The 72,089-nt window shown below is 44.9% G+C and overlaps 3 protein-coding genes and 1 long non-coding RNA gene across 4 annotated transcripts; 1 reads left to right on the forward strand and 3 right to left on the reverse strand.

Moving 5' to 3' along the window:
* Positions 1 to 459: 459 nt before the first annotated feature.
* Positions 460 to 8,983, forward strand: LOC126530780 (monocarboxylate transporter 12-like). Its single transcript, XM_050178067.3, has 4 exons — positions 460 to 1,096; positions 1,685 to 1,828; positions 5,694 to 6,674; positions 7,892 to 8,983. The coding sequence occupies exons 1-4, from the start codon at positions 877 to 879 to the stop codon at positions 8,083 to 8,085; spliced, it is 1,539 nt and encodes a 512-aa protein (XP_050034024.2). The 5' UTR covers positions 460 to 876; the 3' UTR covers positions 8,086 to 8,983.
* An 11,677-nt stretch (positions 8,984 to 20,660) lies between these two features.
* Positions 20,661 to 22,854, reverse strand: LOC126526390 (uncharacterized). The gene is made up of 3 exons (XR_007598548.3): positions 22,031 to 22,854; positions 21,393 to 21,532; positions 20,661 to 21,262 (listed from the first exon to the last, which is right to left on the reverse strand). It is a non-coding gene; the product is annotated as an uncharacterized lncRNA (long non-coding RNA).
* A 6,558-nt stretch (positions 22,855 to 29,412) lies between these two features.
* On the reverse strand, positions 29,413 to 34,804 carry LOC140212953 (uncharacterized). Its single transcript, XM_072284063.1, has 3 exons — positions 34,443 to 34,804; positions 32,556 to 33,293; positions 29,413 to 30,152 (listed from the first exon to the last, which is right to left on the reverse strand). Exons 1-3 carry the CDS (start codon positions 34,692 to 34,694, stop codon positions 29,769 to 29,771), a joined length of 1,374 nt encoding a protein of 457 aa, XP_072140164.1. The 5' UTR covers positions 34,695 to 34,804; the 3' UTR covers positions 29,413 to 29,768.
* A 61-nt stretch (positions 34,805 to 34,865) lies between these two features.
* Positions 34,866 to 41,191, reverse strand: LOC126526388 (uncharacterized). The gene is made up of 4 exons (XM_072284064.1): positions 40,824 to 41,191; positions 39,815 to 40,305; positions 36,686 to 36,760; positions 34,866 to 34,870 (listed from the first exon to the last, which is right to left on the reverse strand). Exons 1-4 carry the CDS (start codon positions 41,030 to 41,032, stop codon positions 34,866 to 34,868), a joined length of 780 nt encoding a protein of 259 aa, XP_072140165.1. The 5' UTR covers positions 41,033 to 41,191.
* Positions 41,192 to 72,089: the final 30,898 nt, after the last annotated feature.

Below are 72,089 nucleotides of genomic sequence, written 5' to 3' on the forward strand. Positions count from 1 at the left end.
TTGCCACAAAGCACAGCATACATCGCCTCAGTACCCCTACATTAGCGAATACTTTTGACGTGCTGCACATGACATTTTTATTTCTCTTAGAACGGAATGTGCAGGTGAACGAGTGCAAACGCAAGAGATTTATTGCAGGAAAGTTCAACGAATAAAGCTTGGTGCCCTCCAAGCGACACGCCAAGGCTTCACGTAAGAGAAATAGGACTTGCTAAAAATCAAAGTATGGACCAGAATTATTAAGGCACATTGTAAAACGAACTGCTGAACTTTGTTTTTCTAGCACTGAAACTGTGGGGCAGAATTATACCCAGCAGTTGTGCTGTGGTTTGCTGGCAAAAATGCAGTATTTGCCCAACCTAAATAGGGTGAGCAGATGTTTTCTCCCTTACGACGCCTTTTGCTATATTTTCTCCTTTGGGTACGTGTTTTGCCGGCGAATAGTAGCGATAAGGCTGTGCAAGCCCTTACCATCCACTCGAGGGTATCTTTATCAGTCGTCGACTCCTTGTCGTTGCAGTAAGAGCAACAGCGATTTCGCCAGCGCGGCCCATCATAGCACTCCTATTAAAGATTTTCATTGTACCGCTAAGACGGGAGAAAAAGCTTGAGCGCAGTCAACGTACAAGCTGTCTTCGCAACGCATCGTGAGAAACAAAAGTGGCAAGTGCGACAAGCGATAAAGCCCGCCTGAGCTGGTCGGATGCTAATCAGCCATTATAAGCATTTGTTCAGCATGTGCTGCAACTCAACCATGAACATTGAGCATACAGAAAAACTGTCTTCAACTAGCAGAGGTTAGTGACGGGGTGCGATGCTGAAGTGCGCAAGCACTTGAAGTATTGGTGGCTGCCAGCGTTTCGGGCTGAGAGCATCATGGTGAGTGCACGCCGCCTGAAGGATGACCCGCTATTTGGAGTTGACTCTCGGTGGAGCTGGATCACCGCTTTCTTTTGTGCCTGGGTGCTGTTCCTGGCCATGGCGACGCCACGTATGGCCGGCATCTTCTTTTACGGAATCGTCGAGACATTTGGGACGACCAGAGAAGAAGCTTCGTGGCCGGTGTCCCTGCCAGGCAGCTTCACAGTTTTAGGAGGTACGTGATCAACAGCGAATTCTTTTTTCTCACTGCTTATCAGAAAATTGCAAGAACAGCAGTTTCGCTACATGCACCGCAAGTGAACGTTGGTTGTAGGTATATCAATTGTTTATCATCATAACATGGAGCATAAGAATATAGTGAATAAGACTCCGTTCCTAATGTTAGAAAAATGCCCATGTTGAGCGACGCAGACACCTCAGAAGTGCCGCTTGCTATACTCTGCAGAGAGGTTACCGGTTCCGTAAAGCCTTAACTCTATGGAGAGATATGAATTTTGGACGAGGTTATCGTCCTTGGCAGGCGCTTATCGCGAAGTGTCTATAGCCCTGCACTTAATCAGTAGACGCTCAGCACGCGATCGCTAAACGAGCAGTTCTTTACAAGTGCATTCAGTTGAGAACCTACTTAAAGGTCAAATTGGAGCAAGCTTTCTTGTACGGCTTTGTTCCATGTTTTGGTATGGTGCACACGGCTCATGTTTTCTTTTTCAATAAAGTGAGAATTACGCCTGCGGAAGGTAGGTATGCTCTGTATGAATAATGTACGACTAGAATGTTGCGTTTTTTTTTTTCTTGAATGCAGGTCCGATAGCTGGCTACCTCTGCCAGCGTTTTTCGTGCCGGGCCGTGCTGTTATCCTGCTCGTGTTTGGGAGGGATTGCAGTCAGTTTATGCTACCTGGCGAACAATGTCCTGTTTATCACCATTTCCTTTGGAATTCTTCACGGTAATCGTACAATAGTTACTTCATACCAACGCATTTATACTCTAACGTTGTAGTGACAGTCAAGAACACGGTAGCAAAACTGTGACTGACGAAACTGCCATTCATTGGGCGTACTTATGCCCGCAAAACAAGTGACACTATAAGCGCCACAATAGCGGTGAACACAGTCGGCGTTTGTCTAAAATATGGCCAGCGTTTCAAGCACGCAGGTTTTTATATATTATTCGTCGTAGGTTCTAGTGCAATCGCCGATGCCCGCGCGGTTTCCAGAATCTACTACACAATTCGTGTCGCGTATGCAATCTGATTATACAGGGTTCGGCGAGGACATACATAACAGATAGAATCAACTATAACATTTGCGTATGTTCTATATCATGCCGGTGCGTGTTGCGATGATTGATAACAACGCTGACCGTTGTTAGCGGGTTAGATGCAGTCCCCGAGAAAAAGATAAGTACATGTATCAAAACCATAATGACTTCATAGTTATCACATTAAATATAGTCGGCTCAACTACTCCTTTATTTAATACTGAATCGTTAAACACGATATAGCGACTTCGATTTCACAGGAAATTGGCACTTACAATTTGTTCACTGCGGTGGTTACTGCGTTAAGCAGCGTTAATGTAACTCAGATACACAAACATTAGAAATTTCCTACCTTTCTGCCTTTGCAATTTAACATTTTCTTATAATAATGTGAAGAGGACGGCATGTTGGTATGACAATTTCCCTCTGTAGGTGCTCCGTGGAATAGCAGCATAGGGCATAAATTACAGACGGTCATATCCAACACGAATGTTTGCCATTTGCAATCAGTATTATCACTGTATACAAAGGCCAAATCACAAGTAAGGCAGCAAAACCATCAGCGCGTATTTTCCATGAATACTAATTGGGAGTTCTAAACTAAACTAAACTAAACTGCACTAAACTCGCGAAAATACTAAACTCGCGACTGAATAAAATCAGTCGCGAGTTTGCGCCCGTCCATGTCCTTACTCGTCCGTGTCTTTTTTAGCGCAATTCCTTCTTTAAGTATGTACGACCGACTCGCCCAACAACGTGCTCCCCTAATTGGGAGGTTTGCCTGAAAAGGCCAGCTTAATTGAATCGTTACAACTTAGGATGTGCGCGCCGCAGAGGAAGCTGGCAAAAGTTGACCAGAATGCGGTGCACTACAAAAATTATATTTGAATTTTTTTACGTACACATAAACCGTAAAGCTGTAAGGCGACACTGAGTTGTGTCCAAATCAATAGGCAGCCACAGAAACAGCTCCCTCAGGTAACAGAAAACCAACGCTAAGGCCATCATTTTTTGTACTGCAAACACCAGCATTGATTGCAAGTGAACTATGTACGTCAGGCGTCGTTTTCTGTCGGCATGCGTCGTTTTATTTTTGCAGGTACCTCCCAGCGGCTTCCTGCTGCTTTTATTGCGTGAGTGCAGTAATTGCGAGCACAATTCACCGGCGAAGTTCTTGCGATGCATTTGGATGCCAGAGCGTGTGGAGCAGGCCGTTGCATGACGTCTGGAACTCTTTCAAAGCAGACTAGACAGTGGTAGCCCCTCATTTCTAGGCATCACACAGACATGCCAAAATGGCGGTCGCGTTTGCTAGGCGGGGTTTACAGGCAGTGGTGTCGAATTGGAATTCTGAGGTAAATTTGCGCTGAGCCACCTGTTTTTTTTTTTTTTTTTTTAGTGTACAAATATATTGAGCGCTCTACTATCAAAGACAATGTCAAACTGAGAATAGTAGGACGACCATGTGATGACACCATTGCTTTGCGCTCACTTCCTAAAATTACTTGCGACCTAAATAAGTAAACCGGAACGTTCCAGAACAGGAACCAGAACAGGAACCATTATGTTCCTTTTCAAGCGATCTTCTTGAACTTCAATGTTTCAAATGGCATGCATACCTATCTTGCCCAGCAGACAGGAATTTCACAACTTGTACACGCCGTTACGGTTGCAGTGAAAAACAAAATTACACCTCATACGAAATATTTCGGTATGGACAACGTTATATACCCTGAATTCTTAACGTCGTTCTATCTGTAAGCAGTTTTAGTAATAAATTCTAGGTAAAATAATTACGCAATGATGTGGGGAAGTTGAGGGCTACAATAAATTACCTGTATTCTCCGCTTCCGAAAACAACAAGAGGGCGTAGTGATCGCAGAATTAACAGTTATCTGTAGCAGTCTATCAAGCTTTAAAAATGGGTAGAGCACTGTCCGAAAACACTGATTTTTTTCTTTATTGTTCAGGAAATCGAATTATGATCCAACCGGTCGCGCTGAGTGTTGTGCTATCTTTCAGAGTATCCCATTCATTAAGGCATTTTGTTGTTGAGTTCGAGATTGTGGGTTCTATCTCGGCCGATGAGGCCGCATGTCGTTGGGGACCGAATGCAAAAAAATATGCTCGTGCACCGCGCATTGGGTGGCCGTTAACAAATCCGAGGTGGTCAGAATTCACCTGGAGCATCACACTACGGCGTGGCTGATAAAGATATCACAGTTTTGGTACACAAAACCACCTAATTATTTTCATTTTGCGACAGAGAGCCTGAGGCACCTTAAATTATTTGTATGTCCGTGTGAAATTGGAACATGTTAAATTCAGAATCGAATATTATTCGTAATCGGCTTGGTGCTCAAACACAATAGTCACTATTCGCATTCGCAATTGCAAATAGTCATCTAATAGTTTTCAAATACTTGAAATTGCCAGCTGTGTGTAATCAAACGTGAAAGTGCAGCAAGAACCAAGCACATTTCGCCCTCGTCACTGCAGACATATAAAAAGGAAATGAAAGTAAGCCATGGAGCTAGACTTGTCTAGGCAAACCTGAATCATTCGCACTCATATTTCGCTCAGACATGACATTTGGCAATGGGTATTGTTTGGTACTATTTATTGACGCGGCAACTATCTGTTTTCAGACAACAAATACAAAGGAGCTGGGATGCAACATTATTGGATGTAATGGTGGCAACATGGGCAACAAATATTTCAACTAGAGAAAAGGAATTTTCGTGCTTTGCAATCACTGCAGAAAAAGTTTATTCTTGTTTAAGCCGGCGTGGTGTGCACGAGTTATAATAATCTCAGAAGACAGCCTACTAAAACTTGTTTCTGCCAATGCACAGCCGCAGACACTGCGAGGAAAATTGATAATTTGCATGTATTTATTATTTCGAAGTTTTGATGACGCGTATTTTATAATGGGCAATGTAATGACCTAAATTTGCTAATGTAGCGTGTACTAGGATGTCAACTTTTCCTTATAATAACTGGACAAAAAAATCTGTTTATTATTGCAAAATATTAGAAATTCGAATAAATTCGATTCACTTTTTCACTATTCGATACGTATTCGATATGTATTCGGTTCGGTGTCAAAAATTTCTTTTGCCACACTCCAATACTTCATCTCACAAGTCGTTTTCCAAATTGTGGAACCTGTAGGACTCATTATCCGATAGGATACTCGAATGCTTCAGGAGATGTGTTCATCCGCGCCGCGTCGTCTGCTCAGCTCTCCCTGAATTCGCAGTACACGACGTTCAAGCGCAAATGTCCTATGTTGTGGCAAATCGCTGTAACGTGTTGCACAAACAGCAAAAACGAAACCCATTAATTCCCTCAACTAACCAGACGGTTACACCCGGAATTGTATTGTGTCGCATGGATATTGGATGTGTACGCCTCGTAAATTGAACAGCGCTGAAAACAACGTGTGAGATGGAGAACAGCTATTTGTGCTGCTTTGCCCACAACTTCTCTCGTTGCGCCGTTACTCGTTACCAAATGTTCGCACCTAATATCTGCTATTTTTCTTGCAGGCACTGCATCTTCCGGCTTGTACGTTGCTTCTAACGTATTGCTTTCCCAGCATTTTGAGAAGCGACGAGCAACGGCCAGCAGTGTAGTGTTTGCCGCGTTCGGCTTGAACTCTATCTTCATAACGCCACTCATCGAGTTCTTCCGGACGGCGTATGGAATTCGGGGAGCGTTTCTTGTTTACGGAGCGATTCTCCTGAATGCGATTCCAGCCGTTATCGTTCTTAGAAGTCCACTGTGGCTAACCAACTCAAAAGTTGAAAGGAATGCGACGAACAATGAGGAGAATGAGACAAGCGCGGCGTGCGTTTTGATTCAGCCGGTAAACGGAGACGTCAGCGTGGCGAAAAATACAGAAAGTAATTGTCCTCACACAAATCAGCGTTCAAACTTTGAGCAGTCCACAGCGTCTTGTGCTAAACCGCCCGACAACTTGTCACGTGCCGGTGTGTTTCCGCCCACAAGCTCCGTTAAGCTGATGGAAACCAATAAGACTGTAATAAGCTTTACTCTTCCCACAGTGACAAGGCAATTATGCACCTTGTCTTTTCTTGTATATGCACTTTCCTTCGCAGTCGTAATTCTCATTGTGGGAATATTCACTACGATTGCGGCAGACCTCGCCAGTGACCGAGGTATGAATCCCTCGAATGCGGTGTATTTCCTACAAGCTTTATCGGCAGCTGACATTGCGTTTAGATCGGTAGCGGGTATCGCCATCGATTCGCGTAGGTTGTCGTTAGAATCAGTCATGCTGATCGGATACGTTGTGCAAGGACTCACTTGCGAGTGGCTTGTCTGGGCGAATACATCACCACAAATGGTTCTAGCGTCTATACTCTTGGGGGCCACGTATGGTTCAAGAACGTGTCTGCAGGCGCCTGCGTTGGCCAAGAACTTCGGCATCGGCACGTTGCCGGTGGTTTTGGGCAGTGTGCTTTTCTGCACGGGCGTGTTACTTCTCTTACGACCTCCACTTATCGGTAAGTCGCATTAGAAGTCATGTTTTTTTTTTTTTTTGCTCTGCTTCCAGTCTTTACATGTTTCTGCTCTCGTAATTAAGTGTAATAGATAGACTAATTTTAACATAGGTTTTAATGTTCCGCAAGAGCACAGTGGTCTATAACGGAAGCCATAACACATGGTTCCGGAGGAGTTTCGACCATTTGGCGTTCTTTAACTTGCACATATATTATGGTACACAAGTGTGTTTTCACTCCACCCGTGTTGGCATGTGGCAGCCATAGGCGCTTTAGCTCGAGCTGAGCAGCGTATAGCTGCGTGAACTATTAGAATGGGTCAATACCTAAAGTAATGACATTAACCGCATCCATGTTATACAGAAGGGTCAGGCTTCTTTCTACAGTGCCGCTTTTTAGAAAAAAAGGGTGCGCTGGCAAGCTGTCTTGCAAAATAACTACTTGTGTTCTACTTGTGTGTCTTTTCTAGTTAACGTATACATCAGTAAACAGGTTTAGTCTCCGCATGCTGAAATTTATGGTAACGGCACTCAGTTAGCGAAAAAAATAGCTGTAGGAAACGCGCAAGCTGGTAATTTCACCTTAAAGTGGTTGCTGTCACAGATTTTATTGCTATCACACTTCACGCAAATTAAGCGGTTTATTCGTGCCAAGAAGTCTGTTCCTTACGTGCAAGAGAGCCAGCATTATCCTGCTGAACTGCATGAATGGTGACTTGCCTTGTAAGATTGCGCGAGTCGGACACTGTGACGAATGATAACCACATTCGTGGCTTCAACTACTTTTAATACGGACGAGAAAATTGGCGGTTCTGCAAAAAAAAAAAAGAACGAAATATTTTATCGCCGCCTCCGCACGTAGCCTGAAGCTTTCGAGTAAATTGATGTGTCTTCGTAGGAAAATTAAGGTTGTATTTTTACCTGTTGTCCCACAACCGGAAGGTGAAATTAAAATCAAATATTTGTCAGTATACTGTTGCTCAAGGCGACACCTGCGTTTCTTTCTGCAGTCTGGTCTAGCCCGACCATAGCTGAAATTCCACGAAAATTTACTGCGTACATCCATCGCGGAGCTCATGACATCTGACTGCGTGACATTTTCTATTTTTTTTCCTGAGGTTAACTGCGTATTTTTATTATCAATAGCCAAAGTTTTCAAGCGCTGTATTACTTATGTTCTCTGTGCGTTACGAGGTCTTGCTTTTGTTTCTTAATTCACAGGGTACTACAGAGACAATTATGGCGACTACACCGGACTGCTTCATTTGATGGCAGCTCTGAATGGAATTTTTGTGTGCATTTGGACATTGAAGATCATCATCAAGAGAAGGGCTAGGACTACTGCGACACTTCCGACTCTACAAGACGCTCCTTTATCAAAGAGTTCAGCGAACAAAAATGGCAGCCGAGTATAATAGGCCATCCAAAGTTGCCCAGCGGTAAAACTAGAACTTTTTCGCCAACTCCGTACACTCACTAACGCTCATCGAACGCACAATTGCCCGTTTACCAACAATAGCTTAAATAGAGGCGTGCGCAGAATGATCTAGCTGCCTAATTGCTATCAAATAGAAGAAGTGAGTTAGGCAAAGAAAAGTTTGGCAATACCACCTGACATTCGAAGCCTTGGGAATGATAACAACACCAGCGCAGCATGTTAGTACAATGCAGAAGGCAAGCCAACTGCTGCTCGAGTGAAATAATTTCTTGGCAGCTGCCATGCGTCTCAGAATGCTGGCGCGACGAGGAGCACCTCTGGTGGCGCTGAAGGCGTCGCACCTCTCTGGTGCATGGAATTAGAACGACAGATTGCCCTCTGTTTAATGGAGCATTCAGTGAAACACTCGATAACATTTGCTTGACGCTTACTGTCCGTTCCCCTTAGACCACTGCGCCGACACAGTAGATCATTAGGAAAGGTAGCGTGCTTCTGGCCACAACACTCAAGCACGCGAACCTCACACACACACGATGCGCACAACGCTTAAGCACACAATGTTCATGCCTGCCGCTCAAGGATGAAGGCTGGCCTGGCTTCGCAATCAAGTCGCTGGAGGGATTCGTTGGCGGTGCATCCACATCGCTTCGTCACCTGTGCAGCCAAACCTACTCGGTGCCTTTGGACACCCTCAATATTCATGAGCGAGCGCACCACCACTTAATAGCATTTAGGTGGAGTTTGGCGATCGGCGCATGATGGCAGCACAGCTAAAACAGCAGCATAGCAGGACATCACTGACGACCACCGCGACGGTGGGGTACCGCCTTGAGCGTCCACATATTTTCTATCGCAATAAAAAATTGCCAGCAGGATTTCATCGGCTCTTAATTCTCAGCATTCTCAGCTTAATTAAGCATTCTCATACTGTGAAGACCACCATGTTATTATTGCGAATAGCATTCTGGCGTACTTCAGCTGTTTTGAGCCTATCTATCTATCTATCTATCTATCTATCTATCTATCTATCTATCTATCTATCTATCTATCTATCTATCTATCTATCTATCTATCTATCTATCTATCTATCTATCTATCTATCTATCTATCTATCTCATCATCATCAGCCTGGTTAAGCCCACTGCAGGGCAAAGGCCTCTCCCATACTTCTCCAGCTATCCAGGTCATATACTAATTGTGGCCATGTTGTCCCTGCAAACTTCTTAATCTCATCCCCCCACCTAACTTTCTGCCGTCCCCTGCTACGCTTTCCTTCCCTTGGAATCCAGTCCATAACCCGTAAAGTCCATCGGTTATCGTCCCTCCTTATTACATGTCCTGCCCATGCCAATTTCTTTTTCTTTATTTCAACTAAGATGTCATTAACTCGCGTTTATTCCCTCACCCAATCTGCTCTTTTCTTATCCCTTAACGTTACACCTATCATTCTTCTTTCCATAGCTCGTTGCGTCATCCTCAATTTAAGTAGAACCATTTTCATACGCCTCCAGGTTTCCGCCCCGTAGATGAGTACTGGTAAGACACAGCTGTTATACATTTTTCTCTTGAGGGATAATGGCAACTTACTGTTCATGATCTGAGAATGCCTGCCAAACGCACCGCAGCCCATCCTCATTCTTCTGCTTATATAAGTCTCATGATCCGGATCCGCAGTCAATACCTGTCTTAAGTAGATATACTCCCTTAGCACTTCCAGTGGCTCGCTTCCTATTGTAAACTGCTGTTGTTTTCCGAGACTGTTAAACATTACTTTAGTTTTCTGCAGATTAATTTTTAGACCCACCCTTTTGCTTTGCCTATCCAGGTCAGTTAGCACGCATTGCAATTGGTCCCCTGAGTTACTAAGGAAGGTAATATCATCAGCGAATCGGAAGTTACTAAGGTATTCTCCATTAACTTTTATCCCCAATTCTTTCCAATCCAGGTCTATCAATACCTCCTGTAAACACGCTGTGAAAAGCATTGGAGAGATCGTATCTGCCTGCCTGACGCCTTTCTTTATTGGGATTTTGTTGCTTTCTATATGGAGGACTACGGTGGCTGTGGAGCCGCTATAGATATATTTCAGTATTTTAACATACGGCTCGTCTACACCCTTATTCCGTAATGCGTCCATGACTGCTGAGGTTTCGACAGAATCAAACGCTTTCCCGTAATCAATGAAAGCTATATATAAGGCTTTGTTATATTCCGCACATTTCTCTATCACCTGATTGAGAGTGTGAATATGGTATATTGTTGAGTAGCCTTTACGAAATCCTGCCTGGTCCTTTGGTTGACAGAAGTCTAAGGATGTTTCTGATTTTATTTGCGATTACCTTAGTGAATACGTTCTAAGATATGGACAGTAGGCTGATCGGTCTTTAATTTTTCAACACGTTGGCGCTCTCTTTCTTATGGATAAGGATTATGTTGGCGTTCTTCAAAGATTCCGGTACGCTCGAAGTCATGAGGCGTTGCGTATAGAAGGTGGCCAGTTTTTCTAGAACAACCTGACCACCATCATTCAACAAATCAGCTGTCACCTGATCCTCCGCAGCTTGCATAGCTCCCAAGGCTTTCTTTACTTCTTCCAGCGTTATTTGTGGGATTTCAAATTCCTCTAGACTATTCTCTCTTGCATTATCGTCGTGGGTGCCACTGGTACTATACAAATCTTTATAGAGCTCCACAGCCACTTGAACTATCTCTTCCATATTAGTAATGATATTGCCGGCTTTGTCTCTTAATGCATACATCTGATTCTTGCCTTGATTCTATCTGATTATATCTATCTATCCTGTAACACCGCCCCAGTGGCCAATGTTGTCTACCTGCTTATTCCGCAACGTCTGTGCTCCTGGTCGTGATGCGATCGTGGTCATACCATTGCAATTGGAACCTCAGGATCATGCTCGCCTCTTGCCGTCGTCTTCGTGCCTTCTACCCAGCGCAGTCACTCAAGTTGTTTAGTAGCTTGGGCCAGTACGTATGGGCTCGTGGTAATGATGTCATCGTAATCGTTGGTTCAACGTCATTCCAACTTTGTCATCCGACTCTCGTCAGGCTCTCGTCATAACCCTTTCTTCGCCGACTCAGTAGTCGCAGTTGCGTAATAGCCTGAGCCCCCAGGTATGTATGTGTTCGAGATTTTGATGTCGTCATTGCCGTTGCATCATTTTCATTCAAGCTTTGTCATATGGCTCTCGTCAGGCTGCTGTCATCACGCCATCGTCGTCACAGAGTCGTTGTATAGCCATCGCCATGATGTTGTCATTAAAACTTTTCATCACTTCAACAACGTAATCACATTGTCGTCATACCAGTTTCTTCTTTCAATCGACGTCCATTTTTCTTCTTCAATGTATTGTAATGATACTGCCGTCATTGAAATTTGCTTATGGCGCCCCTGTCATGCCGTCATCGTCAGTCGCTATCACGCCTCCATTATAAGACCTTTGTCGAGAGGCCGTCGTCGTGGTACCACCATTATCACTCCAGCTACGTCATGCGCCTCTCGTCATGCCGTCGGGGTCATAGAGGTTTCGTGGCACCGTATTTGTCACGCCATTGTTATAAATTCATGATCACATTGTCCTCATTCTGTTGTCTTGCCGTCATTGTCAATGCATTGTCATCATACAGTCTTCGTCCTCCATTCGCTGTCACACCGTTATCGTCTACCACCATCGTCGATCTATCAACCCCATTTCTTGTCCCTCATTCTGTCGTAATCATGCTGCCGTGATTCAATCGTGATTATACCGTCGCTGTCATACCGCCGTCATCACACTGACGCCATCAAGCATCCTTCGTAATACCATTGTCATCATGTCTTGATCGTAGGATTGTCATTCTCGCTTCATTCGGTTGTCGTCACATTGTCACACAATGTCAACTTATTTTCATCATATCATCACGTTCTCGTCACTATATCATCGTCATATAATTACTGACGTCAGTGTCATGCCATCGTCGTTTTATGCTTTTGTCGTTCCATTGATCATCCATTCTTTCTTATTCCACTGTCAATGCGTCAGTGCCATACAGTGATCATGCCTCCTTGCTTATGGGTGACCTTGGAAAGTGAGTGCCATAGGAAAGTGGGACGATATCGGAGCATGTGGCATACAGCCGTATCAAGGAAAGTCTCAGAATTAACACTACGCTTGTTACACAATCGGGACTTCAAGAACATATTCTGTCGTTGTATTACTCGATTGCTATTCGAATTACAGTCGATAGTCATCTTAAGATTAGTTCTACTGCAATTTTAAATGCGTAAAAATATATGTGCCCACCAAAAGCGAAAACCAGATGGTCTATCTATCACATAAGACCAATGTCTATAAAGAAATAACGTATAAGACACAAAAACTCACAGTTTCGCAAGCAAGGCGGAGCATGGATTGCTATACCAAATTAGGGCACAACTATACGAAGCAAGGATTGTATATTTATCAGCCGTGTAAACTTAGAATAATTCGCTTACTAACTGAATTAACAAACATGGTGTCAGCGCACACGAGCAAACATGAACACATCACACACAATGAGCTCAGATAGTTGCTGTCAAAACGCTGGTGTCAGCAAACGCGGCCGCAGCATCGAGCGAAGGGTCGTTTGAGCGGTCTATCGCTCCAGCGCAAGAGCGCCGAGAACTTGGCACGCACAAACGTATGAGCCACCTGCACATGACTTTCAAGATACGGCGTGCGTGACACCGTGCGGCCATGCAAAGTACTCATTAGTTCGTGGAGTCGAAGCACCCGCCCCCCCCCCTCCCGCCGCCCACACGGCGTCCCCGCGTTCATCTATACTTGGCGTCCGAAATTGAGCCGGAATCCGCAGCTCGCCTTGCGCCCGGTCGTCACATACGCTGCTTTGCAGGCGGAGCACAACACCATCTCTCTCCCTTCCGTTCCCCACGGCCTTTCGCGCGATGGAAGACGGCACATTTGGTTTTCGCTTTCTTCCTTCTCGCCTGTCAGATTGAACCGCGATCGTCTGCTTTCCTCGCGTGATTTCGCTCGCACATACAGCATACGATGCGCGACGACGGTGTTATCGCCCTTGCACGTTATACGGAACATCACGGTGACAGCTAAAATGCGCCTGGAGTCTCCATGTGATCGCTACTGCAATAATAAATTCGAACACCAAACATTCGCCCACAATTACTATATTACCTAGTGCAATTTTTGAGCGCACTGTTTAGGTGTTTTGAGCTCGCGATATATTGTGGCAAGCAATTTTATTCTCAACGACAGGGTCCTCTCGGCATTGCGCTGAGCCTGTGTTCGGCATCTCGTTTAGCAGCAGCGGCAGACGAACCATTTACACCGCTTGCGCCGCTTATTATTCAGAAAGAAAGCGTGAACACGGGGACGCGTGGTTCGCGCGGAACGCTTTCTCTAGCATCGGCGGTGCTGGGAAAGTAGTGCATGCGCAGTGGGTCCAAAGCTTGCGCCAGCGCTCTGTCTCCATAATGCTCACCGCATGGCTGGTCGTCGCCGTTGAGCATGTCTCGTGCGGCACTCAGCTTTCCTCCTCATTGTTTTGTCGTACTCTCTTCCTTCGCTTTGCTCCTCGCGCTCTCTTCGCTCTCGCTGTCTTTCAACTCCCGCTGCGCACCTCGTTCGCTCTTTCACCCTCATCTGCGCTCGTTCTCTCGGTTAAGAGGGATACACTGGGAGCGTATTTGGAACATCCAGAAGGGACAACGCATGGCAACCGCAGCGCCACGCTATTGGCTGCCGGCTGCGGGGACGCGCCGTGGCCTCATGCCTAACAACGTACTCTCATCACCAGCGGTTTCGCGTAGCTTGTTGTGGGTCGTGGCCAAACGCCGTGGCCAACGTTTTGTCGTGGCTGGCACGCAGGACGCGGCTATGCGAAACTGGCGTAGCTGTGTGCTGGCGCGGATGCGAGCCGAGGGGTTGACGCGACTTTCCGTCCCATCCATCGAAGCGCCCTCTCCGCCCTGGCGATTGATCGGAATCGAGACCTACGCCGGTGCGACAGTTTACGCTGCGAGGATCGCTGGGCGAAACCCCATGCCGACAAGATCGGAACCTGTGAGATGCAGTCGTATTCCACCACTACTACTAATGATATGCGGCGGAATCGAGACCTACGCTGGTGCGACAGTTTACGCTGCGAGGATCGCTGGGCGAAACCCATGCCGACAAGATCGGAACCTGTGAGATGCAGTCGTATTCCACCACTACTACTAATGATATGCGGCGCGATGCCCTCAAGAGGAAACAAAACGCCCTTGCGATTACTGTGCTGCTCACGTCCTGTTATTGCAATTCGGCATTCATCGACACGGCGTGAAAGCACTGAATAGTGTTTTAACGTATGTGCGCTGCCACAAAGCGTTATAAACAGTCCCGAAAGAGCCTATATTGTGTTGGATGCTAAAAGTCCGCTCTAGATATCAACAGATATTGCAGGTATGTGTCAATTTCTTCACCTAATTGCAGAGAACTCTCTCGGGCCGTGTTGCAGATGCGAAATGCCACTTTTATGATGTATTTGGTTCGCCTGTTAAATATAGCTTAAAAAGTTCTGTTCAAAAAGAAATTCCCATCTTTCTACAACTGGAATAAAAAATGTTAGAGGTGGAAAGCTGTTATAATGGCATTGTGCAAGCTAAAACTGTAATTTAAGAGCACTGCCTTTAAGTGAATTTCTAAAGCACAGCAATTTTGCTTGCTTTTTTCTGTTTTATAAACTAATATGTACATCTCTGAAAGGCAGCCTGACCCTCTTTAAATTGGAAATATTGTACACAGACTGGGAACACTGCTTTCCAATACACTTGCTGAAACTGCCTTATCAGAACACCCTAGTACACAATAAGTGTCATTGCCAATAAAACAGCCCTTTCTAAAGCGTTTGGTCTCCATCTACATGACGTCACGCCAACATCAAACAGGAGAGGGGAACATTTTAGTTCGTTGGACTGCGTACTACACTCACATTACCACATCTGAAAAGCTGGATGGAAGTCACACCACAGTAGGGACACAACCATGGTATATATAGTTTTAAATTTATAAAGCTTTTCGCTTTGAACAACATATTCACAAGGAGTTAGAAGTACATAATTCTCGGGACATGAATTAGAGATCAATCTTGGAAAATAATATCTTCATAGGGTGAGTGTGCTTGTGACGCTCTTGTAGTACTATCTCAAGGTGCTGTTCAGCTGTAATTCCCAGTTAACTGGAATCATGGAGACTGTCGGTACAGTTTTTAATGTTGTTAGTTACACACAAGTAGACCGTCTTATCAATGTTTACAACCATAGACTATTCCCTTTAAAAAATTTCTGGCATTCTTATATTTCCATTCAGAAGAATCTGATCACCGACACAATTTAAAATTAAAAGATAACGCTGCCATCGCCAAAATGTTTAACTGACATGAAAGGTTCTACCCTTCTACAAGATCATTAAAATAATACTGAATTATGTGGGCCCTAACATTGATAATATGCAAACATTTGGATACATGTCTAGGGAAATAGAAAGACGACCGCCAAACCTAACAAATTGTTTTTTTTAGGTAGAATATTTCCTAGTTGAATATTTAGAGGAATTTTTATTACTATCGTCTTAGGTATTACCTTATCGTGAGGCCATCAACAGTTACTAATAGCTGAGTTGTAATAGCAAACACTTCCTGAAATCAATGTTGAGCATTAAAAGGTGTATATTTTTTACTGAGAACAACATTGAGGTATTTGGCTACTGCTATTAATAACCTACAGGAAATGCAAGTTACGGATATGCAATGGCAAATAGTGACTTTCTACATACGGCCTAACTTATGTACCAGAATTACGGGCATCGTATGGCAGTCTTCAGGCATGCTGGCGAGTAAACTTGTGCATCTTCAGATAAATGTTGCCTAATTGTTGTCTGCGCTGCAAGATTTTTGGAGTCTAGTGCAAACAGCAGCTACCACGTGCAAGAATGTATGCAGTGTTCGTTCTGTTACCGCTGCCTGCTCTGCTTTAAACTTCTGGGCTCCCAGTCAACTTTGAGAATAACTATGAAATTACATGTTGAACACTGTTGGCTGTTCTATTATCACTGCCACTACCACTACTTCATCAACCATACGGGTTTCTCAGTTTGATAAGTGGAAAAATTGTTCTTATTTTTTCCAAAGTAAAGCGACCCAGTGCTACTGTAAAGTAGTCTTCCCCACATTCTTTTATCTTGGAACATAGCACTTTACTAGGTTTGTGAATAACTATGATATGTCGGAGCTACCAAGTTTCAGTATCGCCCTATCTTATGTTTATCGTTTAGCTAAATTCTCGCTGATTAACTCCAGGTGGGCCCCTATCACTTACCCTCTGAGGCTTACGTACAAGCGCTCAAATCCGCTAAGGCTATCTTCATGTCAACAACTCTTCCATTTCTGCTGAAGGGCAGTGTAAAGAAATTTTGGCATCTCATAAACCCAGCATGTGAGTCATTCATTTCACTTGAAAGCCATAATGGTGATAGCATTTTTTACTACTTATGTGCTGCAACATTAACCGACCTGTTTGTTAAAAACTTTTGCCCTGTTTCAAATGTACAGCTACCATATCTGTACCACATTGATTTTTCCTTTATGTATACTGTCTTTGTTGATGTACCAGGTGTTCCTAAATAAACTAACTGATTCATTATGTAACAGTGCATCTCCTGGTTACGATTCTATATGCGCTAAATTTTTAAATAATATGTCAGTCTATAGTTACATTATATTAACAAAATTTTTCCAGCTATCTCTTGACACATCTAGTCTTCCTACAGACTGGAAAATTTTGAAGGTGGTTCTGCTCCATAAGTCCGGCAATAAAACTTCACCCTCTCATTATCGCCCTATTTCGCTCACTAGCACGCGCTGCAAACTACTTGAACATGTGATATTTAAATCATTAGTTAGTTTTCTTGAAGATAATGCTTTTTGCACATCTGCACAACATGGCTTTTGTAAAACATACTCGTGTGAAACTCAGCTCTTGTCATTTACTCATAAATTACACCATATTCTTGACGAATCACCCAGTGCGTACTGCCTATTCCTGGACTTCCCTAAGGCATTCGACAAATTTGTCATCAGCTGCTACTCCACAAACTAAGTTTTCTCAACCTTGACTCTAACCTTTTTAAGTGAATTGAATCCTTCCTTCTTAACCGACTACAATTTGTTAGTGCTAATGGCCATAACTCATCCTTCACTAGCATTCATTCTGGCGTTCCCCAAGGGTCCATCCTTGGACCCCTTCTATTCTTAATTTACATTAATGATCTGGCTTCCATTGTTTCCTCTGACATCCTTCTCTTCGCCGGCGACTGTCTAATTTTCCGTGAAATGAATACCGATAGGGATACTAACACTCTCCAATCTGACATAGTTGCTGCACTTAAATGGCGTAAAACATGGCAAATGGAACGTACAAAAATGTAAGATTAGGTGTGTCGCTCGAAACACTAGCAGTCCTCCTACTTATCTTTTGAACAATGTTCCACTAGAATCTGTCACATCTTATAAATACTTAGGTGTTCATATATCATGTAATTTAAATTGGTCAGTGCACACAGAAAACATTATTGGCAACGCTAACGGTGTGCTAGGATACTTACGCCACAACTTTTCCACTGTTTTCTCTTCAGTTAAACTAACGCTTTACAAAACATTAATTCGACCAAAACTTGAATATGCTGCCTCTGTTTGGGATCCTATGCATGTAAAATTAATAACCTCCCTAGAACTTGTTCAGAATAACTTTACTCGTTTCATTCTCTCTAACTACAATTGCACTGCTACCATAACAACCATAAAAGCCAGCCTTTGCCTTCCGTCTCTAGCCACGCGTCGAAAACTTTCGTCGAAAATTTATTTCACAACATATACTACCATACCATTCTTCACAACAAATTTGTTCTATCACCGCAATATATGTCCTACCACATTGACCATCGCCATAAGATAGGTATCCATTTTGTAAAACAAACTTTTTCCAAATCTTTTCTTCCGCACACAGCAATTGCGTGGAACCACCTTCCTGCTGACATTGCATCAATCACTGATATTCAACGTTTTCGCGAGGCACTAACCACCAATTGTCTAAGTTCATGCCTGTTTGAAATTGTTAATGTAACTCGCTGTACCTTGTTTTCCTTGATTGTATTTTTTTCTTCCACTCTCGTCTGTACTGCCATTGGCCTTGAGGGCAAATAAATAAATGAATAAATAAATACATTTTTTGCAAATAGTCGCGTTTAGCATCAGGCCCGTAGGCTCTAGCTACAATGAACAGACTACAGGAAAAATCAAGCTTGCATAATAAACTGTCATGATTGGTGTTAAAAGGGCTCCTGACTAACCAGGTTTGGCCATTTGAAACTCTCACACGTGGCCCATAGATCGCATGATGCTCATTGTGTCTGCAAAATGTTACATACATATGCAACAAGGAAACAGTAGAAAATTCTGACGAAACACAACACTTTCTCCTCAGCCTTGGTCAGCAAACGACTCGAGCACTCGCAGTAAATTGGGGCACGTGTCACCATGCATGTCATGCATTACTCAGCCAATCACTGCGAGGCGAAGCGGCATTGGAATTTATGAGGTGGCTTATCAGTGGCAAGGTGACAGCATGCGATGCAGTGCAAACGGATGTCAAGTGACTCATAGGACTAGATATAGAGGAGGCCAAGTGAGAGTTGCAGCTCACTAACACTCACTGAGGCACTGGAAGAGAGCCTGTGCTCGGGTAAGAGTACTCTGCTCCTCACACGGTTGGTTTGCATGATTGGATCAGCTTGTATCTCCACTATTACTATACCGACATAAGAAATTATTTCAGTAGAACTCACTGCATGTTGCTTTGCAGCCACCAACAGATTACAGAAATTTCTTTCTGAGCCTGGTCAGGGGCCCTTTAACAGCAGCCGTTGGTGTCAAAGGCAATGCACTTTTTGAGGATTAGTGTGCCTGCACTTGTAGCAAGAAGACCCTCACAGTAGGAAATGTAAGTGTAACAAGGATGCAATTTGCAATTGTCAGAAATCGATCACAGTAGTCGTATGTTTCAGTGATTACTATATGTGGATCAAACAGTAAATGAACATGTCCAAACTTTTATTTGTTGCATGTTCTTTGAATCTTATAGCAAGGCAGAAGTGTTTCGTTTATGAATCCCATATTTTGCTCCCAAGAGTTCATTTGTTGGCAGTTTTGGTTGTAGTGACAATATTGCACCAAGGAACTTTGCAGTTGTTTTGGTGATCTCATATATGGATGCTATTGTTCACATGCAGCCTGTCATGCACAAGCTTATATGTGTTGGATTGCTTTCTGTGCTCAACTCAGCTTTTTTTTTATGTAGTGTTTCTTGAAATAGCCGTGCAATATTGAGACATCCAAGTTTTCCAGCATGAAGGTGTTCTTGGGAATTACCAGCTCCTTGTCGTCTATCTGGAAATTACAGGTGTAGCCCTATTTTCACGAAACTTTCTAATTCTGTGCATCCATTTGGCTTTGTGCATAGCCACTCCAAACTTGTATTCACAAATGCACTGAACTCCTTGTCCTGAAAAATTGCCATTGTTTCACCCGTATCTTCTACGCTCATATTTGTTTTTGTACACGGAACTTAAAAAGGTAGTTCACACATGACATATCCCCTGCTTTTGTACATATTTTACAGATTGCTAAAAACATTGAACTCTTATGATGCAGCTGGCTTCAAGCATGAAGAACCTTTTTGTCCACCCAGTATGTCGCACCTGGTACTAGCTTCCCTTTTGAGAGAATTGAAGACATAGCCAGTGAATTGATGTATTTTTTACATATCTGTTGTGAACACTTTGTACGACAGGGCTCTGTGCATGCTCTGTCACGTTTCACATGCACAGATGGTGTTCATAAGTTCTTGCTAGTTTGGTTCTTCATTGGATACACAATCATGCTGTTTCCATCAATAAATCTTAGGTGCAAGAGTCAGCATGTCTACATTATTGTTTTGTGTAATTGATCTTGCCTGTGGTACAAGAATTTGCAAGCTTCTTTATATTAATGAAATGTCAACGGATATTCAAGTGTAGGCAAAACATTTTGTCATCTGATGTGGCATTTGCAGTACAAATTTTTCATCATTGAGAAACATATTTAGCTGGATAGTAGAGTCATGTTTCAGTGTTACATTTTCATTAATAGACCAAAGCAAACAGTAGGACTATGAGGCGGCAGTGGCTTTTTTGCACCATGATGTCATCATTATAGTGCTGCTGAGTGTTTCCGTCGTATCGAACCTTTCTGGTGGTTCATCTAGTGGATATTTATTTATTCATCATGCCCTTACAGGTGCTGAAGTGAGGGTATTGCATAAGGGGAGAGGGCAACAACAAAAATATCAATCAAAGGCACGATACAATGCCAACAGGAGCAAAAGTTTGTAAGGAAGGCAATGGCATTCTTCAGGCAAACAGACAGACAGACAGACAGACAGACAGACAGACAGACAGACAGACAGACAGACAAACAAACAACTTTAATAAGGTCCTGAGAAGTGCCGCACTCAGAGCAGCACCAGAGAGGGGTAAATATAGTAAAACCTATGTACAAGGCTGGGACGTCCAAACAGAAGAAGGCTGTGGAAAATCTCAAAATTAGTATTTATGGCACTACGATGTGGCAAGCTCCTCCAGTTGATAATGGTATAGGGGATGAAGGATCATGGAAAATTTGGTGTACCGCATGGGGTACATACTTTGAAAGGTGGACCATGTCGTGGAAAAAAAGCTAGTGCTGGCTGAAAAAAATATTCGTGTAAGGATGTATTGTGGTACAGTTTGTGGATTAGGCAGAGAAAGTTAGGCAAACCTTTCCAGTCAATTCTAACTGAATATTCTGAACGCTATATAAAAACTACTACTTATAGGATCAGCACCCAACAAGCATGACAGATAATGCACCCTTGAGGTGTATGCCAAACATCATGAATTAAAAGCCAATTAAAAGCCTTGGGGTCGCATCTGGAGTACAGCTCGGCTGTCCTGGGGGGACAGCTGAGCTTTGTTTTCATGCTTGCAATCTGTAGCTTTACATTGATCATGCCTGCTTTAAGCTTGTGTCTGAAAGAGAAGTAAAGTATGTATCAGAAATGCAGAGAACATACTAAAAGTCCAATAACAGTAGCATAAAACACCAAAAGCAAATACATTAGGATATTGACAGCCAAGTGCAAAACACATAAAAATATACCTTGCTTGGATTTGTGCACTAGCTGCAGCACTTTTACTGGAGAGCTTTCTTGCTCCTGTTAGCAAAATTTTAGCTTTGCATGTGTGTGATGCTCGTTGTCAGCTTGCTAAATTCCAGGCCGCAAAGGTAGTCGTTGATTACTGCAAGACAATAGTAACTTCAGTTAGGAATAGTAATTACTACTGGCATCTCAATCAGATTTGTCTGAATCTGCAAGTATTCTACGCTACAGCAAGAATAAGTGCTAACGGCTTCCCTTTTGAGGATGAGTTATGTTAGCATGCACACAATAAATTTGAAGGCTAATGTAGGTTTAGTTTATTCCAATGAAGCTTCACAGGTGCGAGCAGCTCTACTCACAAAATAATTTCATAGGGAAGCCACTACTTTATATTTTTTTCGTGCTGCTGAAATGCCGATGACTGCTCTTACAGGCGATTACGCGTTGAAAGGTGCCCCTTTTCAAAATGCTTGCTTTGATAAAACGCAGGTCCCGGCATTTTTTATTAGACTAGTTGCGAGACGTTCTTGATGCTCGCTGTTGCACCAAGAACCTAGCGCCTACTTTTCTAAGCTGTTTCGTACTTTAGATTCCGCCTAACCACTACGCAAGCAGCAATGTCCTAGCAGAGACTCACCGGTATGTCCTTCCGCAGACAAGCCTTTGCAATCCGGATCCGCGTACGATGCAGATCGCACAGCTGAAGATCTCTACTTCGCCGCTACCGAGTGCGCCACTTCAAACAAGCGAACTAACGTGAAAAATCATAGCGCAAAAGACGCGTTAACCAGGAAGCCGCGTGAAAAACCGACAAACCGCTAAAATTTTAAACCGTGGCCTCAGTGGGGGCATAGGTCACGTGGGAGCTCGAATAGGTATTTCTGACTACTCCTACTACTACTACTACTACTACTACTACTACTACTACTACTACTACTACTAATAATAATAATAATAATAATAATAATAATAAAAGCGTTATGATAAGGTGGGAGAAAGTTTGTTGGTTAAAATAAATGGATGGATGTTATGAGCGTCTCCTTTGGAACGGAACGGTGGGTTGCGCCGTCAAGCTCTTGCTATTATACTGCCTAATGTCCTGCCTAGGTTAAGAAAGAAAAAAAAAACACTACGAATTCCCGCAAACAAATTTTTCGAATCTCTATTGAGAGGCGCCGCAATAAACTTGCTTTTATTGCGGCGCCTTTAGCGAAGATAGTGTACTCACTGAGGAATCTTTTAGGATTGGAACATGAGTGGAACTACTAAGCTTGTCCTCTTTTTAATTTTTGCGGTCTGCGATTTATATAGTGAAAAACTCTATGGTCTGTTTCTGTAGGTTTCGGTTAGTAACTTCATGTAAAGTTACGGAAACGTTTTACTAGACATTAATTTCTTATAAATGCATGTTTATTTGTAGCAAACTTATTTTGGTTTAAGTAGAAATGTATCATAGGCATTAGCATTACCATCGACATCATCAGACATGCGAGCGCTCGCAGAAGGCGTTCACTTTTAACTCGGGAGAGATTTCTCTTTTCTTTTTGTAGATTTCAAGTTATTTCGCGATTTGAGAAATGGCAGTATGTGTCTGCTGCGCGGTGGATGTTTAGAGCGAGTATAAAAATAGCACGTGTTTGTATGTGCAAGCTGGTGTTAGCGCACGGAGAGCCGAGACCAACCACGAAACCAGTAGCAGCAGGCTCGTGAGTGTTTTACTGTGAACTGACTTTAGTTTTCTTTGGTGGCTAATGCAAACCGCACTAGAAGGCGACAAGGTGCGTCGTCCTCGCGCATGTGGAGTGTGTATGAGACATAATTTAGACTTATTTGCAGAGCTTACGCCTGTTCTGACCGAACAAGGTGCACGGTCGCTCGAAGTGGTGCCTTACTTCAGAGCTGCAAGGGGTGTGCAAACAACAAAAACTTTTCATGAGGAATTGAACATTAAAAATAAAACATGTTAGCTTATAGAGTCAATATGATTTTGTAGACTACATTGCGTTGCCCAGAAATACAGGTCCCAACTGCTCTCCTAAAGTGATCATTATTTCTTGACAGAATTATTGCGCTTGGAATGATTGTGGCCAGTTTATTATTGTGTACAATTGACTGTTACAGCTCTGGCTGAAAAATTTAACTTTGGTACTGCTTAATATGATACCGTGGCTTGTGTATGCGGTTTATGCAGCTGTTTGCTCAAATAAATTGTGTAACTTTTAGCATTGCTTTGACCTTGCTGTCAGCTTAAGACACTGGTTTTCACTGGGAACAGCATATAAAAACTTGGTTTTTTTATTCATGTGTCATATCAGCTTTTATAGTTTTCGAACCTACTCGGCCGAGTAGATTTCACTGCATAAGCTCAGAAAACAGATGTCAACAAAGGTATGCAATCTGCGTGACAAAAAGATTGTTTAGATAAGCTAGTAAAAACCACAATGGTCCCAATATCGTTGTGAAGTTTACATCTTGTGGCACATGGCTTAAGAACACGAGCAAAACGATAACAAGGTGAAAGGGCAGAAGCCAGCGTTGACAAGTGGACTTGTCTTCTTCAAGGCGACAAGCTTTTACCTTGTTTTCGCTTTGCTCATCGTCTTGAATTTCCATCTCCCACCTTCGCTATGTTTTCCGTGGTTTAGGAAAGGTATTTTCACCTACTTGAAGAAAGTTAAGGTGAGGAGTCACAATAAGAAAATTTGTGCCCGCACTAAAGTGAGGTACAGTGATTTCAATGCTGGAAAAGCTATGTCGCAGCTGTAGTGGTATAAAACATGTTTCGAAAAGAGAACGAGTGTGCAAGCTGTTCGAGCATCACTTGCTGGTAGGTAAGCTCCTTAGCCCGCAAGTACTGCAGCACCAACTGCCTGGTGTGCCCGCCCTACCAGCTGTAGCTGGACGTGTCGATCTGAGCTGGTCAGCACTGCTTCCCACTGGTCAGAAGGGTTGCGAATGGACAGAATGTTGGGTATATCTGCGCATGGTTACACTGAGGGATACAAGGACGTGTGTTCATCGCAGTGAGGATATCTGTACGACTGCAGAGTGGAATGGGTGACATGGTGTCACAGTTCGTTTATGGAACGCTACATAATATAATATCGCTATCAATGTTTTCAATTCAAATGAAGGATGAGAACGTTTGATTTCAGAAGTGAAAGAAGAATGTATATTTACATATAGAAAGTGGAAAGAAAACACACAAACAAAGGGTAGAAAAAAAACAAGGATAAAGAGCACTTTTCACTGTTTATAACGCAATTCTCATTAATCAAAGTCGCCACTATTCTAATCCTATAGTCAGGTGTGTCCGAATACACAAGGACAGTTCACTGAGAGCGGGGTGCGGCTCACCAACAGTTTTGGCACATGGTCACGTAGGTGAAGAGCGCCGAGCCGTCGTCGACGAAAGGCACTGGTCGCTCCTTGAGCGAACTCTAGGTTGTCATGCGATGGGACCTTGTACTGGCTCCGGAAGCTAGGCAGTCCAGGTTCTACCGGTAGGAGTCTGGAAGCTCGGGCTCATGGCCCGACGGCTTACTCCCGCTCCCGGCGGACGCCGACTACTGCGGCGCTCACTTGCGTCCGAACACCATTGCGCCGTTTTAGGGTCTCTCCCTCATCTCTTCTTCGTCCTTCATTTTCTTCTAGGTCACCCATCGTGTACGTCCCTTAATGGTTCTTTTCTTTTTAGTATTTTGTTTTGACGGCGCATCAGAAATCCTGCGCATCGCTTCTTCATTGTCGGCTTCTTGTGCTCACCCATTCACTCTCTATGTTAAGCCGTCGTCGCCACACCACTCCCTTTATCTACGACACTGGCTTTGCACACTGTCACTCTCTAACACACAACTCATGGTATAGGGCTAAGATGGGGATAAATATAACTCTTCGCCAGTCCACAGCTTCTTTGTGAGCGAGTGTTGTGTGGAGGTGGTAGGGTAGCACTTGCAAGTTGGTAAGCATCAGTTTGGTTTCTTGCAAGGCTTCCGTTGTGGCGGCAAGCACTCGGGTAGCGGTGCTTCAAATGACGTTGCGCTGACAGTGTAGTCGGTCCATGATCGGTTGTGTGTACGGCAGTCTCCTTTTTGGTTTCACGGCACTATAATACAACGAGCGCAGCAACTGCACGCCTGTTGGTTACAGTTGCTCGGTGCAACTCTTTTATTTGCACCCACATGGTTCTGGCACACTTTTCCTTCTGTTCACAACAGGTTTCCAAAGGTGCAGAAGGTGTGGATCAATTGTTGGTTGTTTGTAGTGAGTGCTATGTTTTTGGCGTTGGCGATTCCTCAAAGTCTTCGATCGTGATAAGACCAGTAGTCAGATGATCTTGTCTGAAGCCTGTCCAGTCTGTTAGCTTGGTGGTGCAGCTTCTTCGACGTGGGAAGTTTGTGTTGCACCATTCGGCTTGCGGGAATCGGCAAGTTAGTGCTTTGCCAAGACGCATGTCTCAATTGATGCTGTTGCCCACTCTTGTAGGGTGTTGCAAATCAGTGATGATGGTGAGTTGATGCTGCAGTATGACGTGCCTTTGGTCGTACTTCTGGTGCAGCCCCAAACTTTGCAAGCCCCATGCTGCATGCATGGCATGGAACCCACCTGGGATGAGTTGTCCATTACAGCCTGTTAGCTGTTCGTTTTGGCGATCCAGTCGGTTGAAGTTGATCCATTCGGTTGAAGGAGAGGTGTAGATGTTGAGGACGCTGAGGCTGGGATCACCACAGTCTCTAGGCACAATCTCGATGAAAACATGGTTGATGCCATAGTCATTGAAGGTATGGTGGTTCTTAGGTGCTTAGTCGTCAGGATGGCCACACATGCTTCTTGGGTTCTGTGCGTGTATGAGGAAGCATAGTGCCTTCTCATACCAAGATTGTGTCAAGCTGCCAATCACTCTGGTAATGCAGCACGTCATGGTAAGTCTGATGTAATGGTGCTCGTATTTGCAAATTAGCATGCCTTGCAATATTTCATCATTATTTCGTGTCAGGGCTGAGCAGTTTCATGACGCTTGAAGCAAATAAGCAACGGTGGCCATACCTGCCAGTGTGAACAAATGCACTGCTCGGATGACTTGGCATTCAAGTTTTTGTGCCCTCTGTTTCTTGCTGTGAATATGCTAAATGTGTTTATAGGGATTGAGGTTAGGTCCAATACAACAATGAGCAAGTCGGCAAGTAAAAGACCTGAGAACCGTTTGGACTGATATGGCAGGAGCCACAGAAGCTCTTATTTGTTCTATTTCCTTCTAATCTCGCAGCATGAGGCATGAGACACACACACGCCGGAGTGCGCCATATATAAAAGGCGGCGAAGATGAAAATGGCTGCTAGAGCGCTCCACCCTTTTAGGAGAAGAGCAGTGGTGCTCAAGCGTCAGGCAATGTTGGGAAGAAAACAATGGTGGAAGTTGAGCAGCCCAAGGAACTCGTGGAGCTTCTGCTGTGACGTTGGCAAGAAGGCTTCAACTGTCTTTTCTAACGGTCCGATTCCTTTAGGAGCCACGCGGTGTCAGAGAAAATGTCATGTGCACCAGACACACTTTGCGGGGCTGATGAGAAAGCTGTATTTTTGGAGCTGAGAAAACAGCAGGTGCAATGGTTGCTATGCTGCTCAGGCGAATAGCCACCAGGAGGTCATCGAGGCATGCGAAGGGGAGTCCCTGGGTTACCTCGCTGATAAACCTCTGGAACGTCTGAGCAGCGTTTCTCACTCCGAACAGCATGGAGGCATACTTGAAAAGCCCGAGTGGTGTCAAAATTGCCATCTTTGGGATGTCCATTGGCTTGATAGGGATTTTATGGTAGGCCTTCTCTAAATCTATTTTGCTGAATATTACCATTCCAGCTAGGTTTGCTGCAATGTAATGAATTTGAGAGACTGGATAGTGATCAGGGACGGTGCACGCATTGAGCACAGGGTAGTCGCCGCATGGGTGCCAATCCCCTGGGTCACGCTATGGTACCACGTAGAGAGCTGAAGACCAATAGCTCAATGAAGGACGGATGATACCCAGTTGCAGCATGTGGTTGAATTTTCTCATTGCGGTGGCAAGGCGGTCACCAGCGAGGTGTCTGGGTCGGCAGAATACTGGGGTGCCTGTAGTGACAACATGATGCACGACGTTGTGACATACTTGCAGCTCAACATTAGAAGGTTGTGTAATGGATGAGAAGTCGGAGAGAATTGAAGTGAATGCAGATGATATCTGCGAAACCATTCTAGTGGTTGATATCACAGGTGCGAAGATGCCTTGTATAGACATCCTAGTTGTATCCATGAGTTGACGAGCACAGAGGTCAGAGAACCCATGCCCAATATGGTCATACCTACATCTGCAACAATGAACATCTATCGGAGGGTGTGTCGCTGACCCAAGTCAATGGCAAGAGATCGCTGGCCATATGTGTCCACGAGCAGTTGGCTGGTTGAAGGGGCATGTTTTTTTGCATGCTGGCGATCTAGTCGTGTGGCAGGAACGATGCTGACCACTGCACCTGCGTCCATGAGAAATCATTTGGCGATCCTGTCAGTGCTGAAGAACAGGCGGCTTGTTGTACGGCAAGAGTCACCGACCGTCATCAGTGACTGTAGCATGTTTCTCTGCCAGCTGCAAGAGGAACAGCACTGACGTGCATTGGCACCGAATTTGTTGTGATACCAGCAGTATGTGCTGCAACAAGGGCCAGAATGTGAGATGCACCGGGAACAGAATCTGGAACGGCAATCCCAGTCATGCCGACGACGTTCGGGCGAGAACCATAGTGCAGTAATGGTCTTGGCAAGTTTGTCAATCATTTGCTCAAGGCGACACTGCCGATCTTCGAGGTGCAGCAGCTGAACGGTCGTTGTTGCCACAGTACCTCTAGCTGAATAGTCAGTGATGCGGTCGGCCACCTCTGCAAGATTGTGGAGGGACATGTCTTCTGGTGTGGTGGCCAAGGAAACCACCAGACTATGCGGCGGGCACTCAAGGAACAGTTCACGCAGCAGCAGGCTGTTTGTGGCCAGCCTAGTCACTGAGAAGCCGCTGCATACAATGGTTGATGAGCTCTTCGTTGAGAAGCTGCTGGAGGCACCTGCGTACAGACATGGACTTGCCTTGCAGCACTGTCGTTTTGAAGTGGTCATGGGGGGTGGTGTCATGGGGTATGTACGCAACATCTTGGAATTCCTCAGCCACCTGTGTAGATAGTGCTGAGACAGCGTGGAGGAACCTCACATGCTATAAGGTAATACGCCGATGGTCAAAGATGTGCCCCGTCTGAGTAAACCAGGCTGCAGGATTTTGTGGCCCCAAAGAGGGCAGGTGAATCTGCACCGCGGCGGGGCCCTCTGCGCTGGTTCATATCTTGTTCGTGGCCTTGCTCATGGTGTCGTGCTCGCCATACACTCATGTCCAGGTCACCACCTCATAGAGACCGAGGTTAGTTCCACTACAACAATGTGTAAGACGGTGAGCGAAAGCCCTGAGAACCATTTGGACCAATGGCATTACCCGAAGAAGCTCATTTTTTTATTCTGCTTCCATTTCCTTATAATCTCGGAGCACGTCATATATAAATGATGAGGGAGGAAGATGACGATGGCTACTAGATTGTTGTTGAGAATAAGTTAAAAATTGGCAGTGGCTTAGCTCGGCTATGCCAGGATATAAGTAGCAAAAGCTAAGGCATAGCACGGTTAGCCTTGGGTAATCTTGATTGCAAGTCCAGATTAGTCTGGTTGTCTAGCTAGGTTGCGGCGCTTAGCCAGTCGTTCAGTCCTGGGCGATTCATTTCCTCATCTCATTCCGATGTCGATTCCAGGCCTCCTCCTGCTTATCAGAATTGTCGCCGTCCATACTGCCGCCTCAAGTGTGGTTGCGGCGCACGCAAGCTCTCCTTTTCGATTCTCCGACATGTTATCAAGCATGCGACGCAGCTGGCGAAGCGAGCAGAGGCAAACACGACGAGGAACGCGGTGTGACGTCATGTGCCTCCTCTGAGCCTGGCCACAATGAAACCGCAAGTTCGCGGCCAGTAAAGCTTTCGCTTTAAAATAAAGCAAGCAGCACATGTAGAATGCAGCGGCAAAAACTTGACAGCCGCATTATCACGAGCGGCCTTGACTCCACCCCTGCTAACACAGCCCTCAGCACGTTGCAGGAAGTCAGCAGACCAAAACTGGCGTTGTTGACCTAGTGCGATCAGGCTTAAGCCCATTTAAACTATTCTGAACCTCCAAAGCAAGCAGACACCAGCCATTGTAGCCTCCTCATCTGCAGTGGCACCCTTAGCGGCAGCTTCTGTCCCTATAGCAAACTTGGCCTGAAGTTTTGTTACCAATAGACAAGTATTATCACAAACTGTGCCTCAGGTGACGAACGCATCAATGTCCATAGCCATGCAATTTCACATGTGGAATGTTTTGGTCCACACTCTGCTGCAGCACATGGCGCCGCTTCTTTGGCCGCTTTGGTGAAGGGCCACTTGGTGGTCGTCCCGCCGATACTCGCTTGGAGCCTCTTGTCACTCCTGGACGTCGTCTTGGAGTCGCTGTGGGCTGCACTTTAATACAACGCCCACGCCTTAACTCAAGGCCAAGAGCAGCATCGATAGCCATCATGGCCCCGACACCACGCTTCTGCTCTTGTAGTCTATTTAGCCGTTTAGTGGCACTAAGCAGGTGCCTCCTGTACGTTGTGTTGCTTTTATCCTCAGCATGAATTCGCCGCATCTCCTCAAAGAGAGCTTCAAGGTTGTCGTCCACATCCTGCAACAATCATCAATTTGTTAGAAATTGTAACGAAAATTAGCTTTTCAGTAAATGAAAGGTGAGAATCTCCTGAGGAAGGGTCCTTCAGTATATACTGCAGTATTCTTCCATGAATCCTGAATTTATATTTTGCGGTTAAAATCGACACCATGATTTAAAGATAAATGGTATTACTCACGCAAAGCTTCATATAGAAATTTTTCAAAGTATAGAACATCAACAGAGTTGTATACACATGCATTAAAGCAATAAATAGAGCTACATGTTGCATATTCATGGTTTTTTTACATTGTTAGGGCGTAGAAAGAAAGACACTAAATGAAAGCATGAAGCACAAACAACTGTTTATACCTGTTAGTGAACACGTGTATATACATGGTGATAGGCATGGGATATAAGATGCAGCTAGAGCATAACATACGATAACATATAAGCAGAGACCACCGCCACCTGCTGGTGTCTGTGAACTCTACCTTCACTGTTGTGAGCCTGACTGAGGCAGTGCTTATGTACTTGTCTTAAGCACTTTTCAGTGGCCATAAACTTGCAGCAATGCTTAAGGGAGGTGGCTACGTAGGCTATATGAAGTGAGAATGAAAAGAACTAGTAAGTAATACAAGTACCATAGCTTTTGTTTAGAAAGGCGCATTAAGGGCTAGAATTCACACACAAGACGCCTGCCAAAGGGCAACTGCAGTATCTAGACCTGAATTTAAGGCAACGTGAGCACCACACGTTGGTTTTAGATGTGAGGACAGGAAGAAATCCTGCACTATGGCTCTTGGCATTCCAAGGTGAAAGCAAGTTGGCTGAAAAACAGTAGGTACCCCAAAATGGTGGTGCCGATTTGCCGAAATATCCTGCTGGAGAAGAGACAAATTTGTAAAAAGCATGTGGTGTTGCCTGACACACATGTTACATAGGATAGAAAAGACAGTCCAATGTTAAGACACTAAAGTGCAGTTTTCACCCCACAAAAAGAAAATGGGTGACTGCACACACACCAGACGAAAGTGCAAGAGCCTGTCAGTTAAAGCATATGCGAAAACAGACTAAACGCGAGAGCTTCGTGGTTTACCAGATTCCACTATCACGTGGAAAAGTGCACAGTGCTCAGTGATTAAAACGTAATACTGGGACAACATGGTGGCCTGTAGCTCGTTGCGCCATGGGTGGGTACTGGTGACACTGAGATGATGCATTTTTATGTCACATGGAAGTGAGAGTCTTTTTGGTGCATCGTAACTGCATTCGGCCTACTCAGCGATCACCAGTGGCACAAGCACCGACTGCCATGCTGTCTATCGCTGAGCACTGTACACAGAGCAGACTAAGTGATGTGCGAGCCTATGGGAGCGAAAATACACATGCCAACAACAGGTGGCACCCAGCAATTCCAAAGACAGCTGCAAACAGTACAAGTGTTTGCTACTGTTACAAAGAATAAAGGTAGATTCAAGAGCAAAAACTAAGGCAGAGAGAGAAAGCTGGGCTAACTTGAGGTAAAGAAAAAAAAGGACTTTCATAAGAGAGAGAAAGAACACGTTATTCAAAGTCCTTGTTGGGCTCAAGGGAAGCGGGGGGCACTGCCTGAGTTTTGTTCAGATACAAAAATATCTGCAGTTTTGGCCTACGACGTCTTTACGTGTTATGCTTCAACTACATGCTATATCACATGCCTATCACCATGCATGCACATATTCTGAGTGCAACACATGCCTGACTTTCATCATCTCTACATATCATTCATTGTACATCTTCCTCATCTGTATATGTCAGCTGCACAGCATCTTTGCGAGGCAGCACGAGGTCAGCTGGAATAAAGCGGTTCCTTATAATATATATTTACCAATGGTGATAAACGGTTCCTAGTTTGTGCTTTGTTCTTTCGTTCTTTTTTTTTCATTTTTGTGCCAAGTATAGTGCATAATGATTATGAGTTGTATGCAGACAGAGGGCACACCTTTTTAGCCAAAGCTACTCTCCTTGGGACATTTCCTATGAAGCTAACGCAATGGTTTACCCTTATTATAAGCCGTGTCACCCATCACACGTACTGCTTCGTTGCTTCATGAGAGAATGATAAAGTGAAGGCCGAAAATAGCTGTACTGTTAGTTTATATAGAATTTGTCTTGTATAGGTGCATCATAGAAAGTATGCTTACAGTGATTCAGACAGTTATGGCAGTGGAATGCCAGGGGAATTTTCCTGAATATTACAAACTACAGAAGTAGAATGTCAGATGCTTGATTACTTCCCAGTCAGCTAGTTGCATGATTTGGTGCTACTTATTTTTTATACCCGATTTTTTAAATAAGCCGACCATGGAAACTGCCACGCACCTGGCTGTCTTGCTGCTCGAGGCCTGATGCTGACGGACAAACTTATTGTTTAAGAACAGCTGGATAGTCTTGTTGCTCTTCATCTTCATTAGCAGCGACAGTTTCATGCTGAAGTTCTGGGCCATGCTGCTCACTTTGCACTTCAATGGGGTCACAGAAGCTGGCAAAAAATTCAATGCCTGGGCACGCACCTCCAAGCGCAAGCCTTCCCAGTTCGTGGCGGTCAGCTATTGTAAGTGCTGGGCAGTTAGGGAAAATGCCGCCAAAATGCTTGTGCACAAGTGCCTGGTGCTTGCAGAAGGCACCTGTGCAACCAGCCGGACATGTACACAGGCCTATGTCTCCACACACATCATACACTTCGCGATTCTCTCCAAAACTTGGCACAGAAAAACAGTTGTCCCCAAGTGAAATAACTGATGCTTCAGCTCCTTCTGGTGCCTTCTTTAGGAGACTGTCATAGAGCAGATGGTGTGTGGGGACACGGTTATGTGCATGCTTCAATATCCTGCTCTTGAAGTAGAGCTCCCACACTTCTGCTATGGACTCCACTAGAGCAACAGCGTTGAAGGCTTTCGTGCGGGAAAGTAAAATGTCCTTGAGGATACGAATGGACGCCTCCGCAAAATTATTCGTGTTGTGGCCACGCGTTATCACCTTGGTACAAAACATAAGGACCCACTCTTCTTTCCGGTTTAAAAAGGCTTCCACACGTGAAAAATAAGATGTTTGGGAGCTTTCTCGTAGTTTTATAGTAGCGCTCTCCAGCTTTTCAGGGCTGTCCGCATACATGATCTGAAATAAATCAATGCAATGAGTTATTCAAAGCAGCTATAGTGTTATACATTTCATGTTGTTTTAAAATGCTTAGGGAAAATAAAGATCCAAGTGCACTTTTAGTTAGTGAAGAAACTCCATGGACACCTAAGCACTTCTTACGAGTTGTCAATGCAAAAGCATTAATATCTATTGAATGCCGCTGTGTGGTCCTTTGAGTAGCGAACTCGTCGCGGGTAAGCTAGCACCTTGAGACGTTTGGCCAACGCCTCCTAGATAGCGCCAGGCTAGTGCACTTTGATCTGTGATGTCATGCTACCTTTCTCAACTGCCATAGAATCTTATGGGGATGCTCCTGAGTAAGCCACGGTGATTTTAACATCACCGCTTTTGTCACGCTGGGCTTGACAATGGAAATTTTGGTCCAAGTAGCGTGATGTCTTAAAACATAGTGCACAGGCCTGCTATCATGGAGGTGCTCATTTAGCCCAGTGGGTAAGACATTCGTCTCCCGAGTATGGGATCGTAAGTTCGAAACTCACTACTACCAACATATTTCCTTCCAAATTAATTGTTTTTTTATACATTCATTTCTTTGTAATGATTACCGACATAAAGTTACAATGCAGGTGAGAGCTTGCGCACACAAGGAACGCAGTAAATAACACAGGCTTCTGAGAGCGAATGGGTGTGGTGCCATGGCAATGCCCTCTCCCCTCACGCAACACCTGGTGCACCAGAAGGTGTTCCCTTTCGCCTGTGTTGTTCCGTTGAGGTGCGCAGTCATGTGGCATCACAGCCAATAGGAATTTAGGTGCCGTTTAGCTGCTACAGATGCCCTCTTTTTCGCTCAATCGGCAATTTGATGCTCTTGCGCAAGAAAATACTATGTTAGCACGCCTGTGCCAATAGCTACTTAAGTGGCAGTAGTAACAGACATATTTCAACGAAGCTCCCTATTAGTTGCAGTTCTAAAATGCTGAAACAATTATGCCAGCAGCCAACTTATCACCTGTGATTGTTTACAAACGGTAAAGCTCTGCGCACTCTCAACAGTGAGGCACATAGTACCAAAATCCTAGTACCTAGTAATGTATGAGCACGATAGCAATCACAGCAGGGTATCTTTTCCTGAAGCTTATGTGAAATTGCTTCTGCAGCACAAACCTGCTGGAACGCTGACATGAGACTTCTTCTCTGCTCTTTTGCGACATTGTTGTGAGCTGCCGTGAGCCACCTCCACTCGGCTTGTGCAACGTGAAAGAAACAAAGCAGCTGTGTCCCTTGGGGCCAAACAGCTTGAAGGGCTGCTTTCTCCGCCGCTGAATTATCCGTCATGAAGGCTTGAGGATACTGCAAATGGAGCAACAAAGCATTTAAAACCGCTAAATAAGAATTTGTTGTATTTGTTGAAGGCATACATGTGAACTGTTAGGTGAAGAACATCTAGGAAATAATGTTTTGTATTGCCTATAGCTTTCATTTGTTTATAGTAACAGATTATGTCCCTGTGTTGTAGTGGTCTTTTGTAACCAGTACACACAAATTACGCACAAGTAGACTTTTACCAAAAATGAAACTGAGGCTAAATTATACTGTAGCACACCAGTGCCCATGAAACACAGGGCAGTGCAAGATGCCTTTGAGCATCAACTTACTGCCAAAGCAGTATACAAATACTAAAGAACAACTACACGCTGCGTAACTTCACCAAATGTGACAAAAACAGGGCCCTCAGGCACATTAAGAAAAGAATAAATCATGCAAAGCATTAAAATATGACATTAACAAAGGTGCTACTCTCGTTGATCCACACATGCTGTTGATAAAGGTAATGTATTTCTTACTACACTGCAGAGCAAATACTGGTGCCCATGCCTAGTATTCAAGCCATTGCAAGCCAAGGTGACACCTGTGGGAGCATTGCGCACAATGTTTGCATGCTCCTGCATTTTGTTCAGTTGTAATCTTATTTTAGTATGGAACTCCACCACCATGATGGTGGAAGCATATAAATTGCATGAAGTATTGCAATGCCCAGAGCCCTGTCTCTACTTTGTCTGCATGCCTCTTTTGTTAGCACTGAGATGGGTGGTTATACACAACCTTATTACTCTAATTGATGCTGAGTGTATGGATGTTGATGTCTTTTCTATGCTGTGCTGGACATCTTGCATTTATGATATCACAGCACATTTTGTTTTTCTCCCCCTCCCCCCTAAGTGGTGTACCATGTTTCTCACAGGGTACATTTCAAGACTTAAGCAAATCTTGAAATGACTAGCGGGAGTGTAATGTAGGCATTTACCTTCTCAGTGCAATGCACATCTGCCAGAGAAAGCATAATCAAAAGGCTAATATTGTTTATGTGGTTCAACTGTTCTACCACAGAAAGTACATTGCTCAGGTGGCCATTTTATAACACAACTTGCGAGCATAATGTCTGCAGTGTTACTGAAGGTGAGCTCAGCTTTCATTATATGAACTGTGGATAAGGGCAGTTGTCATGATGTGGATGAGATGACTGCACGCATTAAAAACATCAGTGGAAGAAGACGTGAGGGTAGTGGTGAGTGCAGGGTTCTCTTTTATTTGCCATTCTAGTGCCATCTGAGCAACTTTGTGCAAAAATCGTTAACAAGCTTATTCGACTCCACAGCTCGACCTATATAGTCGTGTGTTAGACACATTAGCATGCTCTAAAGTGCATGTACACAGAATTAAAGGTGTCTAAACAAATAAGCACAGGTTGATTTTTTAGCTTTCTTTTTGGTAAAGTGTTTGCACTTCAAGAATCATTGGTTTTGATTGTGTCCATTTATCTACATAAACTACAGACCCAATAAACCGAATTGGTTCAGATGTTTGTATTATTCACATGGAATTCTTTAAGCAATGGCAAGAACTAGTAGAAGGAATATTACAGTAAGCTGTTACAGCAGCACGATCATAGTGTTGTGACTACTATGGAGCTACACTACCAGTGTAATGCTATTTTCTGTGAGCACTGGTCATTACCCCAGGTTCATTGTTTAACTGAACTTAAATGCTCCTTCATAAAGGATTATAAAAGTAATAGTTATCACTAACCTAAAAACAATATTTACTGTTTCTTTATAGTGAAGCATACAACACCATTTTGAAATCTCAAGAGAGGCTACGCCTTTGACTCCATATTTTTCAGCCACTTACACTGAGCCCTCCGAAGCAGGTTGGGTAGCTTTCCTTTAACAGTGTGAATGCAGTGCAGTAGCATTGCGCTGACTGGGAGTTGTGAATAAGCACAGCAACAGGTACTGCACCAGCATTCGTAGCAGCCAGTAGTACCGTGAGTGTGCTGTGTGAGGTATCACAGGATGATGTTGAATCTATGAAGATAATTTCTCTTGCTGCATTCAGCTCCTGCGTACGTCTCATTATTGGGGTCACAACCAAGACCACCCAGAACTGGCCATCCTCTGAACGACCCAGCTTGACATCGAGGCCTGCATTGAGTGAAGAAATGCGAAAACATTTAGGAAGACTTTAGGTGACTTTTGATGAAAAAACAACTAACATGGTCTGTCCACCAAACAAAAATGTGACTAAGAGCATACATAGACCTGTTATGTGCAGAACGGTTTGCAATTAATTTCTGAACTGAGGTGACCACAGGAACTTGAACTAAAAAGCTGCATAAGTTTGTGTGTGTAAAATAGAACAAGACAGCAATGTCACACATATGCTAACTCCTAACAAAACAAGCAAATGAAACCCACTTTCATGACTAAATTCATGGATACAAAGTGCTCAATTTATGAGTTGTGAACAGGAATCATTAATGCAGCAGACTTTCATGACAGTTGACAGCTGCATTGGTGTTTCTTCTGTTTATTTAATGTGCCTATGAGAATTGGGCACCATGGTGAGAAGCTGAAGGCAGCATAAAACTTCATAGATATGACGACAAGTACAACAAAAATTTGAATGTTCTAATTAAGTTCTGAAATTGTGTGCCACTGTCTAATAAGCTCGCAACATTGTTGTTACTAGTGTTGTAAAAAATGTTCAATAGGTGGCAAAGCAGTGTAGCTGAACAAACATCATTACTGTCCCTTTGTAAACATGGCCACCTCACTTGAGGTGGCTCAAAATGGTACTTTGAGACACGTAACAAAACAACCTTCTGCTATAACTTTCGACAAGTGAAGTAAAGCATATTAAAAATCATTGGAGAATGTAAGTTACGTATGTGTAATGCATTCTTGTTACATCAGCAAGGTGAAATGCAGCAGAGAAGTTACAAATGGTGGGACATCTGTGAAAAACTCCTCACCTAGGTTAATGACCTCAAGTGTTTAACGCCAGTAGCTATTGCAGCTGTCAAAACGATACCAAAGACAGATCGCTAGGTAACTGTGGATTGAAGTCCTGGATCACCCAATCACACTTTATGACATGCTCCAGCTTTGGAAAGTGTAAGCAAGACAGGTACCATGGCAGCTTATAGAATAGCTTAAGCGGAGAGTTTAACAACTATTTTAACATGGCATAAAAACAAAGGGACACAGCTGCTGACCGCAAGTGTCATTTTGCAATGTGACAGTCTTCGTCCTCATATTACCTGTGCAACAGTTGCAAATATTAATGACCTCCAAATAGAGTGTGCCAGTTTCTCCAAGGGCACCAGACCTGACTGCGAGTCTCCCCAGTGCCTCTGAAGAAGGTACATCAAGCGGTTCATGACCATTTTTGTAGCCAATGCAGATTCTTCTTTCGCGGACATTCAGGCACTTTGGACGTGTTTTAAGAAGGGTGCTGATCGTGGGGAAAATTACGGAGCAAGTTTTCTTAAAGGCATTCTCAATCACATAATAAATTAGTCAGTAGAAACATTTGCTTACATTTCAGTGGCCTTCATACTTAGTTATTCGATAAGGGGTGCATTACCCTAAGGACACAGTGTCACACTAACCACATCTGTCTTATGGCAGATATCATGGCATTATTTTGCAAGATACATACAATGTTAGGTAGCACCAAATCCACAGAACAAACACAGTAAAAACACCTGTCTGCAGCACTGCTGGGTGCCACTCTATTGAACTCTGCCCATTCGGCTGTTTTTGGTTCAAATGTGTCACGCTGTGCTATGTACTAACCCACATACAGCACCAAATGCTAGATCTACAGTATTGACAAGTAACAAAACAACCAGTCAGAAGGAGTACTGTCTGTGACCAAGTAACTTGAGGTAGGGCTTCCACAAAGGCTATCATAAGCAAGCCATGCGGGCACTGAAAGTTAGTTTGCACTTTGAAAACAAGCTATAGGATGTGCTACTTGTGTGCCGTGACACAGTGCAGTTACCAAGTTTCATTGTGCTTTATATACAGTGCATGCCATTGTTCTCAAGCATTTACAACAATTTGGTAATTTTCACTGCACATGTGTTTGAAGTAAATACAACAGAGGAAGAGAGACAGCACATCAAGTTGAGTGCAAACTAGCCCAGTTTTTCCTTTTTCTAAAGCCATATGTCACTCCGAAACCCCATAAACAGGCAAACATAGACTACCACAGCTAGCATATATTTAACATACAAACATGCTGGTTAAAGCAGTGAGACAATTTTCAGTCAGACATTGAACTGGTATTTTTTTAATATAACCGCTATTGACAAATTTTTTGAATCTGACACCCAGGTTAGTACATGGATTAGAATTGATGCAAGAATAAGCATGTTCACTTTTTCCGGTGCCGACTTTCCTTTCGTCAAGTATCACACAGTGATGTTGCAGTTGTATGCTGTTTTGACATATTATCTTTCCATGGCATATTGTTACAGTACCCTCAGGCTTCAGTGGGGACATGATGGCCCTTTGCAAAAGACAACAAAGCTGTTTTGCTGGTTCGCACTTCCCGCTTACCATCTTTGCTAGTGCTGCATGTTGCCTAGAGTTTATAGAGTGTAAATATTTGGTTGCTTCCTCCTTGTAACAATATTAAAAATGTCCCATCTTCCCTTCATTAATCACTTCTCCATGTTGCAGGTTTCTACAGATTTTCTCATCAAACATTTGGTATTCCTTTGAGTTGTTCAACAATTTGACATCACCCTGCCATCCACTACCCACCTGGTTAGCTTACATGGTAGAGCAATTCAGTTGTCCCAGAAAGACAGTGGCCTATGGTTCGGGTCCCGGACCAGGTCATATTCTTTTTCATCTGCAAGGCTTTTCTTTCGAAGAACATGTACTGGTTTCTTTTGTAGAAATTTGCTACGGTTGGGTGTACATCTCATTTTCCCTTCGCTAATTATACAGAACTATTTAAAAACTTAGATGCCAAATCTCCATTGACTGAGAACACACACTGCCCAATGTCTTCATGGCATTCCCAATCTGTTCCCAATGTTCAAACCACATTGTCTGGCACTGACACGACCTTATGGAAATTAAAAAAAAATCTGTTGTGATTGAAGTCCCACAAAAGCATTAAGTGCAAATGACTTGCTGGAGCCCTAGCTCGGTAGTGCAGTATTTTAATTGTATGCTCACCTTGTTTGGCATACAGTGGCATCTTCTCTGTGATTTTCAGGAGTGGGTCAATGTTTCTCCCGAAGTTCTCTTCGCGCCAGAGCTTGTGCCAGTAATATATCGCTGAAGGCACTGGGTTGACTGCTGAGTTGGCAACGAGGAGGTACCCATTCTCCTGCACCACCAGTTTGCTTTCATGAAGCCTGATGGCTTCAGCTGGGGACATGCCGTTGTCGAAATACTCCAGAAAGGTTTGCTTAGTTTGGGATGTTGGTGTTAGATGACGAAGGGCCTCCGCAGCTGTTGTGCTGTGACTGTGGCCGTTATGGTGCAACAGTTTTATAATCGCTGGCAGTGGCTTCTCGCCACGCAGGAAGGCATCATTTCTTCGTGTGTTCCTGTTGACCTTTTTTATCTTAAAGTCTATCTTGGCAGGGCAGTGCACTGCAGGCTTCCCCAATGACCTGCTGCGCTTGCATTCCTTGCAGCGCCATATTTTATGGAACACCATCCTGCAAAAAGTAAAAGTAAGCACTATTTCAGTGACATGAAATATGAAAAAAGCAACTTTATCACCTCCCACATATGCTACCTCCCAATGGCTTGGTTCAAAGAAGGGCTATACGCCTGTCAAGAGGGCACTCGTGAGTACCTCTACACAATAACTTTCAAGTGCGACTGACACTACGAAATTCGCTAATATCGCGTTCGTAATGTTAGCTCCGGGTCGATGCCAAGCGCAGTCGACCTGCTTATGTGACAAGAGCGCTGTCGTACATCACGGGAGATGCCACTCCTAATGTAAATCCACTGGCGGTTATTCTTACGTCGCTAGTTTGCTTTCCTGTTCTTGCGCTCCCAATCGCTCACGTGGCGCAGCATCATGTACTAGAAGGAGCGTGTTATGATCTTCATTCATACTAGAAGTTTTAGTATATTCCATATCCGAAAACGCGCCACTTTTACCTAAACATTCGTGTTCTACAAAAAAAAATACTTTGTTCGAATTTTAATGGAGAATTTGCATTACCTTTGACACCTTGCTGTTGGCTGGACGAAATGTACAACCCACGACGTGTTCGTCTTGAAGCCGTAGTCTTCCACCCAGCGACAAGCGTCATCTTCATTCGCGATGTTGGAACGAAGGACTTCAACATCAGTGGACGAACTGATATCGTCCTTCACGCATTCCATCGCGAAGTGTGTCGACGTCCGACAATCACTGTCCGCTGCGGTCATAGCGCGGCTGGCAAAACCAGCGTGGCGTAAAAAAAGGAAAAACACTCCGGACACTAGTCGCAGAACAACGTTGGCACAGCCGTCAAAAACGAAACTTCGGGTATAAAAGAGCAGTCCGAACACTCCAGCCTGGCAGAACAATGCTGAGACAGGCGTCAAAAACGCAGCTCTCTGGAGAAAAGCAGACCGAACACTAGTCAGCACGTGTTAAAAGGCGAAGAACCAAGCCTGCGACGTCTGGAACACGGTGTAGTCTAGTCAGGTCTAGTCAACAGGAGAGCACCGGGAACGAGAGTTATCGCTTGGCGCCGTTGCTAGGAGTGACATCACGGCGTCCCGCAGGCTCGTAAGCCAATAGCGTGGTGCTGCGGTTGCCATGCGTTGTACCTTCTGGATATTCATAATACGCACACTGGGATGACGACGCTCAACGAAAGAACGGGCGCCTAAGAGCTGCACTCTAAAACGTTCACGGTGGTAAGCTGCTAACCTACGACCCGACGTTCAAAAGGCGAGTGTGGTACCCACAGGGCTAAACACTTCCGCTTGTAGAAGGTTAATATATCTCAAGCACGTGAATGTTTGGTACCGGCGGTACAAAACAAATGTCAAAGGAAAACAGTTTCTATAAAAGCTTTGTTGAAAGATTTGGCGCTGACGAAATAAAAGCTCCCTGTAGACTACATGCACAGCCTACTTCGTGTATTTTAGACATCATAAATGTTCCGATTTTGCAAAAACTTACCACCAAACAAGCCACATCCCCGATGCGTTTCGGCGGTCGTGGGATGTGCCTTCCATAGTAGCGTTCCTTCACTGTCAAAACTGCAATCGATCTCTGATGGCTCATGCTCTTCTTGCCGAGTAAAGGAGACAGATAAGCAGTCAATGAGTTCACAAGGATCATACGGTATGCTGAGTGGTTATATGGGTGTCATCATGCTTTACGGTGGTTTGACGAAGATTGATAAGGTCCTAAAGAGTGAAAGGGCTTTTAGTTGTCGGGGCAATTCTGTGAAAGTTTATAAGTACCGATAAAGGTTGATATGGTTCGGGTTATTTTTAAGGGGCGGATCAAGTTCGACAAGGTTCGTAAGGACCGATAAGAGTCTGATTATATAAGGGTTGATAAGGATGGCATTGATTGCGATAAGATTGATACCAACAGATAAAGGTTTATGAGCGTTGTTTCGACTGTTATCAACCCTTCACAGTTGTTATCAGCTTTATTGCTTGATAACAGCAGACAAGGGTTGCTAAGTGTCGGATCTAGTTCGGTAAGGTTGATGACGACCGATAAGGGTCGATAAGGGTTTATGCTGGTCAGGCCAAGTTTCTGAAGATTGATAATGACACCGGCATGCATGGAGATGAGCATGCGGCGCAATAATATCGTCGCGAAAGGAAAGGCCGAAGTCCACCGGCCGCGAACGGTGCCTTTTTTGAAACTTCCGCAACAACCAACGTCATTTACGCCGTCTTCTACCCACAACCAGTTCGAAAATGAGCGCCCGATCTGATAATGATGATTATAAAATGAACATTAAAACACGAGTAGTAATAGACGCTCTATCTGATAATGATTAGTGGTTAATTATCACTAATTGCAGGACCAAATAAAGTTTTCCATCCATCCATCCATCTGATAATGATGGTGATTATAAAATGAATATGTAAAACACGTGTGGCCACATTCGCTCCTCCGAAGGTACATCGTCGCGATGCTAAAACACGATTGAGGCAGGTCACAAAAAGACAAGCGAAGAAGAAAAAAAATTAACTATAGAATGAAGCACGTAAGTAGCCTCAACACGAAAGAATAAAACAGGTAAGTCATCACGAGTGATATGGCTTCATCCGAACCACGTGCACGATTTCGGGAACAGGCCTTACGGAGAGAGCGCCGTGAAGATTCTGCTGGGATCACTCCGTAGTTTACATCGATGAGGCGTTGTAAAACTACCTATGGATCAAATTAACGGCGTAGGAGTTTTTCGGAACTGCCTCACGGACGTATAAGGCTCCAGACTCACACATGAACGCCAAGGCTGTACAGGACCTCCCTGTGGCAAAGATTGTAACAGTGGCCATCATAACATTGCTTATGTTGAATACGTAAGCGCGCAAGCTGACGAACTTCTGCCCGTTCGGCGAAGGAGTCCGCATCCGGGAGAGCACGTGTGCATGCGTCAGGCAATAGCATTGTGTCCGAGGTAGTGGTAACTTCGCGTCCATACAGTAGGCGAAACGAGCTAAATCCTGTGGTTTTCTGAAGCGTCATATTGTAAGCGGATGTGGTGACTGAAAGCCCATCTTCCCTATTCTTGTGTTCATCGGCGATGTGCGTGGACGGCATGCCAGCTATTGTCTTGTTTAAGCTTTCGGTTAGGCCATTGGTTTGCGGATGGTACGGAGTAGCTTTTCGGTGCGCAGTGCCACTTTGTTGCATGACTTCCAGCACAAGCTGTGCTGCAAAGGCTGTGCCGCGATCCGTGTTGACTACGGCTGGTGCACCATGCCGGAGAACAATGTTATGAATGAAAAATTATGCAATGGTAGGAGGAAGTGGCACGCTGATCTGCCTTGTTGTCGCAGTACCGAATAAGATCACAATCCATTGGTTGACAGTAAAAGACGTGGGAAATGGACCGAGTAAGTCCATATCAACCGTTTAAAAAGGCACCCTTGGGTGATTAACAGGCTGGAGAGAATCGACTGGTCGCATAGACGGAATATTACTGCGTTGACAATCACGGCACGTCTTCACATAGAGCGTCACAGTCTTCGGTAATTTAGTCCAGTAGTAATTCTAACGAATTCTGGTGAATGTGCGTGTAAATCTCAAGTGGCTAGAACAAGAAGGGTTGTCGTGACAGGAGCACAGGGTCTTCGCGCGGAGCCTTGGCGGGACAACAAGGAGGTAGCTGGTGTCATTTGACTGGATATTGTGGTCGTAAAGTACGTCGTTGCGGAGGCAGAACGATGACACGTGATGTACGAATTCTCGAGGATATTGCGAAGTGCATCCCTCAAGGTAGGCAATAAGTAGTCGCAGCTCTAAGTTTCGTCGCTGCTGCTGGGCTATTTGAGATACTGCCAGGGCAGCAAGAAAACCCCAGACCTCTTCGAGATCGGTGCTACTAGCGCCGATGCAAGCGCGAGACAGACGGTCACCGTTGCTATATTTCTCGCCCGACTTGTGCACAATTGCTGCATCTAACTCTTGCAATCGAAGGCTCCATTGAGCTAAACGTCCTGATCGATAGTTTATATTCCCCAGCCAACACAGAGTATGGTTCGTCGCTTTCCACACGGAAAGGTCGGCCGTACAGGTAAAATCAAAACTTCGTGATGGCACACAGGACAGTCAAAGACTCCTTTTGGGTAGTAGAATAATTTCTCTCCGCAGATGATAAATTGCGGCTGGCGTACGCAATAACTTGTTCGACACCTTCTTGTGGCTGAACAAGAACAGCACCTATACCAACGTTGCTCGCATCCCTGTGTAGTTCTGTACCGGGATCCGCGTGAAAGTGGCCCTGAATCGTAGGAGACTGAAGACGGGTCTGGAGCTCTCGAAAGCGTATTGTTGTTCTTGCGCCCAAAGAAAAGGGGCGTCAGTCTTCGTGAGCCGAGTTAGTATTACTTAAAATTCTCAACAAAGCAATGGTAGTAGGCCCAAAGCCCCAGATAGCGTCGGACTTGCCCACTTGTTTGTAGATTTTGAGAAATATGCAACAGTCGTAGATTCCTCTGAGTGGAGTCGAATTCCAGCGTTGCTGACTGCGTGACCAAGGAATTTGACTTCGTCATAGGCGAAGTGTCATTTTTCATGTGTAAGGGAGGGCCCAGCGGCACGCATGGCCTGAAGTACGTTTTCACGTCGATCCATATCCGTTCAAACGTCGTAGAGAAGACTACGACGTCATCTAAATACACAAGACAAGAATGCCACGTTAGGCCAGATAAAACAGCGTGCTACATTCGCTGAGAAGTTGCGGGCGTAGAACACAAGCTGAATGGTAGAACCTTAAACTTATGCAGGCCGGCCGGTGAAATAGAGACAATCTTTTCACGATCGCGTTCATCCGCTTCAATCTGCCAGTAGCCACCGCGCATGTCCATGGACGAAAAATAGTACGCATGCCGGAGGGGGTCCAAGGAGTCCTCGATGCGGGGCAATGGATACAAGTCTTTTTGTCGACGTGGTTGAGTATGCAGTAAGCCATGCGGAACCGTAGGCTGCCGTCTTTTTTAACAGCACAACCGGTGAAGCCCACGAAAGTTTGTGTAATGTCGTCCTCGAGCATCTGCTTGACTTGCCTACGAATGGCATGATGCTCCTGCTGAAAAACTCGGTAGGCATGTTCGTGCGCAGGCCACACAGTCGGCTCAGTGATGATGCGCTGTTTCGTCAGCGAAGCATGTTTTACTCGGGAACTCGACGCAAACCAATCTTTGAACGAGGGCAGAAGGCTGAGGAGACTCTCCTTCTGTGCCGGTGCTTGGTGCCGGCTCACATCAGTGGTACTGACAGCATTTCCATCATGGGTACTGCTAACCGACAATTCTGTCAAAGACACGGAGTGTTCTGCTGCATCGTGGTGCTCGAAGTGCGCTATAGCACTCGCTGAACCAAATGCTCGAATTGTCCAATGAAATTTGTTACCATCATCGTCGTTTGCTTGTAGCGGAGTTAACACCTCTTGCAACAGAGAGTTCACGGCCTAGTAGGTCGGAAACGTTCCCTTCGGCGATTGCGGGGAGATATTGATCGGACTCGCACTCGACGACAACGAACATGCTACTCCGTGATGGTAATGTAACTGTGGGATCAACGACATGCAATGCTATTCGCTCTGCGGGGTATTCATCCAGTGTTACGATGCGTTGTCTAGAAAACGTAACGAGTAGGTCCCGCAGATTGATGACGGCTTGATATTCCTGAATGAAATCCAACACCAAGTTAATTTCCCGCGAACAATGATGCAGTACGATGTAAGAGCCAATAAAGGGGGAATTCAGGATTTGAATTTTGGCCGTGTATCACCCTGCTGGTGTTAGCAGATGACCAGCGGCTTCAGCAGTGCAGCTTCGGATTTACCACTGATAACAGAGTAATCCGCACCGGTGTCGACAAGAGCAGTTACTTGAGAGCCATCAACAGAAACGGTAATGTCAGCGGAAAGTTTGCTGTTAGGTGAAATGTCTAAAGCTGGTCAGTCGCTTCTCGGTTGCTGTTGGTCACACGTTGCGTTGAGCGAGGAAGCTTGAGAGCTTCGGGGGTAGTAGCCTAACCCCACAGGTCGCTGGTACTAGTTTCCCTGTGCTGGGCTGGAGCCACTGTGGTCGACGGAATCGAAGGCGGTAGTGTTGGGGCTAGGGGCACAAAGCGCCTAGGAGAAGGTGATAGAGACTGCCGTAGCTGTGGAACCGCAAGTGGATGACCTCCTGCTAGATACGCTTCGATTTGCTAAGGGCGCTCGCAGTAGCCAGGGCAACGCGAATCCTGGTGAAAGCTGCCGAGACTGATTTGGCGAATCGTAAAGTGACGGTAAAGGCGGCGGGCTTTCCCACAATGGTAATACAGTGGACGATTGTCGGCCCTGCGCAACACATTTGTCTTCCTCGTGTTCAGTCGTGGGTCACTGTATGTAGCCGTGCGCTGGGTTGCGACGCTTGGAAACGACGAGAAACTGGCTGTAGTTGGCACTGGCGCACGCATCACTTGGACATAAGCGATTAAGGGGTGCGCAAATGGTTAGATTGCCACCCGAATCTCGTCACGAACCACATTTCTAATTGCCGTCACATTCGACTGGGGTACCACTGCTAGCAACGTTTAGAGTTCTTCCCTCACCAGATGCCATAGGAAGTCTCTCAGACTTATTTTCGGTTCCTGTCATGCAGGAGCAGGCAGTTGCTGTGAGACGCTCATATTGCGAAGGCCCATTTTCTGCCATTCGCTGCCGAAGCATTCACTCTATGGTTGAGGCCTCACGAAAGAATTCCGCTGCAGTGGCAGTAGGATTACGCACAAGGCTGGCAAACAGCCGGCATTTTACTCACGCATCAAGAGCCGCACCTTCTTCTGGGACAGGGAGGGATCCGCTCGCCAAAACAGCCGAGACATTTCTTCGACGAACATTGCAACGCCCTCCTTTAGCTTCTGATTTCGTGACGCGAGGGCTTGGTCCTCTTGTTATTTCCTTTCAGCGCTGCTGCAGGTGTCGCGAAGCTGGCACCGAAATTCCTGCAAACTCGTCGGAGCAGATTCGTAGTTCACATACCATATGCGCGATGAATTCTCGAGTGCAATGTAGACGTATCGGATCTTGTCGGTCTCGTTCCAATCGTTGAGGCTGGCGACTCGTTCGAAATCATCCAACCAATCCTCCCCGTACTCGAATGCATCGCCGTGGAGAGATCAAGACCTGCGTGGCGCATATGCAATCAACGGGACAGGAGCAGTTTAGGTCTTTTGCGTATGGCCTGCCGTAGCGGTGGACATTCTTCTCCGTGAATTTGCCAGCAGATCGAACTCAGGTGGCAGCCTTTGCAGGCGACGGCTTCTTCGTGCGACTGGGGGTGAGAAAGCTAGTGGCGTCTGGAGCTTCGGGTCCAGATCGCCTGGGGTGCCACCTAGGTCTACTAAGAACCTCCACCAGTTTCTCGTGAGGCGAAAGGCGGGAGAAGTCCACCGGCAGTGAACGGTGCCTTTAATAAAACGTCCTGAGCAACCAACGTCCTTTACATCGTCTTCTACCCCCAACCACTTCGAAAATGGGCGCCTGATCTGACGATGAATATGAAATGAACGTATAAACCACGCGTATTAATGGGCAACCTATCTGATGATGACGATGATTATCAAATGAAGATGTAAAACACACGTGGCAATACATATGCAACTCCAGCATAGTTTCTGCGTATTTCTTTTCGGTCGCCTTCTTCATCAAATAAGTACGTTTCTAGAAAAGTTGACTGTTCGGCTAGTGGGTCGTCTGTATTTTTAGTAGTAGCTTAGCGCGAATAAAACCACGGACACAAGAAATACGGACAAGGACAAGCGCTTGTCCTTGTCCGTCTTTCTTGTGTCCGTGATTTTATTCGCGCTAAGCTACTACTTCAAATAAGTACGTTTCAACTACGGGAAACGAAACAAGAACGCGGCATTTATTGGCGGTTTATGCGGGCGTAGGGCAGCGCTCGTATAAGAATGTACTACGGCCTCGTTCGACTGGTTCTTGCCGTGTTGCAAGTCGGTTTGCAGCGACGCGGAGCCCTTTCGCCTACCCCAATCTGAACAGGTGACGGGCGCCCAGCCAATCAGAGCTGCTGCTTGATCGCAGTTCTGCCGGATCTCGGTGGCACTCGCAGCTCGAAGGTGGGAGCGCATAAGAGCGCTCCGGGTTGAAGCGCGGTGCTAGAAACGAATAGGGCCAGTTTGTTTCCAGTAGTCGATTTCGATCAGCCCTGTCGTTTTCGGAATTAAATATATCATGCTTAAGGCAGAAAGTTCGCCGTAATCAATACGGCCGTAACGCTCCAACGAATGGTGTTGTTATTCGTGGAGCCGACGCGCGGTGGCGAGCGCCTTTCCAACGCGCCCGTTCGTGAAAGCCGCGCTGCTTTCAACTTCTGTCGCGCCCTAGTTTAATACGTGCGATGAGAACCCGATATTCGGTATCATAAATAATGTTCTCCAAAGTCAATGACAAAAAGTGTAAATTTTATAGTTTCATGTTTCCTCTTAGTAAGATTTTGGAAATCAATCATCGATGGATTCAGTAAAGGTCCTTTATCTAACTCGCCATGAGCAATAATTTTTCAAATAAGAACTATTGGCAGACGCGAGATGGATGCACCCACTGGAACGTCTTACTTCGCTAATATCAACTCTCGCGTGCGATCCAACGAGACTGAATAGCGTAAAATAGATTACATTGTCCTAGCCACGCGTCACGAAAAAACACTTTTGTTTTCTGTAATCGCCGATTAAAGCACTTGCTGTGCGAAGAATGAAATCCTATGAAAATCCTCATATTCGCCGCGATTTTGAGGATGGAGTTTGTAATTAGTGATATAAAAGTGCAGAAAGTTATTGTTATTTCTTGAAAGCGAGTCAACAAAATGCACTCTTGTTGTCACTGAGTTGTAGTTTTCGATGTAAAGATGCCAATATTTACAAAAAGTGTATTTCATAACTTTGATTACGAAACGAAGGACACGTACCAGTGATTCTGCAAAAAAAATATATCTGTGGTGACTTATCGCACATCTACGTTTACGATACCTGCGTCGAAAACTAAGTGGATATGGTAACGTGCTACTATGGACGAGGTTCCGTGTACCACTCCGGCAGCGGTGGCCTCATTCTGGTGAGTGCGAAATTGCAACCTCCTTGTGCCATGGTTTCGTTGCAGATTAACGAACCTCAGGTGGGCAAAATTATTCTTCTCACCCACAACAGCTAGCTTCATAATAATTTTGTGACATTGTCACGTAAACTCCCAAAGATATCATTTTTTATCCTTTGCGATGAGGTCAATGTATAGTGTGCTTGTTCCATCTGCCGAAGGTTTGTAGCCACGTGATTGATGAAATCGCACTGCCTAAATTAATGAGGAGATTTCAAAAAGCACAAGTAGGACAATGCGACGTACCGTACATACTCGTGTGATGGCCAAAGCTTCTGTTTTCTTTCCGAGATTTGGGATGAACATCGGGGTGCGCAATTACGCGGAGAAAAATCCAATTTTTCTTTCGTAAATATTTTCTGTGTTACTTGCCTTTATTGAACTACAGTACTCACTTGAACTGCTTCTGGCTATTGTTGGCTATTCCCGTGGTGCGTCACTTGCCGGCTGGAACAAATGGCGACACCCCACCAACCAGCGACGGCAGCGTCTCGGAGGCAGCCGCTAAATCTCGGAGGCTGTGCTTTTGCGGCGTTGAGGCGCTTACAACTGGGCACGGCTGTGCTCGGTTTTGTCCTCGATTAAAAAAAAGAAAACAAGCTTCGGAATTATCTCACGACCAAAAAATAACACTGCCATTCTTCTCACAAATCAAGGATGGGGCGTACACACAGTTAGTTTTTAAATATATTTGGCGTGGGACATTTTCACTTATTTCTGGGTGCGGCCTTTGCACAGGCACGGCAATTACACAAGTATATGTGGCATATAGAGGAAAGACTAAGCAGAGGGAAATAATTAGACTTCCAGCATACAGAAATGATAGGTGATTTGAATAGTTGGCAGCTAAAACATAAATGTCCTCTGCAACTCATGATAGCTTCCTAGACTAAGTTAACGGCCATTATTTCAGTTGCAGCTTTCCAACGAAAACATTGAATGAAATAGGGACTTGTTATTAAAATTTATCAGATTTAGCGGTAAGATTGTTTAAAGCATATACAAGCTTTCAAGGCCGCGATTTGTTTGGTGTCTCCCGTTTATGAGTGATTGTCGTCACAAAACTGTACAATGGGACAGTCTGATACAGAGCGAAAGACACACATAGATGGCTTAGACAGAAAGACAGACAGACAGAGACCGACACATACAAGCAGATTGACAAGCAGGCAGAGATCCCTAAACTTCGTATATGTTTAGGGATAAGGTCGGCGCGGGTATCAACGAAACTCGCAATTGTCACTTCGCGCGGAAGACATTCTATATGAAACACCAACATACAAACTGTTTGTGCGCTTGTGCTTCGGAAACAAATCCACATATATCTAATACTCACTAACACAATACAAAATATACAGTTGCTGACCCTACTAGTTATGGATGGATGACCGTGGTTCGCCGTGGTCCAAGGCTGAGCGCTTCGACAGCTCGAATGTACGCTGGTGACGCGAACGAAGAAGCAGCGTCCGCCGGAGCAAGCCGATTATTTCCGAAGCAAAGGGTGTGCGCAGGCTGTGCCAGAAGAACTGCCCCAAGCGTCTATTTCAAAAGTTTAGTCTAGCTTGGTCAATCACCTATAGTCGGGCGTTTACTCCTGGGACGCGGATGCGCATGAGCCTCCACCAATGAGTGCGCACTCTAGACTGACGTCATAAGCAGGACGGCCGGTTAGCGGAGGCCGTATCCACAGGAGACTGATCCTCGTTTTCATTGGGCGGTTGAAAGTACCCTCGAAACACCATGTTCCAGGGAATTTTTCGCTTCAAGAAACATGGAAAATAAAGCAGCCCTTGGCAATGCATCCCTAGAGTACGCTGTGCATAGAGCTTCACATGCTGTCGCCCATGTGCGCCGCCGTCATTCTTGCCTTGCGCACTGAAATGGACAGCTGTGAAAGCGCTATGCCTAGGACCCCTTTGTCTACTTTGCGCGTCGTGATGCATTGTTGCAAATTTTGCGACAATACTTCTTCTAATTGCAGTAATTTAAAAAAAAGCACATAAGTAATCTTCACGGAGTAGCAGCTTTGCAGAATTTCGTACAGGCAGAGGCCAATATGCCCAGTAAGAAACGAACCCTCGCATGTGATTTGTGTCCCAAGATTTTGGCAACGCTTCGCGACTTGCGGCAACACCACGAGAGTAAGCATAACTTTCAAGTGGAAGTGGAGACATTAACGTTTGACACGTATGAAGGTAAGAAACCTCGCTCGATTATACTTGCCAAAAAGCATAATGTTTGACATGTGGTCCTTTCGCCCCTACACTAAACTTTTTGACACAATGTGCTATTTCTGTAACGGTTCGAGCATGCGCGAGTATTTGGTGTGCACGTAGTTCCATGTAACTTGTCACAAATGCAAAATGAAGTGCGTACAGAATTTTACGTAGACGTCGCCAGACTTAAACAGTTAACCATCCTGAAAATGTGTGTGACTGAAATAAATTGGCGTTGCCACGATGTGCACACAGCTCTTAGGAAAGCTCCCAGGTGTGCCAGCAATGCTTATTACTGTGTATTTTACGGCCACGTGTTCTAAAGTCTCGTCCGTAATACGCCGACGCGCGCGCGATCGAATCCCGGGAACGGCGGCTGCATTTCGATGATGGCGAATGCGAGAACACCCGTGTGCTCAGATTTAGATGTGCGTTAAAGAACCCCAGGTAGTCCAAATTATTCCGGAGTTCCCCTCTACGGCGCTCCTCATAATCGGATGGTGGTTTTGGCTCGTAAAACCCCATAATTTTTTTACTGAGTAATGTGTAAGAGAAAAAGAAAGTCGCTGCAACAAATGTCGGAACATTTATTTGTCTACATTTGCTACCAAACACTGTAAATGTACTAGAAAGGTACTAGCAAGAGGTTTGTAACCACAACATCCTACACTCTACATTTTATAAAGAAGTTTTTCATAGAAAAAAAGCATGAGAGCTGTTGTGCGTGCAACTTTTAGCAATGCAATGGACCCATAAATGTCATACCATCAAAGTTGCTGCTATTACTGCAACGTGCTTGTATGATGCTTGGATCAGAACCTTTAGAGCATAGGTTTCAATTTTTACCCTTTGTAACGACTCAGTGGAATGCAATCGCAAGATACATGTGTTGATGTTTCTACTGCCTTTATTTCAGATTTCCTGTCCTGGAAAGAAAATGTGGAGGGCAAGACTTGCAGCCATATTTTGTATCTACTGGAAGAAAAGAAAATTCGCCAGGAGTGTTCAGGCAGTATCTAAATTGTCCCCGCTCCGGGACACATATAGAACTCCCTACAAAGCATCGTAAACGTCAGATTAAAGTGCAAGGCAGTAGCAAAATAGGCATACATTACTTTGCAATGCTTGAGCTAAGAGAAAGGGATAACAAAGTCTTTGTAGTGTTTCAGAAGAGCCACCATGGACACCTGGATCAGAAGCTCTCTGTGGCTGAGACAAAAGTAATCGCAGGTAAGACATTATGCGTGCCATTCATTTCCAGTGTCACAAAGTCAGAATATAACTGCTGCATTCTCAATGACAGATCAATATATATTTTTGTAAATGCATTGCAATAATATGTGGCACCCGCCGTGGTTGCTCAGTGGCTATGGTGTTAGGCTGCTGAGCACAAGGTCGCGGGATCGAATCCCGGCGACGGCGGCCGCATTTCGATGGGGGCGAAATGCGAAAACACCCGTGTACTTAGATTTAGGTGCACGTTAAAGAACCCCAGGTGGTCGAAATTTCCGGAGTCCTCCACTACGGCGTGCCTCATAATCAGAAAGTGGTTTTGGCACGTAAAACCCCATAATTTTTTTTAATAATATGTGGCTAGCATTTAGTATTGACACGTGTACTTATCTTTATCGGGCGACCACGTTTTGCCGCCTAACAAATGTTATCGCACAGCGCGGGACGCGCCTGCAAGTATCCGAAGTTTCTGGAAAGTTATCGATGTTTCTATCCGCTTTCTGTTGTCGCCGAACCTTATCCTATCTGATTTCATCGCCTCACGCGAATGGTGTAGAACTTTGTGGAAGGCACGTGGGTCCCAACGATTAGTCTGGAACATTCGACGATTGATGTATAAAAGCCGACGTGCTTGACCCGTTGATCAGATTTTCGAGAATCGCCGACCGTGTTCGCCGCTATCGTTGTGCTATAAGTGTAGCCAGTGTTGTGGGCACAGGTTCGCCCAATAAAAGTTAGCTTTCTCGTTCACAGTATTGCTACTGTGTTCTTCAACGTCACCACCACGTGAGATCTTGTGGAGGTGCTTTTCTTTCATGTACGGGACGCCCCCGACAAGCCGTGATCCAAGCCCGGACCGCAAAGCGAACACCAACGTAGTCCCGGACGATCGAGCAAGCCGCCGTCTTCAACAGCTGCCCCCAGAGCACGGACTTCTACCCGAGAAGACCAAGAAGATTGTGGCCAAGGCAACCCCAATGTCAGCCCCAGCGTCCCCCATCGTGCTGCAGCAGCCCAGGGAACCACCGACGTTCCGCGGTTCCACATTTTAGGACCCAGAAAGCTGGCTGGAAACCTATGAGAGGGACGCTATGTTTAACAGCTGGAACAGTGACGACAAACTGCGGCATGTCTTCTTTGCATTGGAGGACGCTGCCAGGACGTGGTTCGAGAACCGCGAAGCCACCTTGGCGACCTGGGACCTGTTCCGAAGCGGCTTCCTGCAGACATTCGCAAGCGTCGTACGCCGAGAACGAGCCCAAGCGCTATTGGAAACCCGGGTGCAGCTACTTAATGAAACAACCGCGATAATCACGGAGGAAATGAGCCGTCTATTCCGTCACGCCGACCCCGAAATGTCCGAGGAGAAGAAAGTCCGCCTACTCATGCGTGGTGTGACAGAGGAACTTTTTGCCGGAATGGTACGAAGCCCACCGAAGACCGTCGACGAGTTTCTTCGCGAGGCCACCAGCATCGAGAAGACACTCGAGATGCGTAACCGGCAATTCGATAGCCGCACGAACTCTACAAACTACGCCGGGGTTCAATCACTGGCTACCGACGATCTACGCGAGACTATAAGAGCGGTCGTATGGGAGAAGCTGCAGAAGTTCTACCCAAGGTTGCAGTCCCAAGTAGATCCAATCGCTGAAATCGTCAAAGAAGATGTTCAGCGATCGCTTGGAGGCCTTGAGGTGCAACCAGGATCACGGCAACCTCAGCCGGAAGCGATGACCTACGCCGCCGTCGCACGCCGTCAAGGTTCCCCTCCGCTTTCAATAGGTGAAGCGCCAATAGTGACGGCACACAAGAAGGAATACAGACAAGACAAGGCGCCTTGTCCTGTGTGTATTCCTTCTTGTGTGCCGTCACTATTGGCGCTTCACCTATTGAAAGCTATGCACCAACTAGCCCCACAACGTGTTTCACTGCAATTCCACTCCGCGACAACGCCAGGGCCCTGTAACGCCGCAATTCCGTCGTCGACCGCCGCCGCCGCGCGCACGCCCACCCTTCGCCCAGCGCAGATACGCGAGGAAGACGGACATTTGGCCAGCCCCCAACCACCGCCCGCTCTGCTACCACTGCGGCGAAGCCGGCCATGTGTACCGCCGATGCCCATACCGCGACCTGGGATTGCGAGGGTTCGCCGTCGACGCACCGCGCCCTCGGGAAGGTGAACGTCCTCGTGACATCGCCGACTACTTCCCCGCTACTCAGTGGAGCCCTCGACGACTGCCCCGTTCACCGTCACCAGGCCGCTACCTGTCGCCGCAGCGCCGACCATACACTGGCCTAGCCCGGGGCCGGTCAGCGTGCCCATATCTGGTAAACTAAAAGCAGCAACCAATTGAGGTGCGGTTGCTGTTCGTCGAACTGACGAAGATCCTCCGCCGCCAACGAAGACACCGAAGAGACCATCTCAACGACATAATAACGACACGCCGCCGTCCCGACGAAGTCAGGAAGCCAAGACTACATCGATGAAAGGCGACCTGACGACGCGACGTTCCAACTTCAGTTCAACACGACGCAGCCGTGATCCGACGCCAAGACCTAACTGCAACGCCAGACAAAGAACCACTGACCTCGACGTGCTTCTCGACGGCCACGCAGTTACCGCCTTAGTGGACGCAGGGGTTGATTACTCCGTAATGAGTGGACACATCGCCTCCCAATTGAAGAAAGTTAAGACCGCATGGGAAGGCCCTCAAATTCGGAGCGCTGGAGGACACCTCATGACGCCGACTGGAATCTGCATGGCAAGAATAACCATTCATGACCGGACTTACCCTGCCACCTTCGTTATCCTCCAACAGTGTTCACGAGACTTCATTCTCGGTATGCACTTCCTGAACCAACACGACGCAATCATCGACCTGAAGTCGAAGTCAATAACGCTGTCGGAAGATAAAGCAATACCACCGGATAGCCCTCGTAGTCACCACGACTTGAGTGTGTTCGAAGATCAAGTGAGCATCCCGCCTCGCTCCAGCATTGTTATTTCGGTCGGCACCGAAACACTCGCTGACGTAGAAGGGGTCATCGAAGGCGACGAATGTCTACTGCTAGACCGTGAAATTTGCGTCGCAAGAGGGATCGCTCGACTGCATGGAGGGAAAACTGAAGTGTTGCTGACAAACTTCAGCCAGGAGTTCAAGCCCTTCGACCAGGGCACGACGATCGCGTACATCGAGGAAATTCTGGAAACCAGTAATGGGTTTGTCCTCTCGGATTCCGCCGCATCTACCCCGATGACCATGGTTCCCGAACCAGACTACGACTATAATCCAAGTCTCCCCGTGATTAAGCAACAGCAGCTCAGAAGTCTTCTCCGACGATACAAAGGCTGCTTTTCGACGTCATCGAGGATTCGACAAACACCAGTCGCCAAGCATCGCATACTCATCGAGGAGTGCGCTCGACCACTCCGCCAGAGCCCTTACCGAGTTTCGCCGCGAGAACGTCAAGCTATAAGAGAACAAGTCGACGAAATGCTGCGCGACGACATCATCCAGCCGTCGAAAAGCCCGTGGGTATCCCCCTGTTGTCCTGGTGAAGAAAAAGGATGGAACCCTACGTTTCTGCGTCGATTATCGTCGTCTGAACAAGATCACAAAGAAGGACGTATAGCCCCTCCCACGGATAGACGACGCATTGGATCGGCCCTGCAACACTAAATACTTCTCGTCGATGGACCTCAAGTTTAGCTATTGGCAAATAGAAGTCGACGAAAGAGATCGCGAAAAAACTGCCTTCATCACCCCAGATGGCCTCTATAAGTTCAAGGTTATGCCATTTGGGCTGTGCTCGGCGCCTGCAACGTTGCAGCGCGTGATGAACACCGTTTTAGCAGGATTGAAGTGGCAAACCTCTCTCGTTAACTTGGATGACGTCGTTGTCTTTGCGGGAAATTTCGACGATCATCTTAAACGGCTTACAACAGTACTAGATGCCATCAAGTCATGAGGGCTCACGAAGCCAGAAAAGTGCCGCTTCGCTTACCATGAGCTTCTGTTCCTAGGCCACGTAATAAGCAATTCTGGAGTCTGCCCCGACCCACAGAAGACAGCTGCCATCGCAAAGTTCCCGCAGCCCAACGACAAGAAGGCAGTGCGTAGATTTCTTGGCATGTGTGCCTACTACAGGCGATTTGTCAAGGACTTTTCACGCATCGCTGAGCCGCTGACACAGCTAACTAAATGTGACGTCGAGTTCAAGTGGGAAACACCGCAGGCCGACGCATTTCAAGAACTCAAACGACGCATGCAGTCGCCGCCCGTACTTGCGCACTTCGACGAGCACGCCGATAGCGATAGCACCGAGGCCAGTAGCCTAGGCCTCGGTGCCGTCCTAGTCCAGAGAAAAGATGGACATGAACACGTGATAGCTTACGCTAGCCGGTCGTTTTCAAAAGCTGAAGACAATTATTCTACAACCGAAAAGGAATACCTCGCCATAGTTTGGGCTACAGCGAAATTCCGTCCTTACCTATATGGCAGGCCATTCAAAGTGGTCAGCGATCATCACACGTTGTGTTGGCTAGCTAACTTAAAGGACCCTTCAGGACGGCTGGCACGGTGGAGCCTCAGACTACAAGAATACGACATCACTGTAACATACAAGTCCGGACGAAAACACTCAGATGCTGATTGCCTATCACGTGCCCCCATTGGCCCGCCGCCGCAAGATGATGAGGATGACGACGCCTTCCTTGAAGATGTTCAAACCACCAGGTTTTGATAAGATCCGCGTAGAAGATCTGTGCTACAACATTAACAAACTAAAATGTGTGATTCTCAAAATACGAAACGGAATATTAGAAACCGGAATGATGCCCAAAGAATTGAAAATTTCGATAGTGAGACCTGTGTACAAAAGTGGCAAGAAAAGTGACTGCGCAAACTATAGACCGATTTCTTTATACCTGCCCTTCCGCACATTTTGGAAAAGCACGTGGTACCCGTTATGCAGTCTTTCTGTGATAAATGTTCATTAAACAACCCGGCACAATATGGGTTCACGAAGGACCGGAACACAACTACGCTCTTAGAAGAATTCTCGGATTACGTTAACACCGCAATAGAGAACAATCACCTTATGCTAGCATTGTATTTAGACCTATCAACGGCATTTGATACTCTTGATCACGCCTTGTTGTTGCAAAAGCTGGTCTACTTAGGCTTCAGGGGCCAATTTCATCAATTCCTTGAGGAATATTTCACAGACAGATACAGTGAGTTAGAATTGAAAACAAATGCAGTCAATTTAAAGCAATAAAATTCGGTGTTCCACAAGGAAGTACTCTGGCCCCATTACTATTTAATATCTACATCTCTGAACTGTTTTTTTTTTATTTAGGATCAAGGATCTTCAAGTATGCAGAGGACACAGCATTAGCACTATAACTCACTGATCTAGAACTTCGGTGCAAAGTGTTTCAACAGGATGTTTGCTGGGTAATAGACTTGCTGACGCAAAATTCAATACATTTAAATTGGCAAAAAACAAAGCTTATCTGTTTTAGAAACCCACACAAAGGAATTCTCCTAAGGAAGTCTCTCTTTTTATATAACTCGCATTGCGCTCCATACACATGTAATGCAATACCATTTGAACATGCAATCAGGTATCTCAGAATAATATTTGAAGAGCATATAACATGGAAAGATCATGAACAGGCTTAGAGCTGTGTCTGCGATGATGTACAACCTAAAAGGTAAAACTTCGATGTACATGAGGCGCACCATATACATGGCGCTGGCTCAATCTGTTATAACCTACAGTATTACGTTCTATGGAACTTGTTCTGATCACAAAATGGGAGCCATCAACCACATAATTAAAAGAATAGTAAACAGCGTAACCTACGGAACTATGCGGCAACAGGCTGACAAGGAGAAACAATACAATAGGCTTGGCATACTGGAAATGCGTGAACTATTTTATTACACTGTGCTAACACGTCATTACTATGCAAAGGATTTCAAAGTACCTGTCCAGAAAAATGTTGCCCTAAGAAAGACAGAAATATACATTAAGCCACCATGCTTTACACATTACCTGAAAAAAATAAGGGGATATTACGTGCCACAGATATTTAATGAACTTGGAGAAGCGCTTGGAAATTTCAAAACTAAATGAAAAATGACAAAATCAATAAGGAAATGGTGCTCATCTTTGTAGATGAATCACTGATGGCCTCTTGCATGTAGAAGGTTGCTTTCCTTGGTTTGCTCCTTAGATGTTCTGTCAGTTGTGATATGGCTCATTGTCAAGCCATTATGTAGTCCTTTATTTATTTATTTACATAGTTTTAATTTGGCTCGAGTTGTACTCATTGTGTCTCTATAATTTTGTATAATATGCTTAGTAAGTACTAGTACGCCTTACTTCGTTGTATTGTGGTACACATTCGGTGATTCACTGCGCTGCCTGAACAACCAAGACGCACGCTGTGCTTAGGTTGGACAGGAAATGAAAACCTATGTACCAAATGAAGTTGAATAAAATTTTGATTTGATTGATTTGATTTGATCCATTCGGGCAGTCATCGTCGCGCTTGAGGGGCCCCGTGGTGAAATAGCGGTAGTTGGGGCATGCTCGAAAAGCACCGCTAGAAGTCTGGAGTTGAAATCGAAGTGACGTCATAGCCATTGTTGGTGAAATAGCAGCAGTCAACGCAAAATCCACAGCTACTCTTAGCAGCTTGCACGCAAAGCACATTCATTCAAAGCACATATGGTAGAATTGTTTGTAGTTGTTATCTCGCTGAGGCAAGTAATTCAAATAAGACAACATTTATATCATAAAACATGATTAGCTTAGTGAGGATCGAAAATACTCATTCGAGCGGCCAATGTCGAGCTTCACGGGCCCCATGGTGAAATAGCAGTAGTCTGGGTATGCTTGAAAGGCAACGTTGGCAGTCTGCTTCAAAGCGCAGTCATATCATAGTGGTTGTATTGTTTGTTTATCTGATTCGGTCAGGTAATGCGAATGCAGGCACAATTAACGCTGAATAGCTTTTCTCCCACTATTGTATAGTGTCTCTGTGCCGGAAAATGGTGAGTAAAGTAGGTTTTATTGACGCATTTCGTTCATTGCGCAAGCCGTAGGCAAAGCGACAGCCCGATTCAGACAATGAAATTGGTGAAGTAATAAATGATGAAAGTTGCAGAAACTGTCAGTCCACTGCACACTGGGCTCCATTCTCTGAAGAATGCCTTAGTATTGATGAAAGCATGAGACAGGAAATGACACCCCACTGCACAGTTAACCGTGTTTAAAATGTGTACCACTATGTTATGGGTAGCGAAACCATCTGTTTGCTAAGACTGGAAGGGAGAAAAAAGCATCAAAATAGCAAGGCGTTGCTTCACAGTATGGAATCATTTCATCTGCACTTCTGGCGAGCTGCCGCATGCACTGATGCATAGAAACATGAACAGAGGTAAGAGACGAAGTTACTGTGCAACTCATGTGATGCTTTTAACATAACGCATCTGTAAACATTTCTGTTGCCATAGTTGATGGAACTTTTTTTTGTGCAAGTTGGGTAATTTCATTGCGGCAACATCACAAGAAGCAACGACAGTATATTCAGAAAAAACACGGCGCAATGCAGATAGAGAAGACGAGGTACACGAGACAGAAAGCCTTTACAATAAGATTGAAGAGGCCGCCCGTGCTCATCGGAGGACACGGTGCTTTGAATAAGACGAGTTAATGAAATTGTGAATGGGCGTAGCTACTGTGCCTACCAAGCCGCATAATATTTTTGCAGCGTTGCTTTAACACTGTAACAAGAATTTTCATTGCCAACATATATCGAAAATTGAAAAGCAGCACAGAGCTGTGTTGTAGGAAATCATATAACGCGATGGAAGCACACTTTTTACGTGATTGTGCACAGCTGGATATTGTCACACCACGCCACACAGCGACGCTAATTTATGCTAAGCTTCTTTGTAATGGCACCAGTTTAACGGCCATAATTTCACGCCACTTGGTACTGGGGGTGACCTTAAGGAAACAAACAAGTCGACCAAACATCTGGCCGTTACTTATTCAGTGACATTCGCTCATGCAGCGCGTTAATCACTGATTGTTAGCGTTAGTGGATATACATGAAGTGACGGTGCCGCACAACGCTCTAGCAGCACTACTAGACGCTCAGCCTTCTTATTACACTGCTGCCAACGACAGTTCGCGCGCTGAGGTGACAGCAACGAATCTGTGTTGAAGGTTGCTTTCGCAAATCTTTTCTGTTCAGACACTCGCGGGTTTGTTTTATCCGCGTACATTTTTCTCAGGTCTTCATAGAATGGTTTTGCTCGATCACTTCACGTTCCACGAAAAACATAGCGACAGGGTACACCAACACATCCGCCACTCGAAGCACGTCGCATACTTTGGCAAACTTACTTGGAGCAAAACAAAACACCGTGAATCAAACACACAGGATATTTGTTTGTAGCAGTGTGTTGCCGCGAGATCATGTTTTCAGATGACGCGCAGTGCAGCCTCACGGATGCTCTCTGCAATCTTTCTTCGCCGTATCACGGCTCAGAACAAACGCACGTGGGGCGAATTGCGGATCGTGAACTCAATAACAGTTCCGGCATGATACACCACCACAAACAGCTCGGGAATCCACTCTGAGGAGTGGGAGACGCACACAGCTGACACGACTCGGCCCTCTTCGAAGCACGGGTAGCCATGTTCTCTGTCGGAGGTGACACCGGCCGTACGGCTAATGACGTCATTCTGGAGTGCACGGCCATTGGTGGAGGCTTGGGCGCATCCACATTTGAAGGACCAATGACGCTGCCTTCTAAAGTTGTACCCGCCTACAGCGGCTCAAGCTAGTCGACAACTTTAATCACTGGGTATGTGAGAACGTTTCGATGTGGAGTTTGGTAGAATACCGATTGCAATAGAACAGATGTCATAAGAGGGAAAGCTTGGTCACATAAAGCTAAGTTTTGTTATTCAATTGCTACGCTCGGAAAATGTTTCATACAGAGACATATGGCAATGCTTGTGAAATGTGTATAAGAATAAAACAGTTAATAAAAGCTCTGTCACGAGGTTGACCGCACAATTTCAGACAGTCAACAAAGACATGAATGACACGCGACGTTTTATGGATGTCAGGCACATCTGCCACCAAAGTTTTATATCTGCTTTCGAAACGTTGGCTGCCGCTCTGCCCAATAAATGCAACTCGACCAGCTCGTGCGCAAGCATCAATGAACTGCAGTGTGTCCCGTTTGGCAGTAAATCGCAGAAATTCTGTGAACAGGTTTGAACGTTTGCTTCATAGCAAACTGTTCTGAACGTCTGATCTGCAGCCCTCTGTGGTAAGAACCTCGGTATATGTTTCGCGCATTTCTAATTTGATGCATACTATTGCTTCTCATGAGGCAACGACCTGCGTATTTCTTCTAAAGTTTGCTGGAAAGAAATAAGACGATGACGACCTATGCTCGACGCATGTTGACTGTTTTTGTGCGTTATAACAGAGAAATATTCCATCACGCGAGGAACGAGCCGTGTCATAGTCGGCGACATAACGGTCGCGCTCACATCGAGTATCTCGTTTTGCGCGATAAAATGTACGTTGCCGCCCGCAAATCCTCACGAGAGTCGCTGAAACTTGCCGGCGTCACTTCTCGCACGTTCTTCTGGATTCTTGGTTAATGCAGGAGCGTTTTGTACGTGTCTCTAAAGAAACGACATTCCGTAAACAATGAACGTAGGCATTATATTACGTGGGCAAATATGGTAACGAGCTTCCATAAAAATCACGAATCGCACCAGCGTCTCGTTTGAGTACATGCCACTTTAGCATCACTAACAATTAGCTACAATGACAGTGTACTGGCCAAAAACACCATGCTGGCCGCACTCGCAGCTAAAGACGCTACATCGCCTGCATGACTGAGCGCGATACAGGAGCAATATGGCATCTTACCGAGACACGCACAACTAAAAATAAACCGCGTTCCTATTCTCAGAACAACTAACTGAACAACGTGCTGGTACGATATAACGGTAATAATATCCAACAGAAGAGTCTTAACAACAAAGTTAGATTGACGTTGCACTTAGTGAACATGGGTTAAGCGCAAGCCTATGGGTGCTATTGCCTTTTTGTTCATTACGCGTACAATGTTTTAAAAATGCCCTGACCGTCTGTAAATGCTGCGGTTTTAAATGCCTAAGCATTTCTATGCCTATTCGACGAGGAAACTTGATCGTCACGTAAGACATATCGCTACAAAGAAAATATTGCATACAACATTGTTTCCATGAAGGATTTCATGAAAGATTTGTTCATGGTGGAGTAAAAGCCATCTCTTGAACCACATGTCAAGCCAAAATGGTGCATTGTGGACATCAGGAAAATTCCTATTTCGCGGAAATTTAATGCCAAACACGCCACATCCTCGTAGTGTTTCGGCGGTCTCTGGATGCGCCTTCCGATGGGGCGTTCCTTCACAGTCCCAAATGCCGTCACTCTATGAGGGCTCCTGCGTTTCACGTCAAGCAACAGAGGCAGATAAGCACTCAGTGACTTAACAACACTAATAAGAAGCCACGAGGGGTTATGTAGTCTCATCATGGTTGACAGTACTTCGACGAGGATGGATAAGGTTCTAAAGAGCGATAAAGGCTTGTAATGGTCGGATCAATTCTAATAATGGTAATAAGCACTGATAGCGGTTGATAAGGATCGTATCAAGTCCGATAAGGTTGATAAGGACCGATAAGAGTTCATAAACGTCGGGTCTTGTCGGATAAGGTTCATAAGGACAGGTAACGGTTTATAAGGATACCGACCCATAGGGGGTTGATAAAGGTAGGATCGACTTCGATAAGGTGCTATAGAGGTCGTTAAGAAAATTGGCGTCTTCTTGGGCGAGCCAATCGTTAACACAGATATTGACGTTTGTCATCGCGTCCCTGTACACAACCCGGAGGAGAAAAACATAGTGGTTCGTTTTGTACAGCGTACGAAGCGAAATGTAATCCTGCAAAAAAGCAAAAAACAAAGGATAACTACGAAAGACCTTGACTACGGAGGAGAAGCTCCTCCGGTATATGTAAATGAACATTTGACCGTCTTAAACAAAAGGCTTCTGGGGGCTGCGATCGCCAAGAAAAAGTCTGCGGGATGGAAGTTCGTGTGGTGCTCTGGAGGGAAAATTCTTGCTCGAAAAGACGAGGGCTCGGTAGCTATCAGAATTGCTAAACAGTCTGATCTGGAGAACATAAACTAAGAATAATGGTGTACCCACCTGTTCGACACACTTCAGAAAAATGATCGCAGGACAAAATGATTGCCAGTACTACGATTGCCAAACTTTTAATCAAAACCACAGGTCAAGGAAAAACAATTTTCAGTTATACATATAAACATGCGAAGCCTAAAAAACAAAGTGGACAGTCTTGAAATACTTCTTCAGTCCCTACACATTAAGTTTTCTGCAATAGTATTAACAGAAACTTGGCTAACACACACAGACATGGCACCGCACCTTCCTGGTTACAAGTGCGTAAGCCTTAGTAGGGATATAAATAGGGGCGGTGGTATAGCAATTTTTATAAAGGAGAGTGTACAGTATGAAGTGCTGAGCGACCTGACTACATGCGATCAAGTTATTGAAAGCCTGTTTGTTAAATTGTCGAACGTCACTGTTGGCGCGATCTACAGACCGCCAGCAGGCAAATCGATGGAATTTATCGACTTCATCGACAATGCTCTTCGCACTTTACAGACTATAACAAAATCATTTATGCTTCTTGGTGACATCAATATAGACACCATATCAGATAGTCCTTGCGCAAGAGACTTTCATGACATACTAAATTCCTATGCCTGTTCTAATCTGATATCACTGCCAACCAGGGTCACAGTAGATACTGCCACGTGTCTTGATGTGTGTGTTACCAACATAGATGATGCAAATGTTACGGCTGGTGTTCTCAGATATGACATCAGCGATCATTTGCCAGTGTTCTGCTTGGGCTTTCCTTCCGAGAAAAATTATGTTTTTCCTCAAGAAAAAATTTTGTATCGAGCAATAACTAATGAAACCTTGATGACGTTTCATAACTATATAGCAGAAGAGAACTGGGATGATGTGTTCAAGCAACGCAACGCCACACTGGCTTACCAGGTCTTTTTGATGAAATTTCAGCATTGCTACGATTTGGCCTTTCCGCTCCGAGAAAGTGCCCAGAAAAGTAAACGGATTAGAAAACCATGGGTTACTAGGGAGCTGTACAGAAGAATAAAAGAGAAAAACCGGAAATTTCAACAGTTTTCTAAAACCCGAGATCCATGCGTACTGAATGAATTCAAACAACTGAGAAACAAATTGAACTCGGATCTAAAATACGAAATGTCCAATTATTTCCAAACTAAATTCCAAGACGTTCAAAATGACAGCAAAACGAAATGGAAGCTACTAAACAACATATTAGCAAGAAATCAAGCTGACTGTGGTGTGAAGGAAATCTGCATTGACAATGTGCTTCTAACTGGGAACAATTTAGTAGAAGCAATGAATCGGCATTTCGTCAAAGTAGGTGTTTATTCAGGACGGCATGGCACTTCCAGTGACTGCGTACATATAAATAGCTTGATGGAGTCAATCATGCTTGCCCCTACAACGTCTCATGAAATTGAAACAATAATAGGAAATCTAAAAAACCAAGTCGCTTGTGGAGACGACGGGATAAAAGTTTTGCCTATTAAGCATGTGGTATGCTTGATAAGCACCACATTATCGCATATAATAAATCAGATGCTTCTTAGCGGAGATTTTCCAGATGATTTGAAGATCGCAAAAGTTACACCTGTCTACAAAGGCGGTGGTGAGACCAACATGAATAATTATAGGCCCATTTCAGTTCTGACAGTGTTTTCAAAGGTATTTGAATACGTCATCAATCACAGGCTAAGCGGTTTCTTTAATAAACACCGAGTAATAACAGAAGCTCAGTACGGCTTTCAAGCAAACAAATCAGCAGAGATTGCTCTTCTTGACATAAAGGATAAGATAATTGAAAATATAGAAAAAAAATTGCTCACTCTTGGCTTATTTATAGATTTCAGCAAAGCCTTCGACACTGTTCAACATAATATATTGTTAAGAAAATTAGAAAAATATGGTATTAGAGGAGTAGCAATAAAACTAATCCGGAGTTATCTAGAGAAACGTTATCAATATGTACGTGTTAACAATTGGTCCTCCAGCAAACTCGAAGTACAACAGGGCGTTCCCCAGGGCTCTATTCTGGGACCCCTACTTTTTCTTATCTACATAAATGATATTATAGCAATACATGGATCCCCGCAATTAATAATGTATGCAGACGATACTAATGTTTTTTTCACCGGAGAAACCATGCAATGTTTAGAGACGTCTGTTAATGACTACTTATTACAGTTATCTGCATGGCTTGAAAGAAATTGCTTGAGTCTAAATATAAATAAAACAAAGTACGTCATTTTTAAGCCAATTAATAAACATGACTGCTACCCGGTTAACATTAGATTTGAAGGACGCTTGCTGGAGCAGGTTACTGAACAAAAGTTTTTAGGTGTCTGGTTCAACCACAACCTCTCATGGAATACTCACGTTATTCAACTAAAATCAAGCCTTTCTCGCACCATTGGGTGCATTTACAAAGTACAACAACTAATACCCAAACGTTTAAAGCAGGCACTATACTATTGACTGGTTTACTCTAGAATGAGCTATGGAATCTTGACTTGGGGAACAACAGCTACTAACTACTACAAACTTAATGTATTACAAAAGCAAATTTTGCGCATACTGGAAAATTTTAAAGGCAACAAGCAGTTACTGAGAACACAGCCGTTATTTACCAAATATAACATGTTGAAGGCTGACCAGGTGTACTACTTTAAGCTATTGCAATGGATCAATAAGTACAAGTTACATATTTCCGCAGTGCCCAGCTCAAGTTCATACAGTACCCGAAACCCAAAACGAAAAATGCCTCAAGTTAGAACCAACTATGGAAGGCAAGCATTATCTTTTCAAATAACCAATGCTCTAAACAGAAGAGATATGCAAGTCGACTTTAATAAAGGTGTACATACATTTAAGAAATACTGTAGGAAGTTTCTTGTGAACAGTGACATTATGTTTTCATTTGTGTAAATTACCTCAAAAAGAGCGCTTTGTTCTCCCTTGCCATGCTCCTCTCAGCTACTGCAATTTTGATGGACGGCTGTGAAATTGTGCTTGGTTTCTGTGTCTTGGTTTTTGTGATGAGTGCCATGGCTATGAATGATGTTGTTGAACGTGGTGACTGATAACTGAATCGCTGTGCTCTGTATTTACGTTGCAGACATTAGGTTGCGCATGTAAATATTTTGTTCCAATTATTTGCTGACTTCATATTCGAGGAATGACTAGTCTCCCTCTTTAATATTGCCCACTGTCTGAACCTATGTCTGTCTGACTGAACTTTGTTGATATATTTTGTCTGTGTATATTGTGCAAGGGGGCCGGGGCCCTTGTCAGGCGCTCTGTCGCCTTTAGCCTCGGCCCCCTCTTAGACTGTGTCTGAGGAAACAATAAAGAAAGAAAGAAAGAAAGGTTGATAACCAATAAGTGTTGATAAGGGTTGGATCTAGTTCGACAAGATTGCTAAAGTTTCGTAACATTAGTAATGACACCGAGCTGCATGGAGATGATCGAGTGACACAATGCTTATTTATATTTAGACAATTCCCGGAGTTGGTAATGCGCTAATTCTTTTAGGAACTTTTTTATTTTGTATGTGTTATGTCACTTTTGAGATGTTTATAAAGTACAAAGTGCCATTAAGAAAGAGTTAAGGCGCTCTAAGAATATGCACAGTCTTTATTATTTAAACAATTTAGTAATGCCTCATTGCCACTATTAGTTTTCTCCTACTTTCTCTCCTGGAGTGGATGAATGGATTAATGTTATGAGCGTCCCCTGCGCAACGGGGCGGTCGGTTGCACCACCAAGCTCTTGCTATTGCACTGCCTAATGTCCTACCTAGGTTAAACAATAAAAAAAAAACACTATGAACTCCCACAACCAAATTTTCTTATTCCCTATTACGAACTATGATATTGTACGTCTTCGTTTTTTGTCGTTTCCCTACTTTTCTTCCATCAATCCTTCAATCGGCTCTTACTAATCCCTATGGCAGACATGTTTACTTGTCCACTGCTCTCGCTGAATCCAAGGACTTCAAGGAGGCCAGGGATGCCTAAATCGACCCTTGTGTTGACGTCTTCACATTCTAATAAAACATTCTCCATAATTTCCCTAGCCTTACCGCAGCAAGCACATGTTTTTCTTTCTTCTTTTATCTCACTTCATAGGTGCGTATTCTAAGGCATACCGATCTCACTTCGAAAAGTAATGAGCTCCCCTTTGAGTTATCATAAATTGTTTCTTTCCTGATTTCGTTTTGTTCCTCTTAAGTAGTTACTCATGGCAGGCTTCTTTTCCATTGCCGCCACCCATGAGATTATTTCAGCATACCTGACTTTCCGCTTTACGTTCCTTGTTGACATGTTGCCCACCCTAGAGGCCGCATACTTGCAAGTAAGCTTCCTAGTTCTTTTCCTCCACTGTGAATCAATGTTTTTTTTTTTTTTTTTTTTCTGTACAGATACCTTAACCCTCTCCCAGCCCATTTACTTTCTTCCGTATTCCTCAGTCATTCTTCATACTCAATTTTACTGCGAGCTTCCCTCACTTAAAAACTAGTCCAGCCCATATTACCCTGCACAGCTTCATTTGTAGTCTTCCCGTGAGAGCCCGATGCGAGGCGACCTTTGGTTCCCATCGAGTCCTGATTGTACCCCTGAATTAAAGCAAACAACCGCATTTCCAAAAGTAAGTCCTAGAACCATTACACCTTTGCACATACCTCAGAGCATCTCGTACTTATTGTATCCCCATGGCACTCTGTGCTTCATTATTGCTGCATTTCTCTTCCCCTTCGCTGTTATTGTTTTTTCCTGTGTTTCCATATAACCATTGCCTTCATTTATCCATATATCAAGGTATTTATATTCTCTTACGCGAGGTATTTCCTGGGCCTGTATCGCCACTGACCTCACTGTTTTCATTGAATACCATAACACCCGATTTTCTAACACTAAATTTCAAACCTAAATTGTTGCCTTCCTACCCACAGATATTAGTCAGACGTTGAATATCTCTTTGCTTGTTAGCCAGCCACACAATGTCATCCGCATAAAATAAACCTGGAAGCTGCTGCTCTACTACTGTACCCGCCTATTTGTATGAGAGATTAAAGCCGATATTACTTCCTTCTAGCGCCCTCTCCATCCTGACCATGTACATCTTAAATAGCAGTGGGGATAGAGGGCAGTGCTGCCTCAGTCCCTTGTTGATATGAACTTTTTCCTCGCTGCTAATCCCTTCCCATTCAACACAAACGGTATTTTCTAGGTAAATATTTCTAAAAAGCTGTAGGCAATCGTCACCTAAGCCTTCCCCTTTCAGAATATCGCACAAAATGTTGCGGTCTACGTTGACATAGGCTCCTGTAATGTCTAAAAGGGCCATATATAACGGTCTGCTTTCTACTTATGATATTTCAATACACTGAGTGACAACAAATAAGTTATCATCTAAACTTCTACTTATTCTGAAGCCATTCTGAAGTTCTCCCAAAATGCCATTGTTCTCCGCCGATGCTTAAAGCTTCAATTTCATTGCCTGAGTTGCTAGCTTCTATATTACCGATGTAATGGTAAACTTTCTACACGAGTGAATTCTATCTTTCTCCCCCTTACCTTTATAAATTAAATCCATTCTACTTTGTCGCCAACTGTCTGGTGTTCGCCTATCTTTTAAAGTTTTTCCCATTGCTTCCACAAGAGCTTCCTTACTTTTTGGTCCTAGTGCATTAATCAGCCTAACGGGAACCTCATCTAGCCCCGTGGCTGTACACTTAGGAATTTTCTCTTCGGCTTTCTTCCACTTGAAATTTGTCACCACCAGCTCCTTTTCCACCTGGGTCTCTTTCATGTTCTTTTTCTTCCTCAAATACAACCTCGTCATTGTCTTGAAAAAATTGGGCTGTTATTTTACGGATGTAATTTATTGCCGCTTCTCCTTCCAGTCTGTTTTCATCTTCGTCTAGGATATGCTGTTGTATTGTTGTTGACTTCCTGCCTAATAATTTTATGAGGTTCCAAAATATTCTAGATGTGTCCTTCTTTTTCTCACGTATTTCTGACAACCAACGTTCCCTTTCACCTTTTAAGTTTGCTTGCACCAGTATTTGAACCATAGAGTTTTTCTCCCAGTATATTTCCCATTTACTGGTTACTTCATCCTGCGGCAGCTGCGCCTTCTTTGCTTGCCTGTGCTCTCGGGATGCTTTCTGTTGTTCGGCGATCACTCCTCGTATCTTCCTGTTCCACCAGCTTTTCGGTTTCTTTTTTTTTTTCCTTTCCAACGAACATGTTGATTCTCTTTCCGTATTTCTGTCGTTATTACACGTAGAAGCTCACTATATTCCCACTCCTTATTTGGCCATTTACCAAATTCTTCCTCGACCCTAGTGAATACATTTGTTATTTGTTCAGCGTTCAAACTTGGACTGGCCATTTTGCACTCCTTGCTCTGTTTCCCAACTACATGTCCCATTTTCAAAATGATGCGTTCATGGTCACTTCCTATGCTGCTATACCCTTCCTCACCAATGATCATTTCTCCCAACTTATCATGGAGTCTCACGCCAAGCCCACGCCTTCTGCCGGACTTGTTCAGCTCGTGCTCGGCGCTTGGCGACAACTTCAGGATCGGTCGACTCACGCTCGGCCTGACGCTGCATGCGTCGCTGCTCCGTCCTTCTCGCTTGGCGCTCGGTCTCTTGATCACGAAATTAATGCGGCACGTTCATTGTGCACACAGAACGCGTAGCAGCTGCCAGTGGAGGCCAACCCAGCGTGCCTCGGCCTGCCCTACTCCTCGGCGACGCTTCGCCTTTTTTGCGCTTCCATGCTTCGCTCAATGCCACTGAGAATTAGGCGTGCCCCTGACGCGCGATATAGAGTTACTGTGTAGGCAGCCTTTAGGGAGCCGGAGTTCCTCCTAGTTATGTCATCTTGAGCTCCGAAGTTATGCGGGAAAGCCACACCCCGTATCCGTAGAAGTCGCGCTGGCGCGACAACGCCAGCATCGTTGTTTCTTTCACTTTCTTTTTTCATAATTATTTGGCGAGTGGAAGTCGATCTGTCAACTTATTATTACGAGCCTTCATTTTGCGCTTGCACACCTTAGTATTTCACGCGCGTGGTGACAGCGTCTGTGACCATTTAAAATTTCCATGTAAAACGTGGAATATAAATATAATTTATAATTATTATTAGCCATGCATATGACCGCGGCCCATGACACCTGAAAAAATTGACAGTGACGCGCAAGCGAATGGGTGCTATGGCGCACATGACGCCATTGGCCCTCGTGGCGCCTTGACGTATCACAGATCGTATTCAAGAGGGCTCGCGCTGCTGTGTCATGCACAGCATCCACCGGAGTAGGACATTCCATTGTGAACATTCGCTTACTATTTAAATTACCTAGCATGGTGTTAGCGTGGAGAGGCAAACATCAGCACTTCACACTCAATGACCACGATCACTTACTGCTTGAACACTGGCGTGAAGAATCGCGGCAGCAGCAGAGAGCAAAATGACCTTCCAGCTGCCTATCGCTTCAACGCATACTGAGCGGCCAGAACACAGCGCGATGAAAGCTACGAGCTCTCAGCCCACCTAGACTGAGCCCCCCGACCAGATTACTTTCAAGATAAAGCGCGCGCGACTGCGCTCGCGGCCGAAGTACAACACACCCACTCCATCCCCTCCCTCGGTGCCATGGTGCAATGCACGCCACCGAATACGGCACGCTTCCACCCCTTGGGCACGAAAAATTAGCCGCCATCGTCGGCTCACTCTCGCACCCGCTGCCAAGGATACGCAGCGTACCGGCGCGCGATGACGGTCTTGTAACGAGACGAACCCATTACCTATGCATCTAAAAGAAAAGCAATAGCAGCTGCCACAGGAGCTGAACCCTGTGCGCATCCTTCTACGCGCCGCTTTCCTCCTACGCGCCG

This window comes from Dermacentor andersoni, chromosome 8 (assembly GCF_023375885.2).
Source record: "Dermacentor andersoni chromosome 8, qqDerAnde1_hic_scaffold, whole genome shotgun sequence".
Classification (NCBI taxonomy): Eukaryota; Metazoa; Arthropoda; class Arachnida; order Ixodida; family Ixodidae; genus Dermacentor; species Dermacentor andersoni.

Coding starts and splice junctions, on each gene's coding strand:
- LOC126530780 (XM_050178067.3), top strand. CDS start 877: ATGGTGAGTGCACGCCGCCTGAAGGATGACCCGCTATTTGGAGTTGAC. Junction 1,829..5,693: donor TTCCTTTGGAATTCTTCACG/GTAATCGTACAA, acceptor TTTTTCTTGCAG/GCACTGCATCTTCCGGCTTG. Junction 6,675..7,891: donor CTTACGACCTCCACTTATCG/GTAAGTCGCATT, acceptor CTTAATTCACAG/GGTACTACAGAGACAATTAT.
- LOC140212953 (XM_072284063.1), bottom strand. CDS start 34,694: ATGCCTTCAACAAATACAACAAATTCTTATTTAGCGGTTTTAAATGCT. Junction 33,294..34,442: donor TCATGTCAGCGTTCCAGCAG/GTTTGTGCTGCA, acceptor GATTTATTTCAG/ATCATGTATGCGGACAGCCC. Junction 30,153..32,555: donor AGCAACAAGACTATCCAGCT/GTTCTTAAACAA, acceptor TGATTGTTGCAG/GATGTGGACGACAACCTTGA.
- LOC126526388 (XM_072284064.1), bottom strand. CDS start 41,032: ATGACCGCAGCGGACAGTGATTGTCGGACGTCGACACACTTCGCGATG. Junction 40,306..40,823: donor CCAACAGCAAGGTGTCAAAG/GTAATGCAAATT, acceptor TACTTTTTGCAG/GATGGTGTTCCATAAAATAT. Junction 36,761..39,814: donor GCCACTGTATGCCAAACAAG/GTGAGCATACAA, acceptor CACTCAATGCAG/GCCTCGATGTCAAGCTGGGT.